A 72,089-nucleotide genomic window follows, 5' to 3' on the forward strand; every position below is an offset into this window, starting at 1 on the left:
AGGAGCACAACGGAACAACAAATGAAGAAATGCGCCAAAAGCACAGACTCGGAGACAGAGCGGGAGAGAGAGGAGCAGAGCAGGGGAAAAAATCGAGGAGTGACATCACAATGGAGAGTGAGAGCAGGGAAACAGAGAGCCGCTGGGGTGAGGAGACAGTATTTGGTTCTTTCTTCGGTGCAGTGGAAGGAGCTGTTTGGTGAGGATCTGGTAAGCTGTGACATCACAGGCAAGCAGGTAGTTGATTGGTTTGGAAGAACCGACCGACTTGATGCGAATCTGGTAAGTGATTAAGGTCCATTTTAGTCCTAACGTTTAAAATAGTAAACAAACTAGTGGTAAGTTTAATAAAATATACAGTAAAATGAATAATTGAATAAAATATTTAAGTAGTTAATTGAAACACATTAAGGATGACAGGACAGGTGATGTGTCACAGCTGCAGCAAATGGGAGCTCCTGGATGCCAGTGTGATCCAGGGCAAACACGTCTGCAGTAAGTGTTTGCAGCTCAAAGAGGGAGAAAAAAGGAATGTAGTGGTAGTAGGGGACAGTATAGTAAGGTGGATTGACTCTGTTCTCTGCAGCAAAGAGCAAGAGTCCAGACGGCTGTGTTGCCTGCCGGTGCCAGGATTCAGGACATCTGCTCAGGGCTGGAGTGAAACATACAATGGGAGGGGGAGTATCCAGTCGTCGTGGTCCATGTCGGTACCAAGGACATAGGCAGGACAAGGATAGAGGTTCTGCAAAGTCAGTATGAGGAACTAGGCAGCAAATTAAGAAGCAGAACCTCAAAGTTAATCATCTCTGGATTATTACCTGAGCCATGTGCAAATTGGCATAGGACAAATAAGATTAGAGAAAGTAATGTGCGGCTGAAAGACTGGTGTGGTAGTAGTGGGTTCTGGTTCGTGGGGCATTGGCACCAGTACTGGGGAAAGTGGTGGCTGTACCGTTGGGACGGTCTACACCTGAACCATGCTGGTGCCGGTGTTCTAGCGAGCCAAATAACTAGAGAAGTAGAGACGGTTTTAAACTGAATAGTGGGGGCAAGGGATCAAATTTGGGAAGATATGGTGAATCAAGGAGGAGAGACAAGGCAAGAGAGAAAGGTATAAATATGGGAAATGATAAAGAGACCGAGACAGGAAGGGACAGAATGTACAAATCTAAGAGTAAATCGACAGATAAGGCTAGAGGTGACAAAAATAATAAAAGGACAAAACTAAATGCTCTGTATCTGAATGCATGGAGCATTCGAAACAAAACAGATGAACTGAGAGCACAAATAGAATAAATAAGTACGATCTGATAGTCATTACAGAGACATGGCTGCAGGGCGACATAGATTGGGATGTGAATATTGGAGGTGACATGGCATTTTGGAAGGACAGGAAGCTTGGAAAAGGTGGCGGGGTAGCTCTGTTAATTAATGATGGTATTAGCGTAATAGAGAGGGATGACCTAAGTTCAGGAGATCACGATGTAGAAGCAGTTTGGGTACAAATGAGAAATCATAAAGGCAAGAAGTCACGTGTGGGAGTGGTGTACAGGCCACCTAACATTAACCACACTGTCGGATGGGATATAAAGGAAGAAATAATGGCAGCTTGTCAGAAAGGTACAGTGATAATTATGGGGGATTTTAATCTACATATAGACTGGAAAATTCAGATGGGCAGAGGTAGCCTAGATGAGGAGTACATAGAATGTTTTGGGGATAATTTCTTGGAACAATACATTCTGGAGCCAACCAGAGAGCAGGCTATACTAGACCTGGCATTGTGCAACGAGATAGGATTAATTAATGACCTCATAGTTAAGGTGCCCCTAGGTAGTAGCGATTATAATATGATTGAATTTTACATTCAGTTTGAGGGAGAGGAGAGTGGGTCCCAGACTAGTATTTTAAATTTAAATAAGGGCAATTATAAGGTCATGAAAGCAGATCTAGCTAAAGTGAACTGGCAAATTAGGTTAAGGGATAAGTCAATAGAGATGCAGTGGCAGACATTTAAGGGGATATTTCAGAATACACAGAATAGATACATTTCAACGAGAAAGAAAAGTTCCAAAGGTGGGACTCACCATCCATGGTTCACGAAAACAGTTAAAGATACTATCAAACTTAAAGAAAAAGCCTATAATTGTGCAAAGGTGGGAGGCAGGTCAGAAGATTGGACAGAATATAAAAAAACAGCAAAGAATTACTAAAAGATTGATAAGGAAGGTAAAATTAGAGTATGAGAGAAAGCTCGCAAGGAATTTCAAGTCAACTGGTAAGAATTTCGATCGATATTTTAAAAAGAAAAGAGTTAACAAAGCGACTGTTGGTCCTATAGAAAGTGTGTCTGGGGAATTAATAATGGATAATTAAGAGATGGCAGATGAATTGAACAGATACTTTGCATCGGTCTTCACTATTGAGGATACAAATAACATCCCAGTATTAGCCGTATATCAGGAAATTGAAGGGATGGAGGAACTCAAGAAAATTACAATCACCAGGGAAGTGGTACTAAACAAATTGTTGGAGCTGCGGGTTGACAAGTCGCCAGGTCCTGAATTGGCTAGTGAGATAGTTGATGCGCTGGTTTTAATATTCCAAAATTCCCTAGATTCGAGCAGGTTCCGTTAGATTGGAAAAGAGTGAATGTAACTCATTTATTCAAAAAGGGAGGGAGACAGAAAGCAGGAAACGACAGGCCAGTTAGCTTAACATTTGTCTTAGGGAAAATGTTTGGAGCTATTACAGAGGATGTTATAGCAGGGCATTTAGAAAAAATTAAGGTAATCAGGCAGAGTCAACATGGTTTTTTGAAAGGGAAATCATGTTTAACCAATTTATTGGAGTTCTTTGAGGGAGTTACATGTGCTGTGGATAAAGGGGAACCAGTGGATGTATTGTATTTCGATTTCTAGAAGGATAAGGTGCCATATCAAAGGTTATTGCAGAAAATAAATGCTCATGGTGTCGGGGGTAACATATTGGCATGGATAGAAGATTGGCTAGCTGACAGGAAACAGAGAGTCAGCATAAATGGGTCATTTTCTGGTTGGCAAGAAGTAACGAGTGGGGTGCCACAGGGATCTGTGCTGGGGCCTCAACTTTTTACAATTTACGTAAATGACTTAGATGAAGGGACCGAAGGTATTGTTGCTAAATTTGCTGATCACAAAGATAGGTAGGAAAGTAGGTTGTGAAGAGGACATAAGGGGGCTACAAAGGGATATAGATAGGTTAAGTGATTGGGCAAAGACCTGGCAAATGGAGTATAATGTGGGAAAGTCGGAAATTGTCCACTATGGCAGGAAGAATAAAAAAGCATATTATCTAAATGGTGAGAGATTGCAGAGCTCTGAGATGCAGAGGGATCTGGGTGTCCGAGGGCATGAATTGCAAAAGGTTAGTATGCAGGTCCAGCATGTAATTAGGAAAGCTAATAGAATGTTATCATTTATCACCATGGGAATTGAATACAATAGTAGGGAGGTTATGCTTCAGCTATACAGGACATTGGTGAGACCTCTTCTGCAGTACTGAGTACTGTACTGGTCTCCTTATTTGCGGAAGGATGGAAATGCATTGGAGGTAGTACAGAGAAAGTTTACGAGACTAATACATGGAATGGGTGGGCTGTCTTACGAGGAAAGATTGGACAAGCTAGGCTAGTCTCCGCCAGAGTTTAGAAGAGAAAGAGGCGACATGATTTGTTATTTAATTTATTAATTAACAAATTAGCTATCCTCCAGTCTTCCGGTACCTCACCCGTGGCTAACGATGATACAAAAATCTCTGCCAGCGCCCCAGCAATCTCCTCCCTTGCTTCCCATAGCATCCCAGGATACATCTGATCAGGCCCTGGGGATTTATCCACCTTAATGCGCTTCAAAACCTCCAACACCTCCTCCTTTGTAATGTTGATATGCTGCAGGATATCGCTGTTCCCTCCCTTGAACTCACTAGCTTCCATGACCTTCTCCACGGTAAATACAGACGAGAAATATTCATTTAAGACCTCGCCCATTTCGCGTGGCTTCACACATAGATTGCCACACTGATCCTTAAGGGGACCTACTCTCTCCCCAGCTACCCTTTTACTCTTAATACACTTATAGAATCTTTTAGGATTCTCCTTTATCTTATCTGCCAGGGAAATCTCATGGCCCCTTTTCGCCCTCCTAATTTCCTTCTTAAGTATACTCCTATATCCCCTATACTTCTCGAGGGACTCGCTCGATCCCAGCTGCCTATACCTGACGTATGCCTCCTTCTTTGTCCTGACCAGACCCTCAATATCCCTCGTCAACCAAGGTTCCCTAAACTTGCCAGCCTTGCCCTTCCATCTAACAGGAACATGCTGGCCCTGAACTCTTCCTATCTCACTTTTAAAAGTCTCCCACTTGCCAGACGTCCCTTTACCTGTAAACAGCCTCTCCCATTCAACTTTTGAGAGTTCCTGTCTGATGCCATAGAAATTAGCCTTCCCCCAATTTAGGACTTCAACCTGAGGACCAGTCCTATTCTTTTTCATAACTATCTTGAAGCTAATAGAGTTATGGTCACTGGTCCCAAAGTGCTCCCCCACTGCCATATCAACCACCTGCCCATTCTCATTTCCTAAGAGGAGATCGAGTGCAGCCCCTTCTCTAGTCGGGCCATCCACGTACTGCTTCAGAAAACTATCCTGGACTCACTTAACAAATTCTTCCCCATCTGATCCCTCAGCACTAAGGCAGTCCCAGTCAATATTGGGAAAGTTAAAATCACCTACTATTACAACCCTATAATTCCTATACCTATCTGTGATTTCCCTACATATATGCTCCTCCACTTCCCTCTGACTATTGGGGGGCCGATAGTATAATCCCATCAAAGGGATCACCCTTTTATTATTTCTAAGTTCTACCAGTATGGCCTCACTGGACATTCACCCCGGGATATCCTCTCTAAGTACTGTCGTGATGTCCTCCCTAATCAATAGTGCAACTCCCCCTCCTCTCTTACCTCCACCTCTGTCACGCTGGAAGGATCGGTACCGCGGAACATTGAGCTGCCAGTCCTGCCCATCCCTCAACCACGTTTCCGTAATAGCTACAATACCACGATCCCATGTACCGATCCATGCTCTGAGTTCATCTGCCTTACCTGTAAGGATACTTGCATTAAAGTAAATGCAGTTTAGCCCACCAGACCTTCCACGCTCCCTGTCCTGCCCCTGCCTGGCCTGCCTACTGGACTTGCTTGCTTTAACCTCTCCATTTGCCTCAACTATCTCATCGGAGAGACTACTACTTTGGGTCCCACCCCCGCTGCAAGACTAGTTTAAACCCTCCAGTGTATTACTATAAAATCTCCCTACAAGGATATTGGTCCCCTTCCAGTTCAGATGCAACCCGTCCATCTTGTGCAGGTCACCTCTGCACCAGAAGAGATCCCAATGATCCAAGTACCTGAAGCCCTCCCGCCTTCGCCAGTCTTCAGCAACGCATTCATTTGCCTAATCCTCCTATTCATACCCGCACTAGCACGTGTCACAAGGAGTAATCCTGAGATTACAACCCTCGAGGTCCTGCTCTTTAACCTTCTGCCTAACTCCCTATATTCACTTTGCAGGACCTCATCTCTCTTCCTGCCTATGTCGTTCGTACCAACATGGACCACGATCTCTGGCTGCACACCCTCCCCTTTCAGAATTTCCGGCAGCTGCTCCGAAACATCCTTGACCCTAGTATTAGGGAGGCAACATACCATCCTGGAGTCTCGTTTGTGGCCACAGAAACGCCTATCTGCACCCCTTATGATAGATTCCCCTATCACAATAGCTCTTCCACCCCTTTTCCTCCCCTGCAGTGCGGCAGAACCCTTTGTGGTGCCACGGACCGTGCTGTTGCTCTTTTCCCCTGGGAGGTCATCCCCCCAACAGTAACCAAAGCGGTGTATCTGTTTGAGAGGGGGATGGCCACAGGGGACTCATGCACTACCTGCCTGCTCCTACTATTCCATCTGGTGGTCACCCATCCCTTTTCTGCCTGTGCATCCATTACCTGCGGTGCGACCACCTCACTAAACATGCTATCCATGACGCCCTCAGCTTCGTGGACGCTCCACAGTGAAACCACCCGCAGTTCCTGCTCCATAATGCGAGTAGCCAGTAGCTGCAGCTGGATGCACTTCCTGCACACATGGTCGTCATGGAGACTGGGAGGGTTCCTGAATCCCCACATAGCGCAGGAGGAGCATATCACGGGACTGAGTTCTCCTGCCATGACTTACCCTTAGATTAATTAGTTACTCCCTTAATTAAAAAAATGCTAATGACACTCGGGGCCTTGTTCTACCCACTACAATCTAAAGTCCTTCATAAGTTACATTGAATAAAAAAAACACTTTAGTAGTACTCATCTTATCAGCAGAGGTTTTGTTTTCAACTAAAAAACTTTGCCCTTTTCTTTATGATATTTAAATACACTAACAGCAGTGCCTCACCAACCAATCACCTTGCAGCTCTCCTCTGACATCACAGTTGGCTTCTTTTTTTTTCAAAACTCCAGCACACTGGAAGAGCTCCACTCCACTCCTGGAAGGTAAGAGACTGGGCCTCGATCCTCGGATTGGATTTATAGGCTCCGCTCTCAACGTTCTCCTCATATCGGTCCATATAGGTCTGCTCCGCTCCGCTCCTCTCCGCTCCCGGAAGGTAATTCACCAGCTTTTGCAGAAAAGTAGGTCTTAAGCTGTTGCAGTACCTGTTAGAAAGATAGTCTAAGCTATTCTGAAGTCATCTTCCAATGTCATCTACATGGAAGCAGGATTTTAAAGGATAAGATGTAGTTTTTAAAAGTCACTTCAATCTTGCTCAAGAGTCTTTACAAAGAAGCCAAGTAAATCTTGATAAAAAGTCATATACATTTAGAGATCTTTTAAAAGCACTTCAATCTTGTTAATAAAAAGTCAGATGTAAATTTAAGAACTCTGATAAGGCCATGCTAAAAAGTTACATACAATTAAGAAATAAAATACAACATTTAAAATCTCTGAACTCCTTTCTGAAAGTTGACCACTGCTGCTGCCGGTGTCTTCCTGGAATAATGGAGCTGTTGTGTCAACAGAAAAGTCCTTCCCGAGCAGGCCCTGAGCCTGTTGGTACCGGCTCTCATCCAACCCAGGTAAAAATCAGGGTACATTGTGGGCAATGAGCCCAAATTGCTGAACTACAGGTCCCTGTCACTTTAAAGAGTGGGCTGGTGCGATTATGATCAGAGGCTCCTTCTAAGCACATTTCTCACCACCACAACTTCCAGATGCTGGTGTTCGTGTGTGAATGTACCAGCAGTTGCAGTGCTGTTCAGACCCTCAATAGCAGTGAAAGTCTCAGAGTTCACCGCTATTGGGGCTGTAAAATCCAGGCCAATATCTCACAGTCCTGTTAGATTTGCTCTCCCCCTGTACAAAATCAAACTCCACATATTGTCTTTCACTCACTCCTGTTTCCAGCCCTGATGGTGCAGAAATCCCCTCTCAAAGGTACACAATCCAGTTGATTTCTGATCAAATACCTCCTTCCTCATTCAATAGAGGAAACAGAGACATGAACAGGAGTCAGGTGCAAGAAAGTTTCACCAACAGAGCAAAGAAAGGCACCAACAAAAGTCACACCTACTTTCCAAATCATTTCATTGGAATATTCTTTCACTTGTTTTGTCGGATGACTGCAAAAAATCTGAAAATGAGCACCATGAGGTTTGTGTTCACTCGTCACATTTTTGCAACACTTAAAATCCAACTTTTAGATGCAAACAAGTTTACATAAAATGTCAAAGGGAATTTATTTTGAAAAACATCCATTGCATCTTTGTCACTGGTCTGGAGTAACACAGAATTCTTTCCAATTATCTTCCGTTTGCTGATAAACATTCAACTCGTGGCCTGTTCTCGTTAATGGTCACGAGCAGCAAAAACAGACAGAGCAAGTCTGACCGCCCAGAGATGTGGAAAAGGCTTCAGTTTGGGACATATGCAGCAAATCAAATGTTCACCCGGCCCCGAAAGATTCAAAAACTGGGGAAAAGGACACAAGGAGATAGAGAATAAGCTAAAGCTGACAATGTAAATATTTCCCATCCTTGATATCTCTCTATTCCAATCCAACCTTCAGAGTTGGGGAAATAATTTCAGTGTAAATTGTGCAGCTCAAGAGTCAAAACCAAAGGGCGATGCAGAATAAAGGAGAACTGCCAAAACCCCAGATTTAACCAGGGATCTTCAGTCTAACACACTCCCAACTGAGCTATTTCAGTCTCACAGGCTTGGGATGATGGCAAGTAACATTCGCACCACACAAGTGCCAGGCAATGACCATCTCCAACAAGAGAGAATATAACTATCTCCCCTTGACATTCAATAGCATTACAATCACTGAATCCCCCACCATCAACATCATGGAGGTTACCATGGGTAGCCATACAAATAACGTGACTATAAGAGCAGGTCAGAGGCTTGGAATCCTGAGGTGAGTAATTACAGTGCAGCTGTTGGCTCCACCCCAGGGGCTGAATTTGTTCTGTAAACCATGAAGCAGCTTCCTCTCAAATCCCAGGTTTATCAATAAATCCTCTTACAAAAGCCCCAAAGTGTGATATATTCCTCTCACTCATCCATGACTCCTGACTCCCCAAAGCCTGTCCACCATCTGCAATTCACAAGTCAAGAGTGTGATGGAATACTCTCCACTTGCCTGGATGGGTGCAATTCCAACTCAAGAATCTCAACACCGTCCACGACAAAGCAGCCCACTTGACTGGGACCCCATCTACAAACATTCACTTCCTCCACCATCGGCACACAGTGGCAGCAGTGTGTACCGTCTGCAAGATGCACTGCAGCAATGCACCAAGGCTCATTCGACAGCACCTTCCAAACCCATCGACCTTTACCACCGAGAAGGGCAAGGGCAGCAAATGCACGGGATAACACCACCTGCAAGTTCCCCTCCAAGCCACACACCATCCTGACTTGGAACTATATCGCCGTTCCTTCACTGTCGCTGGGTCAAAATCCTGGAACTCCCTTCCTCACAGCACTGTGGGTGTACCTACCCCACATGGACTGCATCGGTTCAAGAAGGTAGTTCACCACCACCTTCTCATGGGCAATTAGGGATGGGCAATAAATGCTGGCCGAGCCAGCGATGCCCACATCGCATGAATGAATGAATAAAAAAGTGAAGTATCCCTTGTGTCATTGTTTTGGTAGAAAATATAACCCTGGTGGAATTGCCCCTCCCAATCACACCTCACTTCATAGAACATCGAAAATGGAGAAAATTTATGGCACAGAATGAGACCATTTAGCAATCGTGTCTGTGCCAGCTGAAAAAGAGTGATCCAGCCCAATCCCACTTTCCAGGTCTTGGGAATGGGATCTGAACAGATCTCAGAGCTCACATTATGTGAATGTTCTGTTGAAGTGTTGATGAGCTGATATACCAGGGGAGATTCACACTGTTAGACACAGTGTGAAATTCATTCAAGTATTTATAAAACATTACAACATGTGAGTAATATTCCCCATTGATTTCTCAGCACTGATGGATTGTGAAGTGGGAGACAGCCAGAAGTCCCAGTGATCCACACTGACCCTGAGCTGAGAATGAAATGAGACCAAATTCAATCTTCAGCAGTGAGATGCTGCAGAGAGGTAAGAGTCCTGAATCAAGGAGAGACTTTCTCATACTGCTGTTAAATCTCATTTCAAACACTCCTTGGACTCTTTGCCGAGGAATTCAGAGCTGGATAACGCCTATAAAATCAGCCTAAAAAGGAAATAGAAAACACCCACCGTGGGCTCAAACTCAAAAACTTGAGATTCAGAGTTTCATGCTTTCATCGACTGAGCTCACCAGGCCTGAGACAGTGTCCCCGTCCTGTCTGTTATTGGACGGTGCAGCTGTTGGCTCCACCCCAGGGGCTGAATTTGTTCTGTAAACCATGAACCAGCTTCCTCTCAAATCCCAGGTTTATCAGTAAATCCTCTTACAAAAGCCCCAAAGTGTGATGTATTCCTCTCACTCATCCAGAATAAAAGTTACAGCTTTTGCTCTTTTTACCTTCCAAACATTGACTTCTATTTTACTCAGCATTTATTTCTCTCTCCTTTTTATGTTGTGCATTTCCTAATAAACATTTCATTTCAATTATTTATGAGGGATGAAATGAACAGAAAAGATTTTCTGCAATGGTACCGGGGTGTGGGACAGAGTGAGTGGTTCGGATCTGGAATACACTGCCTGAGAGTGAGCTGGAGGCAGATTCAATCGTGGCTTTCAAAAGGGAATTGGATAAACACCTGAATAGAGAAAATTTGCAGGGCTACAATGAAAGGGCAGAGGAGTGGAATTAGCTGATCTGCTCTTGCAAAGAGCTGTCATGGACATGATGGACTGAATGGTATCCTTCTGTACTGTAACCATTTGATTCCTTGATTCTAACTCTGTCAAAGTTGTTCTGAACTTGCTCTGCTCCAAGGAGAACAACCCCAGCTTTTCCAGTGTCTGCACATAACTGAAGTTATGAGGAACCATGGGGAACCCACTGTAAACCTTCCTCCAGACAGAAATACAACTGTTCACCACCACACTGTGACCCAGCTGTTCACATGATTTGGATGTGGGGACCAAATGTAGTATTTCCAAGTTTGCAGATGACACAAAACTAGGTGGGAATGTGTGTTGTGAGGAAGATGCAAAGCGGCTTCAAGGGAATTTGGACAGACTTAGTGAGTGGACAAGAAAGTGGCACATGAAATATAATGTGTAAAAATGTGAGGTTATCCACTTTGGTAGGAGAAACAGATGTGCAGATTATTTGTTAAATGGTAAGAGTGTGAATGTACAAAGGGGCCTGGGTGTCCTTGTCAATAAGTGACTGAAAGCTAACATGCAGGTGCAGCAAGCAATTAGGAAGGCTAATGATATGTTAGCCTCTATCACAAGAGGATTTGAGTACAGGAGTAGTGAAGTCTTGCTTCATTTAACCTTGGTTGGTCTGCAGTTTGAAATACTGTGTGCAGTTTTGTTCCCCTTACCTTAGGAAGGATATCATTGCCATCGAGGGAGTGCAACGAAGGTTCACCAGACTTGTTCCCGGGATGGCGGGACTGTCAAATGAAGAGAGATTGGGGAAACTGGGCCTGTATTCTCTAGAGTTTTGAAGAATGAGAGGTGATCTCATTGAAACTTACAAAATATTTAAAGGGATAGACAGGTAGATGAAGCTAAGATGTTTCCCCCGGTTGAGGAGTCTCGAACCAGGGGACACAATTTCAACGTAAGGGGAAAGCCACTTAGGACAGCGATGAGGAGAAATTTCTTTACTCAGTGGGTTGTGAATCTTTGGAATTCTCTACCTCAGAGGGCTGTGGAAGCTCAGTCATTGAGTATGTTTAAAGCAGAGATTGACAGATTTCTAAATACAAATGACATAGGGGAGATGGAGATAGTGTGGGAAAAAGGCATTGAAGTGGATGATCAATCATCATCATATTGAATGGCAGGGTGGGCTCGACGGGCTGAATGGCCTACTCCTGCTCCTTTGTTCCGATCAGTCTGCAAACTTCATATGCATGCTGTCATTGTCCCTTTTATTCCATGGGCTTCAGTTTTACTGGCAGTCTAGTATGTGACATCATCAAGAAGGTTTTCAATAAGTTAAATAAGGAGAAATTGTTTCCAGTGGCAAAAGGGTCAGTAACCAGAGGATGTATTTATCAGGTGATTGAGAAAAGAACCAGAGGCGAAATGAGGAATGATTTTTTATACAGTGATGTGTTGTGATCTGGAATGCACTGTCTGATCAGGACTTGAAAGCAGATTCAGTCGTAACTTTGAAAAGCAATTGGGATAAATACTGGAAGGAAAAATGTACAGATTACAGGAGACAGCACTGACACAATGGACCAAATGGTCTCCTTCTTTGGGTATCATTCTATGGTTTTATGAACATAATGTTGATACAATTCGCTGAGCTGGAAGGGAAGTGAACCCAGATTCCGGGTATTCTAAACACCAGACCCAAACCAAATGAACAAGCCCGTTGTTTAATCTCTGTTTTTCACACCAGCTTCTCCTCGTTCTTTCTGTGTTTCCTGCCTGGTCTGTTCCTCTGACCTTCATTCCTGACACTCTATTGATAATGGCCAACTCACTGCGCCTCTCACTCACACCGTCACTCCACCCCTTCATCCACTTCCAAACCTCTCTGTTCAACAGTACCTCACATCTGCTCCTCTGCTCCATTAATATAACAGGAAAACATTTTCAAACAGACATTTCCAGACAGTGAACGTTCCAGTAAGACAAGGTAAAGAGCAGATTCATTCACTTTCAACACAGAGAGAGCAGCTCTCCCTCTTCAGTCTAAGGAGCAGATGTGGTTTCACTCCCATTAGTCTTAGAGACATGGGCCAGAATTTTAAGGGACCGTTGGAGACGGGAATGGAGGCTGGGGAGGGGGAGGGGGGTGAATAAAATAGGGATGGAAGACGTTGGACCGGATTTTTCTGTCAGCGGCTGACATGGAGGGCAGACTTCGCACATCCACTCGGCAAGAAGGCATTTCAAGTATTTATGAGGCCAATTGTCAGCAATTTTATTCACTGGATCCAATTGAACTAATAGCACACGGGAGCCACGGGGCTTCAGTGCCTCGCCTGGTTATAGGAGGTGACTGGGAGGTGGGAGCTGAGTGTTGGCTTCACTGGGAAGCTATCGGGTGAGGCAGCAAAACTTGGCAGCAAGGGTGGAGGGGGAAAGGGCATCAGGAAACACTGTCAGGAGTGGGGGCCAATGTGCCAGCTCTGCAGCGGGAACAACACCAGAGTGCCATTGGGGCAGTGCCACTTCATTGAGGATGACAAGTGAGGTAAATGTGGCTGGGTCTTGTTTACTGTGAAGGCCTTGCACTCAGGGAGGGGCAACCTGTCATGGGCCTCATTCGAGGCTCTCATTGGATTCGAGGCTCCCATTGAGGAGGAGGAGGAGGAGTAGAGAGGAAGGGAGGGAGGCACAGGCACCAGCAGGGGCACCACAGCAGCATGGGGGCCCACAGGAATGCCAGCCTCGAACAGGAGGCTGGAGAAGGAGGCAGAGGAACACGTCAGCCGAGGTTCAACTACCTGCAGATGTCCGAGTGACAGTGTCTCCGCAGACTGCACCTCTCCACGGAGGTCGTCACTGATCTCTCTGCCATGATGCAGCTGTGCCCCCTGCGACTTGGTGGGCACTTGATGCCAGTGTCACTGAAGGTCACCGTGCCACTGAACTTCTTCACCACCAGATCATTGCGGGGATCCACTGGAGATATGTGTGGAATCTCACAGTCTGTAGTGAATCAGTGCATCAAGGAGGTCACCAATGTCCTGTTCAGGAGGGCCGGTGACTATGTGCACATTGATCCAAAATCAAGCTGAGAGAGCTATAGGATTCGGGGCCATCGCTGGATTCCACCAGGTGTAGGGTGTCATTGACTGCACCCATGTGACCATCAAGGCTCCTGCAGACCAGCCAGCAGCCTTCAACAGGAAGGGCTTCCACTTGCTCAGTGTGCAATTGGTCTGCGACCACTGCAAATGGATCCCATAGGTGTGTGCACAAATCCCGGGAAGCAGCCACAATGCCTGCATACCAAGGCACTCCCAGGTGCCAGAACCTTTCCGCGGTCCCATCCGCTTTCAGAGATGTATCCTTGGAGACAAGGGCTACCCACTGAGGACGTGACTACTGACGTCTGTGAGGAACCCACGCACGGATGCAGAGGAGAGGTACAACACCTGCTGCGGGTCAACCCGAGCGACCATCAAGGAGGCCATTGGTCTCCTGAAGATGAGATTCAGGTGCCTAGATCGATCCAGTGGAGCCCTTCAGTATGTCCCGGCGAGGGTCTCGCATATCGTGGTGGTTTGCTGTGCACAGCACAATCTGGCATTACAGAGGGGCGAGGTGTTGACTAGTGAGGATATCGTGGAGTGTGATGTCTCCTCTGATGATGAGGATGTGGAGGAGGATGCTGCCCAAGCAGTGCCAGATGAAGAACCTCAGGCACATGTAGGAAAGGGGCCATGAGATACACACAAGGGAGACATGAGACACCCTTATACATTCAAGTTTCCTTTGAGCCTTACCACCTTCTGGAACCACAGCAAAAAAGTCTTAGCTTTAAGCAGCCCTGTTGTCGCCTCCTTCCTTCTGCACTGCAGTGTCCAGGTACACATCGCACAGTGACAAGGCCGAAGCTTTGTGAACTCAGGGCTTGGTCCCTCACTTCCAGCCCCTTGGGAGGAAGGGTTTAAATGAAGTCCCAAAGGGCATCAACAATGGGAAGGAGACATAGTGAGAGAACATCATTTCTTTCTTCCGTGTGACACCAAACACAACCCTATCCATCTGGAATGTACATTCACCCGTGAACCCCTCAGTGAATCTAGTTGCTCTTCTTAAATCTTTTCCGGGTGCTCCTACGTGGTTCTCCCCCTGCTCTGTCAGCTGAGGTGGAGACAGGCTGCTGACCTTGCTGCCCCATGGCTTGGAATGACATTGGTGGCCGTCCTCTTGCTGCCTGAGGAACCTGGAGGGCCCCGGCACACTGAGGGCCTCCTGCACAGGTACAGGGACCCCCCTCTGTCATCGAGGATGATGGAGGCAGGCACTGGCATCACTTGTGTCACTGGCAGAGGGGCTTTGGAGCTACTGTCCACACCAGGAGCACCCTGAGAGGAGACCCCAGATGTAGCAGCCAGCTGCTCCTCCCCCTTATAAGACACACTTGTAACTCCCTGCTGACCTGAGAGGGATGTGGACCTGGTGAAGAGTTCAGGTGCCTCGTCCCCCCTCTCGCCTTGTCACCGCTGGATGGAGCTCATGGACAAAGCGATGGAGTGCAGGTCTGCGGACATCTCCGGCAGCCACTGATTGGTCGGCTGGATCTGGCTCTCCATCAGAGTCACCAATCTCTCAAGGAAGGAAGCCAGACACACCCCCATCAGAGACAGTACAGCATGCAAGGCCTGGATGGACTCCTCCAACATCCGAACTTGGGTACACATAACCTCTGGCAACTCTGCCAGATGTTGCCTGACCTCTTGCTGCAGCTGCAGCATTTCCCGTGTTGCTGGTGACACCAGAGGCACGTCATCAGCCTGGGACTCAGCATGGGCCTGGCCTCCCACAGACTTCCAACTGCCAGTGGCCTCGGCTGTCACAGCCTCCGTCAGCTGCCCGGGCCTGTCTGTGACGTGCTCACCAGCTTGTGTGCCCAAATCTAACAGCAAGTGGATACCCACCGATTGAGGGTTTCTGTGCTGGTGGAGGGTGCAGGGGAATGAGGTGATGGTGCACCATCTGAGGCTCCCTCCTCCTCCTCAGAGGTGTCTGGCTGTCCCACAGTCTCTCCAGCTCTTCGCTCTTGTCGTTCATCCTAGCCTGCATGTGAAAACAGGGACATTGAAGGGTTAGGGTCTGCCCATCGTGACATTCCAACCACCCCTACTGTGCAGCTCCATTGATGCAGTGGTGAACAGATGAGCAGTGTGGCTCCTATGCAGCGGATGCTCCCTTGTGCCCCAGGAGATGTTCACTCACTCTCTTAGGTAGGTGTCCCTGTCTCTCCATCAGCTATGGAGCAGCTGCTTTGCTGCCCGGCCTGTTCCATGGCCTCCTCCTCCATCGGGATGAGGACATGGAGATAAGGCATCCACTGCCAGTCTTGACATGCTCTTTCCGATTGTGGGCTGTCTTCTCCTGCAGCCACTATGATCAACAAAGTTAGTCTCCCAGCGGGGACAAGCCCAATATCTCTGATGGTGATAGTCCAGCAGTCCATGATGTGGACACACATATTCCTCCTGCATGTGGCCCCTCTCGAGGGACTGTGTGAGTTTATACAATGACTGACGTGCACCTCCCACCGAGATGCAGCCAAGCCTCAGGCAGCATGTCCTGCTGCCCTTCCCCAATACACATGACTGGGTGGTCACTCCCTTTCCACCAAACACTCCCTCTCACTCTGCCATGCGCAATGTCCAAAGAGTCCAAAGTGTTTTGAGTTTGCGTCTGAGCAGCCCGGATCCGGTCATTGACCCACTTCGTGCACTGGATCCATGTCTTGGGGATGACCCCACGGCTGCTGACTTCACCTTCTATCTCAAAGCAGCTTTGCTTGTTCAGGTGGACAGGTCTCCACCTCCCATCCCTGGGGAAGAGGATCTTCCACCTATCTGTTGTCACCTGGAGGCGAACCTGCAGTAAGGCATCACCAAACCATTGGACCATGGTCACTGCAGGCTCGCATTCAGCTCCTTACCTATCAGGCAGCAGAGACAGCAGAACGGGTCCTGGGGCATCAGTGACAGCAGAACGGGTCCTGGGCAGCAGAGGCAGCAGAACAGGTCCTGGGGCAGCAGATGCAGCAGAACAGGTCCTGGGGCAGCAGATGCAGCAGAACTGGTCCTGGGGCAGCAGAGGCAGCAGAACAGGTCCTGGGGCAGCAGATGCAGCAGAACTGGTCCTGGGGCAGCAGATGCAGCAGAACAGGTCCTGGGGCAGCAGATGCAGCAGATCTGGTCCTGGGGCAGCAGAGGCAGCAGAACAGGTCCTGGGGCAGCAGAGGCAGCAGAACAGGTCCTGGGGCAGCAGATGCAGCAGAACAGGTCCTGGGGCAGCGGAGGCAGCTGAAAAGGTCCTGGGGCAGCAGATGCAGCAGAACGGGTCCTGGAGCAGCAGATGCAGCAGAACGGGTCCTGGAGTAGCAGAGGCAGCAGAACGGATCCTGGGGCAGCAGAACGGGTCCTGGAGCAGCAGAGGCAGCAGAACGGGTCCTGGGGCAGCAGAACGGGTCCTGGGGCATCAGAGGCAGCAGAACGGGTCCTGGGGCAGCAGAGGCAGCAGAACGGATCCTGGGGCAGCAGAACGGGTCCTGGGGCAGCAGAGGCAACAGAACGGGTCCTGGGGCAGCAGAGGCAGCAGAACGGATCCTGGGGCAGCAGAGGCAGCAGAACGGGTCCTGGGGCAGCAGAACGGATCCTGGGGCAGCAGAGGCAGCAGAACGGATCCTGGGGCAGCAGAGGCAGCAGAACGGGTCTTGGGGCAGCAGAACGGGTCCTGGGACAGCAGAACGGGACCTGGGGCAGCAGAGGCAGCAGAACGGGTTCTGGGACAGCAGAGGCAGCAGAACGGGACCTGGGGCAGCAGAGGGCTCTCATGAAGACACTCCTTTAAACCAGGCAGCAGTGAATGCAGGGCTGGCAGCCCTTTAAATATGGTGCCAGCACCTGCCGTTGTCTCAGATGTCGGTGCCATCGGTGCCTCGTTCCCTACCTCTGGTCCTTGTTTACATGGGCCCCACGCCTCCCCTTCATTAATTGGTCGGCTGCTCCGTGATCGGGGTCGGTCGGCCACATTTCACTCGTGTGGTGACGACACCCATTTCCGGTGCCTCTGCCGAGAGCCGCACCGTTAGTTTAAAATTCAGCCCATGGGGTCAGGAGTGGAAAATCTCCCCTCTGATTCTCTCTACTTAAAATGAAGGAGACACCAAATTAAAACTGATGAAACCAGGGATTGTATCCTGGTTCTTCAATGTAATGTTCTCCCAACTGAGCTATTCCATCCTCACTGTGAACTCATCTTCATTGGAGACAAATATAACTCCAGGCGGAATTTCCCCACCCGTTCATTCCTCACTTCAGGGGAATGGGACCCGACCAGATCGCGGAACTCAGATTATGTTAATGTTCTGCTCTTGATATCTTAATATTATCTTGCGTTTGAGCCACTTTTAATCAGGTTCACGGACAAATTCTTCCATCATCCCTTCTCCCACATTCTCTCTCTCTCATTCATTCTTCATTCCTCACAATCCAGAAAGGGTTAGGAATCAGAGCTCACCCCCAAACCCTCTGCACACAGACCTCTGTCTGTTACCCTGTTTGATCCAAGAGACAAGTCAATAAATTACACTCTTTATAAACACAGAAAGCTGCCTCACAGTGTTGGACAGAGATAAATACACTGAAGTCTTTTGAAAAAAGTTCATCTCACGGGTTGTTACTGAGCCCACAGAGCAGGGCGAGCCCAGGCTCCAGCCCGTGCCCCAGCCTGTGCTGTGTTAGCTGATGCCACCTGGTGTGATACTGAGCCACACGGAGCAGGAAATGGCCTGGTTGTATTCATGGCCTGTGTTGTGTTAACTGATCCCACTCAGTGTGGTAGGATCCACACAGAACAGAATGGGCCCAGGCTCCTTCCTCAGCCTGAGGGATGATAGTTCTTCTCACACGTTGTTGTCCAGAGCCCCACACAGAACAGGGAAATCTCAGGCTCCATCCCCGGCCTGTGGTATTTTACTTCATCGCACCTGGTATGGTACGGAGTCCCCAGAGCAGGAAAGATCCAGCTGCCATCTCCGGCCTGTGCTGAATTAGCTGATCTGACCTGGTTGGCACTGAACCGCAATCAGGGGAGGATGGGCCGAGGCTCCATGGCCTGTGGTGTGTTAGTTATTCTCATTTGGTGAGGTACTGAGCACTATATAGAGCAGGATGGGCCTGTGCTCAGTGAGCTGATCTCACCTTGTGTGGTCCTGAGACCCACACACAAAGCAGGACAGGCCTAGGCCTCATCCCCGGCCTGTGTTCAATTAGCAGATCTCAGCCAAAAGATTTTGATAAGGTTCCACACAAGAGGCTTCTCTATAAGATTAAAGTCCCTGGTATCAGTGGTAATATGTTGATCTGGATTGGGAACTGACTGGCAGACGTAGGCAGAAAGTAGTTACAGATGGATCTGGATCTGTTTGGAGACCAGTTACCAGTGGTGTCCCACAGGAATCGGTGTTGGGACTGTTGCTCTTTACTATTTTTATTAATGATCTGGATGTAGGTGTAGGGGGCACCATCTGTAAATTTACAGATGATTTGAAGATCTGTGCGAGTGTTTAGACTGCAGACGATACTCGACTGTTTCAGGCTGATCTTAATGTGTTGGGAGATTGGGTTCATGACTGGTAAATGATGTTTAATTTGGGTAAGTGCAGTGTTATTCATGTGGACAGGGCGAATGCTCAACATTCATACACCCTTCAGGGAAAAACATTAAAGTAGGTGGAAAAAAGAAAATAATTTTGAGCAGAGATCTGGATGTTCTAGTGCACAGATCTCTAAAGTTACAGCAGCAATGCTGTGAAGTGATAGTTGGAGCAAATAGAGGGTTGGGCTGCATTCAGAGGACAATTGAGTATAAAATGAGGCATATTCTTTCATGGGATGTGAGCGACACTGACAAGTCCAGAATTTGTTACCCATCCCTAATTGTCCTTGACAAGGTGGCGGTGAGCTCCCTTCTTGAATTGCTGCACTCCATGTGGTGTAGGTACACCCACAGTGCTGTTAGGAAGGGAGATCCAGAATTTTGACCCAGCATCAGTGAATGAACAGCGATATATTTGCCGATCAGATGGTGTGTGACTTGTGGGGAGCTTGCACATGGTGGTGTTTGCATGTATCTGCAGCCCTCGTCCTTCAAGGTGGTGGAGGTCTTCGGTTTGGAAGGTGCTGTCTGCGGAGCCTTGGTGAGTTGCAGCAGTGCATCTGGTAGATGGTACACACTACTGCCACTGTGCGTCAGTGATGAAGGGAGTGAATGTTTAAGGTGGTGAATGGGGTGACAATCAAGGTGGCTGCTTTGTCCTGAACAGCGTCGAGATTCTAGAGTATTGTTGGTGCTGCACTCATCCTGGTTTGTGCCTTGCAGATGGTTGTCAAGTTTTGGAGAGTCAAAAATCACAAAATTATTGCAGTGCAGAAGGAGGCTATTCGGCCCATTGTCTCTGCATAGAATCATTGAACATAGAAAGTTTACAGCACAGGCAGGCCAAAAAACGAGCCACCCAGCTGAATCCCATTGTCCAGCATTTGGACCGTAGCCCTGCAGGTTCAGGTACTTGAGGTGCACATCCAGACTCCTTTTAAATGAGTTGAGGGTTTCTGCCTCAGCTACCCTTACAGGCAGTGAGTTCCAGACTCCCACAGCCCTCTGGGTGAAAGAACCTTTCCTCATCTCCCCTCTAATTGTTCAACACATCACTTTAAATCTATGCCCCCTAGTCACTGACCTCCCTACTAAGGTAAATAGACCCTTCCCATCCATTCTATCCAGACCCCTCACAATTTTGTACATTTCAATCAAATCTCCCCTCAGCCTCTTCTATTCCAAGGAGAACAACCCCAGTCTATCCCATCTTTCCTCATAGCTGCATTTTTCCAGTCCTGGCAACATCCTCGTAAATCTCCTCTGTAACCTCTCTAGTGCAATTACATCCTTTCTGGAATGAGGTGACCAGAACTGCACACAGAACTCAAGTTGTGGCCTAACTAATGATTGATACAGTTCCAGCATAACCTCCCTGCTCTTATGTTCTATACATCGGCTAATAAAGGAAAGGATTCCATAAGCCTTCTCAACCAACTTATCAACCTGTCCTGCTACTTTCAGGGATTTGTGGACATTCACTTCAAGGTCCCTCACTTCCTCTACACCTCTCAGCATTCACCCATTAATTGTGTATTCCTTTGCTGTGTTTGACCTCACCAAAGGCATCGCCTCACACTTCTCCAAGTTGAATTCCATTTGCCACTTTTCTGCCCACCTGACCAGTCCATTTCTCCAGCTCTCCTAATGAGCATTTCACCACGTGCCTTGAGCTGAGTTACTCATCACAGAATTCCCACTATCTGATTTACTCTTGTAGCCAGAGTATGTATATGAATGGTCCAGTTAAGCTTTTGTCAATGGTAACCCCCAGGATGTTGATGGTGGGGGGATTCAGCGATGGTAATGCTGTTGATCGTCAAAGGGAGATGGTTACATTCTCTCTTGTTGGAGATGGTCATTGCCTGGTACTTATGTGGTGTGAATGTTACTTGCCACTTAGCAGCCCAAGTCTGAATGTTGTCCAGGTCTTGCTGCTTCTGGACACGGACTCCTTCAGTATCTGAGATGTCCCGAATTTGTCCTTTTATGAAACCTTGGTCAGGACTCACTTGGAATATTGTATCCAGTCTTGGTCTCCTCACATGATGGGTGATATTGAGGCTTTGGAAAGTGTACAGAGGAGAGACATTCGACGAATTCCCAGTATAAGACATCTTGGTTATCAAGTTAGACTAAAAGAGTTGGGAAACACACCTTAGAGAAACCTCGACTGAGGGGTGATCCGATTGAGGTTCATAAATAATGAAAGGTCCAATTTAGCATGGGAGAGGAGTCATAACTTTATATTGTAAAAGGCCAGATGGCACCCGGATCACATTAAATTTCATTTTCAGTGGTGGGTTAATGTACTAGGATGGCCGAGTGGTTAAGGCGTTGGACTTAAGATCCAATAGACATGTGTCTGCGTGGGTTGAAACCCCACTCCTGGTATCTGTGCTGACAAAATGTTACTTATTCTTTACCTGACTTTTGCCTTGCACCATCATCTCTTCTGTCATTTAATCACTCTTGCCTTCCAACTGATCACAGCTTCCTATTATTTGATCTGCCCCAGCACCGTTCCTTGGCTCTGCGCTTGCTTATAAACTGGTAAATCTTTAACTTAATCTCCTCTGTACCCTGACAATGACCTTCTCATCCTTCCTGTATTGTGGTTCCTCACAGGATCCGCTGCCTCTCCGACTCCCCTCCAGGTAACTGAAGGCCCTGAGCCTTGGTCTCGCTTTATACGCTAGCTGGTAGTTGATTCCTTGCAGGTCTGCCACCGCTCAGGAGAAGCTCAAGACCCAAATCAAGCAAAGTATCAAGAGGAATGTGAACAAAGGCTCCCTGGTGCAGAGCAAGGGACAGGGCGCCTCCGGCTCCTTCAAAATCAGCAAGAAGGAAAACCCAGGGAAAGGTGGGAAAGAAGGTGAAGAAACCAGTAGCCAAGAAATCTTTAGTGAAGAAACCAGCAGACAAGAAATCTTCAGTGAAGAAACCAGCAGACAAGAAATCTTTAGTGAAGAAACCAGCAGACAAGAAAGTGACAACAAAGAAAGTAACAGCCAAGAAAACGAGCAGCAAGGCGGCGGCAACGCCAAATAAGGCGGTGAAGAAAGCAGTGCTTCAGAAAAAGTCTCCTGCGAAGAAGGTCAAAAAAGGCAAGAGTGCGGCGGGCGGAAAGGCGCTGAAGAAAGTGCAGACATGGAAGAGCAAGGTCAAGCCGAAAGCAGCGAAGTCTCAGAAAGCAGGGTCTGGAAAGAAGTGAAAGCGCGGGAAACTTGTAAACATCTGAACACAAAGGCTCTTCTCAGAGCCACCCACATCTCTCAGGAAAGAGCTGATCCCCTGATCAAATGATCCCTGTCCCGGCCCCGCCTGCAGATTCCACATGGAAATGATTTGGAGTAAATCCAGGATCCCTGGTGACTCCCCTCCACCCAGCCCTTTCCCCACTCTCTGTAATAAAACAGAGGGATATCCGGCCCTCACTCTAACTGGGGATGTGTTCGGTGCAGTCTCAGTTCACAAATTCAGGGGGAGAGTCTGTAAGACAGGAACACTAGCGGAGAAACCCCACCTCACAACTCAAACCCCAACACATGAGTTTCTCCAATTCAGCTGGAGTCGGGTGACAACAGGAGCTGGGATAGGCTGTGATCGGGAATGTTAGGAATGGATTTGTTCAGGGAGGAATGTACCTGGAATCTCCGAAAATAATAGTTCCTTATTTCCCCAGATGACACATTCTGCAGTGAGAGTGAAAAGTCTCTTCACTGCTTCACATTTACTAATTGTTTGGTTCTAGATGAATAATGAGTCAGAGAGGATCTGAAGCTTCTCTCACACCAGCCCTTGAATGACTCAGTGTGAAGTGTCCAATGTGTGAAGCTACTGCCAGGGTTTGTCAATCTGAACAGTTTCAGCTCAGTTACTGGGGGCCTGGAATCCCCACAGTTTGACTCTGTCTCTGATTGGTCACCCGCTTCTCAATCCAATTCTTAACCAATAGGAGAATCACATATAAGTAAATAGAAGTTCTCATTGGCTTAGATTTTCCAATTGGAAAAAGCCCGGCAATTCCAGAGCAGGAAGGAATTGAAGTGATGGAAAATTTCAATTTTCAGGCAACAATTTTAAAACCTCTCATTTTATGTTCTGTTTTACTGTATTTACCGTCACAAAATCCTGACGCAATTTTAGGAATCGTTTTCATTTGTCAATCTGTTAACTGGAAGCGGCGGGAGGAAGGTCCAGTTCAGCAATTTAAAACGGGACAAATATCAGCTTCCTCTCTGTGAAAGGAACAAATTAGCGACTAACCGCTTCTCACAGGCTTCTCGGGGACTGACAGAAACGAGCGGTTTCTGATCTTTTCTCCTGAAAGAGGCGGATAATGCTGAAGGGAGCAATGAACTGCCCTTCACTTTCTGGCTGCGAATACACCCCTGATTTTAAACAGTTCAAACAGCGACTGATGCTTCTGCCGGAAAATGAGCAGTTTCACCAAAATGATCCAGGTCCATCATGGCCAAAGACATCCAGCTGGCCCGCCGCATCCGCGGGGAACGCACCTAAAACCCAGTTTCAGTAACAAGTGTAAGAAGGGCTCTTTTCAGAGCCACCAAATCAGCAAAGGAAAGAGCTGCCATCTCTGTTCATCATCAAACCCATTAGATTGGAGGGGCGGCCACATGGTTTCTGTTTTGTCACATCACTTTCCCGAAAGGCCTGTCGGACTGAGAGCTGATCTGGAATTTAGAAAGCAGCATTACCGGAGACTCATTGCTGCTCAGCACAATCTCAACCCCGCTCCTGCGATCCGTTAGCTGGCATTTGGGGAAAAGAAATGGATCCCAGTTTTATTTGGAAGGCATTAATGGAGCCGGGTCCGTTCACATGAGGGTTATTTACAAACATTACCCAATGAGTTCACTAATATTTGAATCCATTGGAGATTAGTACACAGGATATGTAAGGCAGCTCGGTCACTCTGACTGAAACCGCCAGTTCCCCGGGGTTGCAGACCCTGACACTGCGGGGAGAGAATCCCCGACTCTATCCCGCCGCCGGGGGAAACAGACAGCTCTGTGTCCGGAGAATAGGGAGGGCCGGGGAGAAGGCACATATTAAAGCGCTGCAATGGACTCAGCTCCTGTGTGTGCACAACTCTCACTGACTCCGTCCTCTGGGAACAGTGCGGTCGAAACAGATCAGGTTAGGAGAGAAACACAGCCCGAGAATGGTCTCTTCCTTCCTGCATTTACTCTGTTCTGGGAGCAGATTCTCATTGAGAAGCGGCGCTCAGATCACCAGAGAGAAAAAAAAACACACAATTCAAACTGTCCAAATAAAAAACAGAGAATTAACCCGGACACTTCCATTATTAAATTAATTCATCAGCTCCGAACCAGTTCCCGTTAATGTACCGGGATAATCTCGGGATTTATCAAATCGAAGGCAGCGGGATTTATTAAATTGTTGATTCTGACACCCTGTAGTTCACTTCTTCACTTAACTAGAGGGGGAGATGTGTGAGCAGAGAAACAGAGCGAAATCCACAGAGGGAACTGAAAACACACCTGGACAGATGTGAAACAGGTCAATCCACTGTTACAATAACTCCATCTCTGACTCCCTCCTGACAGTAACCAGTCCTTTCACAGAGACTGTGGGTGGCTCTGAAAAGAGCCTTTGGTTTATTAGATGACATTTTGGCCGCTTTACTTTTTCTGGGAGCTCTTGAATGCTGGTTTTCTTGCGCAGCAGTACGGCCTGTATATTAGGCAGCACCCCGCCGTGAGCGATAATCACCCCTCCCAGCAGCTTGTTGAGCTCCTCGTCGTTGCGGACGTCCAGCTGCAGGTGTCTGGGAATGATGCGGGTCTTCTTGTTGTCCCGGGCCGCGTTACCGGCCAGCTCGAGGATTTCAGCGGTCAGATACTCGAGCACAGCAGCCAGATAGACCGGGGCTCCGGCACCCACACGCTCAGCATAGTTACCCTTTCTCAGGAGCCTGTGAATACGGCCCACCGGGAACTGCAGTCCAGCCCGGGAGGAGTGAGACTTGGCCTTGACCCGAGCTTTCCCGCTGGTCTTTCCTCTTCCAGACATTTCCACAATCTCACAAATACTTTCACAAAGAATGAATAATTTCCTTAGCATTGATAGTACATCGCAAGCAGTCAGGATGGCTGAGCGGTTTAAGGCGCTGCGTTCAAATCGCAGTCTTCAGTGGAGGCGTGGGTTCGAATCCCACTTCTGACAAGTTGTGTTTTGACTGAACTGGAGGCGTTTGGGAGCAGCGGTGAAGAGCAAATAGAAAGCAGGAAAGAACATGGACAAACAAAATAACAATGGCCCCAAAGATGTTGCATCAAATCATTCGAATCAGAGGCAACGAAGCAAACAGCAGGGCACATAAAAGATCAAAAATGTAACCTTTGTATCGGGGTGGAAGATGTTGCCAATATCCTTAATGAATACTATACTGTTTTCCCGAATGAGAGGGTGATGCAGATATTGTTATTAAGGAGGAGGAGTGTGAAGTATTGGACGTGATAACTTAAGGAGAGAGGAAGTCTTAATGGGATGAGCATCCTTGAATGTGGATAAATCACCAGGACCAGATGAAATGTACCCCAGGCTGTTGAAAGAAGCCAGGGAAGAAATAGTGGAACAAAAACAAGAAATGCCGGATTCACTCAGCAGGTCTGGCAGCATCTGTGGAAAGAGAAGCAGAGTTAACGTTTCGGGTCAGTGACCCTTCTTCGGAACTTCTGCTCCACGGGAGGTTTCTGTCCTCCCTGAGCTCGCCTTAGGACACCTGCGTTACGGTGTGAAAGGTGTACCGCCCCAGTCAAACTCTCCACCTGCCACTGTCCCCGTTGCAATAAAAGCAAAATACGAGGCAGATCAAGCATGGCTGATCCTTTCGAGTCGAGAAACAGGGCTGAATTCCCTGAACCAGTGCTACAGCTTTCAGAATAGAAGGAGCCTATACACACCTGATGGGTTCCACTTAAACAAAAGAGCTGGAGGTGTTGACGGTCAGAACAGATAAAATGTGGAGGAGTGTTTGAAGCAGATTCTGTGTGGTTACTGTAGTTGTACTATGGAGTTATTGCAAGGAGGTGATTCTGAATGTAATGGATCAACGTGGACCCGTCCAAGGCAAAGGTTCCAAACTTCCCTGTGGTCCAGCCTGGTTGAATGGAACTGAAGCAAACAAATCATCCAGAAGAGGAAAAGATATGTAAGGCCATGAAAGCACAGAATTCAGATGGATGCAATACCAGATGGTCTGGCAAGAGTGTAAAACAGCAACAGACTGGTGAATAAAACTTTCCCATTGAATGAGACAAGAGAAAAGAAGGGTAATAATAGTGTCAGGTGAGTTGTGACACTATTCACATTCCACCTTGATCTGAATAGGACTGTTGAAGGGAGTGATTGAGAAGAATAGAGGAGAAATGAAAAGAAAGGAGAAATAAACAAAAGGTCTTTTGATTTTAGAATGCTTGTTTTTGGAAATGACAGACTGTAAAGTGTGTGTGTCAGAAGATATAGAGCGAAGTTGGGTATGACAAGATCACAGGAAAGTTGTGCCCTGAGACAAGGTGTGTGTTGACAGGAAAGCTGCTTTCTTTTGCACAATATGTATTTTATTCGTATAATTTGTGCAATTACATTGCAAAGCAGTTCAAATTTAATATTACATAAGGTACAATACAGATCAGTTTCCTTCAATAATGTACATGATGTATCTCACTATCCCTGCCTGCACAGTTTATATTTACAGTATTTACATTACACATCAAACATTCTCTGGTGCAAACAGCCCGAGGGGTTTTACACGGGTTCCAGCCCCTCACTGTACTTTGGCCTACTAGGGCCTTAGACTGCAGCCTTTCCCCATTGAGTCTCCATGGTGGCTTCCCCAAGCTTTAATGCCGTCCCACAGCACATAGTCTTGGACGTTGCAATGTGCCAGTCTGCAACACTCGGTCATGGACAGCTCTTTGCACTGGAATACCTGTCCCACGGCCGGGCTCGTTCTCAATAGAGATCATTTCAAATGAACATTTCCTAAATCCGTGCTTTCTCTCTCACAATAAAGAGACCAGGATGTCTAGCAGATTCAGTGTGAGAAAATAACACTGCCGGGTAAAGGCCGCTTTCCAACTCCAATCTTAACACAGGAGATTCCCCAAGCAGCTGCAGTAAGGTGCTCTAAACTGCTGGAAGCGGATGTGTGTGGAAATGGTGATGTGACTGAGGAGGTTTCTTTTTACGGAATGGACTGTGTTTAGGTGGGAATATTACTGAGTGTTAATTGCATCGGGACCATATTTAAAAGCTCCGGCTTTCTGGAAAGCCTTGACTATGAAGACCGAGTCTGGAAGGGTTTGTGTGGAGAGCTGGGTTTCGGTTCTACTGTTAATAAAGGGTTTGAAATTGGCAGCCCGGAGGAAACTGGAGGTGGAGCTGAAAGATGAGGGGCCATTCTCTCTCTGTCTGTCACTCTGGGTGTCTCCTCCATCTAGCTCTCTGTTTAATCTTCACTGTTGTCTCCTCCCCTCCCTGCTCTCACTCTACCTTTCTCAGCCAGGTCCGGGTGGCCTGTATAAAAAGGAGCCTGACGGAATCAGTCTCTTTTATTGTGCACTGATTTGAGGCAAGAATCAACATGTCTGGCAGTAAACAAGAGTATGCTCCAGGCTGGCAGTATGTTAGAATCCATGAGGAAAGGCATCATCACCCTCATCGACAAGCGGAATGGGGAGAGGACAGAAATAAGAAATTGGTGGCCCATTTCACTGCTTAATGCTGACTACAAGATTCTGTCAAAAGTCATAGCCAGTCGATTCAAGTCTGCTCTGGAGTTGGTGATTCACCCTGATCAGACCTATACTATACCAGGCAGGACAATCTCTGATAGCATTGTGCTACTCAGGGATATGATCACCTATGTACGGGACAGGAGGGTGGACACCTGCCTCATCAGCCTGGACCAGGAGAAGGCTTTTGACAGGATATTGCACACTTACATGATGGATGTGCATTCCAAAATGGGGTTTGGGGAGGGAATCTGCAATTGGATCAAACTACTCTACACAAACATCAGTAGTGCAGTCTCAATCAATGGGTGGGAATCAGAAAGTTTCCCGATCCAATCTGGAGTCAGACAGGGCTGTCCTCTCTCCCCTGTCTTGTTTGTTTGCAGTATTGAACCCTTTGCTGAGTCTATTAGGAAGAATGCGAGCATCAGAGGGGTGACAATCCCAGGCAGCGGAGGCACTCAGGTGAAAACCTCCCTGTACATGGATGACATCGCCATTTTATGCTCGGATCCACTGTCTGTGCGCAGACTGATGAGCATCTGCGACCAGCTCGAACTGGCCTTGGGAGCCAATGTTAAACACGGCAAGAGCGAGGCCATGTTCTTTGGGAACTGGGCTGACCGATCCTTTGTCCCCTTCACCGTTAGGTCAGACTACCTGAAGGTGCTGGGGATATGGTTTGGAAGGGCTGGGACGTGCACCAAAACCTGGAAGGAGCGAGTAGCCAGGGTACAACATAAGCTGAGCATGTGGGAGCAGCGATCTCTCTCCATTATGGGTAAGAACCTGGTCATCAAGGGCGAGGTGCTCACATTGCTGTACGTGGTGCTGGTCTGGCCCATACCGCATTCCTGCGCTGTGGCGATCACCTGAGCCATTTTCCGCTTCATCTGGGGATCCAAAATGGTCCGAGTCCGGAGGGACACGATGTTCAAACCTCTGGATAAGGGCGGGAAAAATGTACCCAACGTCGCCCTCATCCTTATGGCTACCTTTGTGTGCGGCTGCATCAAGCTGTGTGTAGATCCCCAGTTTGCAAACTTCAAGTGTCACGACGTGCTGAGGTTCTATCTGTCCCCGGTGTTGCAAAGGATGGGCCTGGTCATATTGCCGTGGAATGCTCCATCCAGTTGGACTGTGCCGTACTGCCTATCCTTCATGGAAAAGTTTCTGTGGAAAAACAACGTTGTCCACCAATCCATCAGGCAGTGGTCTGCACGGAATATCCTCAAGGCCCTACGGGAAAAGGAGATGGTGGATCCTGTCGGATGGTCCCCTGAGCAGAAGTCCAAAGTCATTTGGCAGAATGCCTCATCACCAGAACTTTCAAACAAGCACCAAAATGTAGCCTGGCTGATGATGAAAAGAGCCCTCCCTGTCAGATCCTTCGTGCACACCCGAAGTCTCACCCCATCCACACGCGGCCCTCGAGGTGGCTGTGGTGGAAAAGAGACGTTGCCCACCTCTTTCTGGAATGTGTCTTTGCAAAGCAGGTGTGGAAGAGATGCAGTGGTTTTTGTCGAGGTTCATCCCAAGCAGCTCTGTAGCACAGGAGTCTGTGCTCTGTGGGCTGTTCCCAGGGACGCACACCAAGATAAACATCAACTGTTGCTGGAAGACTATCAATTCGGTGAAAGACGCCCTTTGGTCTGCCCGAAACTTGCTGGTCTTCCAGTGCAAAGAGTTGTCCACGACCGAATGTTGCAGACTGACACATTCCAAGGTCCAGGACTATGTGCTGAGGGACGCACTAAAACTTGGGGCAGCCGCAGCAAAGGCTCAATGTGGAAAGACCACTGTGTCAGGTCCCCTTAGCAAGCTGAACTGAGGGGCTGGATCCATGGGAAACCACTCGAACTGTAGCCAGAAAATATTTGTTTGCTGTAAAATGTACATGGCATGACAACGAAATGGAAGGGCTGTGAGGCAACTCACTCCTGTATTGAAGGAAACTGATCTCCTTTGCACTCTTTGTATTGTTTGACTTGGTGCTTTTGGGAGCTGTTTTGTAATGTATTTTTTTTTTACAGATTTTAATGAATAAAGTATATTTTGGAAATTAATATAAGAAAGTCTGGCAGAGGTAAAGGAGGGAAAGGACTGGGCAAAGGCGGAGCAAAGCGGCACCGCAGAGTGCTTCGTGATAATATCCAGGGCATCACCAAACCAGCAATCCGCCGCCTGGCTCGCCGTGGTGGGGTCAAGCGGATCTCGGGTTTGATCTACGAGGAGACTCGCGGGGTGTTGAAGGTTTTCCTGGAGAATGTGATCAGGGATGCGGTCACCTACACTGAACACGCCAAGCGCAAGACGGTCACTGCCATGGATGTGGTGTGCGCTCTGAAACGGCAGGGCCGCACTCTCTACGAATTCAGCGGCTGAACAACTCGACCCTTTCCAGCAAACACAACAAAGGCTCTTCTAAGAGCCACCCACCGCCTCACAGAGAGAGCAGTGACCTAGAAACGGGAGCTGGGATAGGCTGTTTAGAACTGTCTGGAATAAATCTGTGCTGTGTTCGAGATACAAAAGTAGAATCCCCAAATTTGACATTTGATTTGCAGCAAGGATATGCAGTGGATTTGATTTTCTGAACGGGCTGTGTAAACAGTGCCTGAGGCTCTACAGTTAGTTATTTCCCCAGTCGAAACATGCCCTCAGTGAAAAGCCACATCACTCCTCCAGAATCACTCATTGTTTTCATAGAATTTCAAAATGATTTCGCTGCAATGAGGGAATCCGGGAGTTTTGCAGCAGCCGTTGAATCGGTCACTGGAACCGGACCCACTTGTGATGTTATTTCCCCCGAGACGGTGTTTCCTGCACTGAAACTGACAGGGTTTGTGAAACTGATCAGTTTCAGCTCAGTCATTCAGGGAACTGGAATTCCCGCAGTTTGAGCCCGCGCTATCCAGAGCCCACTTCTGATTGGTCACCCTCTTCCCATTCGCATGTTTTAACCAATTGCCGAGCCTCGAATTAGAAAATACAGCAAATCATTGGCTTAAATTGTCGTCCTGGCAGAAAGGTTGAATTCAAAAAAGCCGCCAATTTCAGTGTTGGGCAGAATCGAATTACTCAACGAATCTCAATAACGAAATTGGCGGCACATTTTATACTTTCCCCGATTTTCCTTTCCATCGATTGGGGTGCGAATTCACTCGGGTGCGTTTGCTAATACTAACTGTAATCCTCAGATCCATTTAACATTTCAGTAATCCTATTAAATACAAAAGGAATTTTATGATTGAATTTCCATTGGAAGATAGTGAATTAGCACCCCGATCGATGGAAAGGAAAATCGGGCAGAGGATAAAATGTGCTGCCAATTCGTTATTGTGATTTGTTTATATAACTGACCAGGACTGACTTCACCCGAACGCAGCTACTAGCTCCCACCTCACTGACCGCTCTCCCCCCTCTGCAACTCGCTTTCTCCCCCTCCTCCCTACTGGCGAAATTCCGCACTCTGGCTGTTCGCTCTCCGCACCCCCACCCACCACCCTGTGCCAGCCCAGCCCACAGCTGCTAGCTCTGACCGTGACACTCGCTCCCACATTTCTTCACCAGGCGCCACCTGTAGAAGCAGGAGGGCCGCAAGGGGTGACAGGGCGACGGAGGAGTGAGTGGCTGAGAGGAGGGAAGCGGCGCGGCGTGGAGTGAGTGGCCAGAGAGTGGGGTAGTACGAAGCGAGGAACAACTGGCCAGGGGAGTGGGGGGGTGGGGGAACAGCGAGGTCTGGAGCGAGCGGCTGAGGGGGGGAATCGTCGAGGCCTGGAGTGAGTTGCCGAGGGGGGAGAGCTACAGCTTCAAAATCTCCCATTCAGCCACTTCCTCCAGCCAAGTGGTGGGGGGATGAGGTGGCTAGACACCCAATGACGCATTATCACGCATGCACGAAGATGGATTTGTTGCGGAAATGTGATGATGTTGGCGCTGCAAAATGACATCATCCCGTGCACGCGCCACTCAATCCTGGCAAGATGTCAAAAATCACTGTGATTTTTTGATCTTTTCAGTGCACTCCTCTTTCTTTAGTTGCCTCTTAGCTTAATGTATTGAAGAAACATCTTTGGGTCCATTTTCATTTTCCTTGTCAATGTTCTTCCATGCTTTCCCTTCATCGCTGCTCCCAAATCCCTCCAGTTCAGTCAAAACACAACTTGGTAGATTTGGGATTTGAACACACGCCTCCAGAAAACACTACGACTTAAACACAGCCCCTTAGACCACTCGGCCATCCTGACTGTTTCAAGTTTATGACAAAAGCTGAGAAATTATCCATTCTTTGTGAAAGTATTTGTGAGATTGTGGAAATGTCTGGAAGAGGAAAGACCGGCAGGAAAGCTCGGTCCAAGGCAAAGTCTCGCTCCTCCCGGGCTGGACTGCAGTTCCCGGTGGGCCGTGTTCAGAGGCTCCTGAGAAAGGGCAACTATGCTGAGCGTGTGGGTGCTGGAGCCCCGGTCTATCTTGCTGCTGTGCTCGAGTACCTGACCGCTGAAATCCTCGAGCTGGCCGGTAACGCGGCCCGGGACAACAAGAAGACCCGCATCATTCCCAGACACCTGCAGCTGGCCGTCCGCAACAACGAGGAGCTCATCAAGCTGCTGGGAGGGGTGACCATCGCTCAGGGCGGGGTGCTGCCTAATATCCAGGCCTTGCTGCTGCCCAAGAAAACCAGCGCTCAGAGCTCCCAGAAAAAGTAAAGCGGCCAAAATGACATCTAATAAACCAAAGGCTCTTTTCAGAGCCACCCACAGTCTCTGTGAAAGGGCTGGTTACTGTCAGGAGGGAATCAGTGATGGAGTTATTGTAACACTGGATTGACCTGTTGCACATCTGTCCAGCTGTGTTTTTTAATTTGCTCTGTTTTTCTGCTCACACATCTCCCCCTCGAGTTAATTGCAGAACTGAACTACAGGGTGCAGAATCAACAATTCCCAGGATCGGGGGTGAGATTGTGCTGAGCAGCAATGAGCCTCCAGTAATGCTGCTTTCTAAATTCCAGATCAGCTCTCAGTCCAACAGGCCTTTCATATTTTAAATATCACAACAGAGCTGACCGGGGGTGAGCGCAGCCTCAGCTGCCCCGAGTCTCAGGGGCTCTCAGGACCCCAATCAGAGCCACCAGGCCTGGCGGACGTGCAGCGAGGACCCCGGGGGAGGGAGGGTGCACTATTAAAGTGATGGTGCATCACCTCCCCCATCCTCGCCGCCACTTCCCGGTTTCTTCTCCCGTTTATCTCAACATTAAGAAGACGCTTTTGCTCTGGACTACACTGGTTATAAAGAAAGACCCAACTTTGTCTCTGAAAGTGATGAATAGCAGCAACAACAGCAGAATCCAACCCCTGCAGTTACATGTGAACTTGCTGATGTTGCAGCAGATTTAATGACTGAGTGAATCCCTTCCCACACACATGGCAGGGGAACGGCCTCTCCCCAGAGTGAGTGTGTTGGTGTTTCAGCAGATCATTACTGCTTTTCAAGCTCTTCTCACAGTCAGGACATTGAAAAGGTCTCTGATCAGTGTGAACAAGTTGATGTTCAGTGAGGTTGGATGACTGAGTGAACCCCTTCCCACACACGGAGCAGGTGAATGATCTCTCCCCAGTGTGAACTCACTGGTGTTTCAGCAGGTTGACTCTGGCTGGGTTCAGTTCTACACTCACTGGTTCCTCTCTCTCTCTTCCCCTGAAGGTGCTGATTCTGACTGTATGTACATGCTCTCTCCCCCTCTGACCCTCCCTGTCCAATGTAGTATCTCCAGTTTTGGTGATGTGCTCTCCCTGACCTGTCTCCATTTCTCCTTCTTATACACACTTGCCCTGACTGTCACTATTTCATAGAATCATACAGCACAGAAGGAGGCCAATCGGTCTTTTGTGCCTGTGCTGAATCTGTGAAAAAAATGATGCAATTAGTCCAACCCCCTGCCTATTTCCCCATAGTCCTGGAGAAATTCACTTTGAAATATTTGTCCAATTCCTTTATGAAAGTTATAATTGAATCTGTTTCCACCACCCTGTCAGACAATTCATTCCAAATCCGAATCAGTTACTTCTTAAATGTTGTGAGGGTTCCGGCCTCTACCACCTCTTCAGGGAGTGCGTTCCAGATTCCAACCACCCTCTGGGTAAATTTTATTTCCTCAAATCCCATCTAAACCTCCTGCCCCTTACCTTAAATCTATGCCACCTGGTTATTGACCCCTCCGCTAAGGTAAAATGTTTCTTCCTATCTAACCCATCAATGCCCCTCATAATTTTGTAAACCTCAATCTTATCTCCCCTCAGCCTTCTCTGCTCTAAGGAAAACAACGCTAGCCTTTTCAGTCTCTCTTCATAGCTGAAATGCTCCAGCCCAGGCAACATCCTGGTGACTCTCTTCTGTACCCTCTCCAGTGCAATCACATCCTTCCTCTCGTGTGGTGCCCAGAACAGTACACAGTACTCCAGCTGTGGCCTAACTAGCATTTTATACAGCTCCGTCATAACCTCCCTGCTCTGATATTCTCTGCCTCGGACGATCTATATTGGCCTGTAATCTAAGGCTTTCCTCCTCACTATTTACGACACCACCAATTTTCGTGTCATGTGTGAGAAAGGGTTTGATCTATCCCTATCAGTATCCGTTATATGCATGTGTTTTTAATCTGCACCCCCTCTATTTTATTCTCTGTACTTGTCAGCCTCTGGTAGGTGAGTCTGTGTTTTGCTCTTTATCTCTCAGTCTTCGAAATATGAGCCTGGGTTTGTACCTAATTTTCTTTGCACCTTGCAGGATGGATATTGAAGAGAGGTTTTAACACATTAACTGCCAAATCCTGATAAGTGATTTTTGGGTTTCACACAGTATCTGTCAGTTTCTTGTCTAGGACTGTTGGTTTTACTCTGTCCCTGGCATTTGCTGGTTTGTTAGTGTGGGGTTTACACGGTACCTGTCAGTTTCTCATATGTGAGTGTTGGTTTCACTTTGTATAGAATCATAGATCACAGAATACGGACAGCACAAAAGGAGGGATTCAGCTCATCGTGCTTGTGCTGCCTCTCTGCACAAGCAACTCAGCTCATGCCACATCCTCATGTATTCCATGAAAAGCTGATTTTTTTTCCCTTCAGATAATTATCATATATCCTTTTGAAAGCGATGGCTGAATCTTCCTCCGTCACACTCTCAGGCAGTACATATCAGATCTTAACCATTTGCTGCATAAAAAAGGTTTTTCCTCATGTTGCCTTTGGTTCTTTTCCCATTCACCTTAAATCGGTGTCCTCTGCTTACTCAGCCATGAGTAATATTTCCCATTGCTTTCTCAGCACTGATGAATTGTGAGGTGGGAGACAGCCAGAAGTCCCACTGAGCCGCACTGACTCCCAGCTGAAAAAGAAATGAGATAAAGTTCAATCTTTCACAGCGAGATGCTGCAGAGAGTTAAGAGTCCCGAATGAAAGAGAGCGTTTCTCATACTGTTGTTGAATTTCATTTCAAACACTGCTTGTACTCTCTGCTAATGAAGCCTAAAAAGTGGAAAAACTAAATGGCGCTCAAACTCACAACCCTGAGATTAAAAGTCCCATGATCGACAGACTTAACTGAATATGTCACTTCTCCTTTACCTCTGTTTTGATGGATGCAACTGTATGCTCCAATGCAAGGGCAGCTTTCAAATCCTCCCATGGGTCCACACGTCAGGCTAAGTTCCATGTTGTAAACTCAAGCAAAGGAAATCTGCTCACTTCCAAAACTATCAGCAAATTGAAGCTGATTACGATCAACATCATCAGAGGTCAGAACTACCTGGTGAAAGAAGACACCCTGAAGAAGGATCCACAATTATTCAAAGGCATCGACAAAGTGAAAAACAAGCAAATCGATGAGTCAATCCAAGCTAAACAGAAACACTGAAGAATTCCATTCCAGACCAGAACACAATTAGAGGCATTTTTTGTATTCAAAGCTGGGCATTAGTATTTAATAGTTGATATATAATTTTGAATATATTTGAATTTCTTTATTCATTTGGCACTGCTGAACATGAAGCAGTCTTAAATCATTTAATTTTTTTTTGTAAAATCTGACTTACCAGATTAAAATATTAGATCAAGGGAGAAATTTCAAAGATTACTGGACCAGTAATCCAGAGGCCTGGACTCAAGATCCAGTGACAGCCAGGACGTCAAGGCGGGAAACACTCCGCACTAGTCTGCAGTGAGCGATTCCATCGAAGGTAGAGCACAATCTCTTTAATATAAGAATGTATATTTTATAATAATTAATCACTCAAGACCTTCCTGGTCTCTGCATCTCAGCTGCTCTCTGGATAAACTTGCAGAAAGTATTTCAACCTGGAAAGCAGGAGTCTAGGGAATGTATAATGATATTTTCTCGCCTTCGGGCAATATTTTAATCAATACAGTGTGGGACAACCTGTCTGGGCACAACTCCATGAATTTCTCTTGAACTAGTGACCTCACAATCACTAACTTCTATGGTAACAATCTTCAGCTCATCACCTCCGGTACGTAGGTCTAATCTTAATGTACATTTAAACAACCTTTCAAGTCCAGTTGCAGTTTTTGTTGCTTACCTGCACAAGCTTAAAAAGTGAAAAACGGAAGCAAGTTTAACTGAACATTCTGGTGGTCAGTTCGGGTACGGGAAAAAAATGAAAGGACTCGGACCAGGTCGGATGCGGTGCTGTCAGGCTTGGGTCGGGTTTCATTTGCTGACCCGAGCAGGCCTTTAGTTACTGTTGCAACCTTATATTCCCGCTTGACAATCTGTATATTTTGTTCATTTCAATTTTGTCGACAAGCTCTTTGAATCCAGTTCCCCTGTCCTCAAGCAGGCTCAGTTTGGAAATCGATTCCGCTTTCTGGAAGGCTGAAAGCAATCGATGACCTTAAACTAAAAATGACAACAGAGAAGGACTCGTCTGGGATTTGAACCCAGGACCTCTCACATATTAATCACTTATATACCCAAAGCGAAAATCATACCCCTGGACCAACAAGACACCATTGGCATGGTTTTTATTCGCTCCTGTGGAATTTCACTGGCACCCACAGCCGATCATGCATTTTTTTCAGATCAAAACAATATCCTACAAAGCTGAAATAAAAACAGAAAGTGCTGCAAATACTCAGCACCTCTGACAGCATCTGTGGAGAGAGAAACAGAGTTAACATTTCAGGGTTTTCACCTTTTGTTTGAGCCATCTTTTCAGACTGCTTCTGTCCATCCAATCTCACTTTTTACTCTATCCACATTCTAAGGGTGGTGCAGTGGTGAGCACTGTAGCTTCACAACTTCAATGACCCCGATTCAGTTCTGTATACTGCCTGTGTGGAGTTTGCAAGTTGTTTATGTGGGCTTCCACAAGGTACTCTGGTTTCCTCCCACAACGAAAGACTTGTGGGTTGATAGATAAATTGACAGTTGCAAATTGGCCCTAGGGTAGGTGATAGGAGAAATGTGGGGATGTGGTAGGGAATTCTGGGTTAACATAGGATTAGTATAAATGGGTGGTTGATGGTCAGTGCAGACCCAGTGGGCCAAAGGGCCTATATCAGTGCTGTATATCTCTATTACCATTCTCGAAGCAAATGCATTTTTCATGAATTCCTCATTTCTTTTATTAACGACAATTTTATATTTCCGGCCCTTGCTTCATACGATACCACAAGTGGAATCATGTTTCCATCAACCCGATCAAACCCCTTCACTATTTCCTCAGATTGCAATGTTTCTTTCACCCTGACAGACTGTGGAGTTTCTGCTGCTTGATTGCAGTTCTTGCTTCCCGCCAGTAGATGTCACCTCACTCCAATATCGTGAAGTTTACAAATGTGAGAGAGACACAACAGGAAATAATTGTTCACATTATAGTGAATGTGTGGGATTTAGAAATACTAGGAGTGGAGACGAGTTATTATTGAATTTGTCAAACCAAACATATGTTATAATGTTGTGTTAAATCTGTCACTCTGTTGTCTTGATTCTGAGAGTGACATAGACTCATCGAGTCATTGGGTCATTTGTGGTATAGAAGGAGGCCATTCGCCCCATCGAGTACAGGCCAGCTCTCCATGGAGCGATCCAGTCAGTCCCACTCGTCTGCTCGATCCCCCTAGCCCTGTAAATTTATTTCCTTCAAATGCCCAACGAGTGTCTCCACTTCCTCCGCCCTCGGGGGCAGCGAGTTACAGATCATTACCAATCACTGTGTAAAAAAGTTCTTCCGCCCATTCCCCCTGCGTCTCTTGTCCAAAACCTTCAATCTGAATCCCCTAGTCCTTGTACCAATAGTTAATGGGAACAATTTTTCCTTGCCAACTTATCTAAAACTGTCATAGCCTTCGACACCTCTATCAATTCTCCCCTCAATCTCCTTTGATACAGGCAGAAAAAACCCTGTTTTTCTAACCTAACCTTGAAACTAAAACCCTCCATCCCTGGAACTATTCTGGTAAATCTCCTCTGCATCCTCTCAAGAATCCGCACATTCTTTCTAAAGATTGGTGAGCAGATCTGGATGCAACACTCCAAATGGGGCCTAACCAGAGTTCAGCAGAACAACCCTGCTTTTGTACTCAATGTCTCTATTGTTAAAGCCCAAGATCCCACATGCTTTGCTAACCACTCTCGCAATATGTCTGAACAGTTGAGGTGACTGAGCGGTTTCAGCTTCTCTGTTCAGGTTGCAGCTTTCACTGGAGGCATGTGTTTAAATCCCACTTCTGACAACTTGATTTTCAGTTACTTTGCAGAGCTTCCTTGAAGGTTTGAGGTAGAGTAAATACTGAGGAACTGTTTCTAACTGCTGAACCGTCAATAACCGAAGGTTACAGATTTAATGTGACTCACAAAACTGGAAAGAACTTGAGGAAAAATTCCTTTCTGCAACGTGTGATTAGGATTTCAGTTATGTGGATAGATTGGAGAAGCTGGGTTTGTTCTCCTTAGAGAGGAGATTTGATAGAGGTGTTCACAATCATGAGGGGTCGTGACAGACCCGATAGAGAGAAACTGTTGGTAGAAGGATTGAGACTCAGGGAAAAGCTGTGGCTCAGTTGGTCACACTCACCTCGAAATCACAAGCTTCTGGGTTCAGAGTTCACAGCTGACACTCCAGTACAGCACTGAGGGTGTTGAAGGTGCTGCCTTTCAGGTGTGATGTTAAACCAAGACCTGGTCTGCATGTTTGGGTGAATGTAATAGATCCCATGCTGCAATTTCAAACAAGTGAAGAGCAATTCTCCCTGGTGTTGTGATCAATATTTGCCCCTCAATCAGATCAGTTGGTCATTATCACATTGCTGCTTGTGGGTATTAGCTGCTGCATTTCTGACATTACATCAGTGATTACACTTCAAAAGTATTTCATTGTCTACAAAGTACTTTGATATATCCAGTGGTCTCGAAAGGTGCGATATAAATGCAAGTCTTTTCTTTCTTTATCACAACACATTACTGTGTAAAAAATGGTTCTTCATGTCACCTCTGGTTCTTCCGCCAATCACCTGATATCTGTGTCCTCTGCTTACTGACCCTTTTACCACTGGAAACAGTTTCTCCTTATTTAAACTATTGAAAACCTCCATGATTTTGAACAAATGTGTCAAATCTTTTCGGAACTTTCTCTGCTGCAAGGAGAACAACCCCAGCTTCTCCAATCTCTCCACATCACTGAAGTCCCTCACCCTGCTTCCGTTGTGGCAAATCTCTTTTTTATTCTTTCACGGAATGTGGGCATCGCTGGCAACGCCAGCATTTATTGCCCATTCCTAACTTCCCTTGAGAAGGTGGTGGTGAGCCGCCTTTTTGAGCTGTTGCAGTCCATGTGGTGTAGGTAAATCCACAGTGCTGTTTGGAAGGGAGTTCCAGGATTTTGATCCAGTGACAGTGAAGGAACGGTGATATAGTTCCCAGTCAGGATGGTGTGTAGCTTGGACGGGAACTAGCAGATGGTGGTGTTCCTACGCATCCAATGTCCTTCTCGGTGGTCGAGGTCATGGGTTTGGAAGGCGCTGTCGAAGGAGTCTTGGTGAGTTATTGCAGTGCATCTTGTAGATGGTACGCACTGCTACCACTGTTCACTGGTGGTGGAGGGAGTGAATATTTAAGGTGGTGGATGGGGTGCTGATCAAGCGAGCTGCTTTGTCCTGGATGACGTTGAGCTTCTTGTGTGTTTTTGGAGCTGCACTCATCCAGGTAAATGGGGAGTATTCCATCACGCTCCTGACTTGTGCCTTGTAGATGGTGGACAGGAGGTGAGTGATTCACAGCAGAATTCCCAGCCTCTGACCTGGTCTTGTAGCTACGGTATTTATATGGCTGATCCAATTCAGATCCTGCTCAACGGTAACCCCCAGAATGTTGATAGTGAGGGATTCAGCAATGGTAATGCCATTGAATGTCAAGGGGAGATGGTTAGATTCTCTCTTGTTGGAGATGTTCATTGCCTGGCACTTTTGTGGGTTGAATGTTCCTTGTCACTTATCAGCCCAAGCCCAATGTTGTCCAGGTCTCTCTACATGTGGACACGGACTGCTTCAGTAGCTGAGGAGTTGCTAATGCTACTGAACATTTTGCAATCATCAGCGAACATCCCCACTTCTGACCTTGTGAGAGAGGGAAGGTCATTGATGAAGCAACGGAATATGGTTGGGGCCTAGGACACTACCCTGAGGAACTCCTGAGTGCTGTTCTGGGACTGAGATGATTGGCCACCCACAACTATCACCATATTCCTTTGCGCTAGGTATGACTCCAACTAAAGAACAAAGAACAAGGAAAATTACAGCACAGGAACAGGCCCTTCGGCCCTCCAAGCCTGCGCCGATCCAGATCCTCTACCTAAACATGTCGCCTACTTTCTAAGGGTCTGTATCTCTTTGCTTCCTGCCCATTCATGTTTCTGTCTAGATACATCTTAAAAGGCGCTATCGTGCCCGCGTCTACCACCTCCGCTGGCAACGCGTTCCAGGCACCCACCACCCTCTGCGTAAAGAACTTTCCACGCATATCCCCCCTAAACTTTTCCCCTCTCACTTTGAACTCGTCACCCCTCGTATTTGAATCCCCCACTCTGGGAAAAAGCTTCTTGCTATCCACCCTGTCTAAACCTCTCATGATTTTGTACACCTCAATCAGGTCCCCCCTCAACCGTAGGCTTTCTAATGAAAATAATCCTAATCTACTCAACCTCTCTTCATAGCTAGCACCCTCCATACCAGGCAACATCCTGGTGAACCTCCTCTGCACCCTCTCCAAAGCATCCACATCCTTTTGGTAATGTGGCGACCAGAACTGTATGCAGTATTCCAAATGTGGCCGAACCAAAGTCCCATACAACTGTAACATGACCTGCCAACTCTTGTACTCAATACACCGTCCGATGAAGGAAAGCATGCCGTATGCCTTCTTGACCACTCTATTGACCTGCGTTGCCACCTTCAGGGAACAATGGACCTGAATACCCAAATCTCTCTGTACATCAATTTTCCCCAGGACTTTTCCATTTACTGTATAGTTCACTCTTGAATTGGATCTTCCAAAATGCATCACCTCGCATTTGCCCTGATTGAACTCCATCTGCCATTTCTCTGCCCAACTCTCCAATCTATTTATATTCTGCTGTATTCTCTGACAGTCCCCTTCACTATCTGCTACTCCACCAATCTTAGTGTCGTCTGCAAACTTGCTAATCAGACCACCTATACTTTCCTCCAAATCATTTATGTATATCACAAACAACAGTGGTCTCAGCACGGATCCCTGTGGAACACGTCTCCATTTTGAGAAACTCCCTTCCACTGCTACTCTCTGTCTCCTGTTGCCCAGCCAGTTATTTATCCATCTAGCTAGTACACCCTGGACCCAATGCGACTTCACTTTCTCCATCAGCCTACCATGGGGAACCTTATCAAACGCCTTACTGAAGTCCATGTATATGACATCGACAGCCCTTCCCTCATCAATCAACTTTGTCACTTCCTCAAAGAATTCTAGTGGAGAGTTTTCTCCCTGGTTGCCATTGACTTCAATTTTGCAAGGGCTCCTTGATGCCCTTGGCAAGAGCAGTCACTGTCTCCTCACCTCACCTCTTGAGTTCAGCTCTTTTGTCCAAATTTGGGTCAAGGCTGCAACGAGGTCAGGAACCAAGTGGCTCTGGCAGAACCCAAAATGAGCATTGATGAGCAGGTTATTGCTGTGTAAGTGCTGCTTGATAGCACTGTCAATGACACCTTCCATCACTTTACTGATGATCAAGAGGAGGCTGATGGGGCAGTAATTGACAGGGTTGGATTTGTCCTGCTTTTTGTTTGCAGGACATACCTGGGTAATTTTCCACGTTGCTGGGTAGATGCCAGTGTTGTAGCTGTACTGGAACAGCGTGGCTAGTGGCGCGGCTAGTTCTGGAGCATAAGTCATCAGCACTACAGCCGGGATGTTGTCAGTATCCAGTGCCTTCAGCCATTTCTTGATATCATGTGGAGTGAAGTGGATTTGCTGAAGATTGGCATCTACGAAGCTGGAGACATCAGGAGGAGGTCGAGATGCATCATTTAGTTGATATTTCTGGCTGAAGATGGTTGCAAATTATTCAACCTTGTATTTTGCACTGATATGCTGGTCTCCCCTATCATTAAGGATGGGGATATTTGTGGAACCTCCTGTTGATTGTTTAATTATCCACCACCATTCAGGACTGGATGTGGCAGGACTGCAGAGCTTTGATCTGATCTGTTGGTTGTGAGATCACTCAGCTCTGTCTATTGCATGCTGCTTCCACTGTTTGACATGCAAGTAATCCTGTGTTGTAGCTTCACTCATTTTTAGGTCTGCTTGGTGCTGCTCCTGACATGCCCTCCTGCACACTTCATTGAACCACTATTGCTCCCTTGGCTTGATGGTAATGGTAGAGTGAGGGAAATGTCAGGCTATGAGGTAACATATTGTGTTTAAATACAATTCTGCTGCTGCTGATGGCCCACAGTGCCTCATGGATGTCCAGTTTTGAGTTGCCAGATCTGTTCATTTCTTCCCTCAGATATAATTGGAAAAAAATTCCAAAGGAATGCATGTACTAAATAAAAAGGAGAGAGAAATAAATACTGACAAAATAGATGGCAGCATTTGCAAGGTAAAAAGATTTATAAGTTTTATTATCGATGAGTGAGAGGAATATATCACGCTTTGGGGCTTCTGTAAGTGGATTTACTGATAATTTTGGGAATGGATAGGAAGCTGCTTCATGGTTGGTGGAACAAACTCCCGCCCTCGGGGTGGAGCCAACAGCTGCATCCGTCCAATAATAGACAGAGTAGAAGTACTGTATCAGGCCTTGTTAACTCAGTTGGTAGAGCATGAGACTTTTCATCTCAGGGTCTTGGATTTGAGACCCATGTTGTGTGGTTGTTCTTACCTTTTTCAGACTTCATCGGCAGAGAGTTCAAGGGGTGTTTGAAATTAAATTCAACAACATCACCAGATTTCAACTCCCCCCCTCCCAGTGTAGTTGAATGGACCTTCAACCTCTCCCCTCCCCCTTCCCCTCCCTCCCAGAACTGCAACAGGGATCCGCTTGTCCTCACTTTCCACCCCACCTGCCTCCACAGCAGCACAGTGGCGCAGTGGTTAGCACTGCAGCCTCACAGTTTCAGCAACCCGGGTTCAATTCTGGGTACTGTCTGTGTGAAGTTTGCAAGTTCTCCCTGTGTCTGTGCGGGTTTCCCCCGGGTGCTCCAGTTTTCTCCCACAAGCCAAAAGACTTGCAGGTTGGTAGGTAAATTGGCCATTATAAATTGCCCCTAGCACAGGTAGGTCGTAGGGAAATATAGGGACAGGTGGGGATGTGGTAGGAGTATAGAATTAGTATAAATGGGTGGTTGATCGTCGGCACAGACTCGGTGGGCCGAAGGGCCTGTTTCAGTGCTGTATCTCTAAACATAAACACATCCAAAGGATCATCCTCCACCATTTCCGCCACCTCCAGCGTGATGCCACCACCAAACGCAACTTCCCCTCCCTTGTCAGCATTCCGAAGGGATTGTTCCTTCCACAACACCCTGGACCACTCCTCCATTACCCCAACACCTCTTCCCCTTCCCAAGGCACCTTCCCATGCAATCGCAGGAGATATAATACCTGCCCTTTTCCGTCCTCTCTGCTCATTATCTAAAGCCCCGAACACTCCTTTTAGGTGAAGCAGCGATTTACTTGTACTTATTTCAATTATGTATACTGTATTCACTACTCACAATGCGGGCTCCTCTAAACTGGGGAGACCAAAAGCAGATTAGGTGGAACACCTCTGCTCAGGCCGAAAGCATGATCCTGAGCTTCTGGTTGCTTGCCATTTCAACACTCCCCCCTGCTCTCATGTCAACATTTCTGTCTTTGGCCTGTTCCAGTGTTCCAGTTAAAATCAACCCAAGCTTGAGGTGCAGCACCCGACCTTTTGATTCAGCACTCTACAGCCTTGTGGATTGAACATTGTGTTCAATAACATCAGAGCATGACTGGTGTCAGGCAACCACAAGAATTAACACACTTTGTCCCAGGACAGCTTTGTTATTTAATCTCTCCTGCCCTCTGCCCTTTCAAACACCTACCCCTTTGTTCTCTCCCACATGCCCCTCCCCTTCACTTGTTTAAAACCTAATTCTTTTCTAACGTGTGTCAGTTCTGATGAAAGGTCACAGACCAGAAATGTTAACTCCGTTTCTCTCACCACAGATGCTGCCAGAGCTACTGAGTATTTCCAGCACTTTTTGTTTTTATTTCAGATTTCCAGCATCTGCAGTATTTTGCTTTTATTGTGTCAGAAAGTCTTTCCTTGATTCAGGACTCTTACCTCTCTCCAGAATCTCTGCTAAAGATTGAACTGTATCTCATTTCACTCACAGCTCATGGTGAGTGTGACACAGTGGGACTTCTGGCTGTCTCCCACTTCACAGTCCATCAGTACTGAGAAAACAATGGGGAATATTACTCACATGTTGTGTTCTGCAACTTTTTACAAACACTTTAATGTATATATTGTCTTCCAAAGCAGTGACAGAATGGTGGCTTCAGTGTGTTGTTGAAATAGCTTTGTTGAGTTCGTGCTGTACTAACAGTTAAACAGTTCTTGGTTCAATACCAGGTTTTGGCACTTTCAACCTCTCCTGTGTCTTTTTCTTTGGCTCCAATTGTCAAGCTGCATGATTTACTCTGAAATTAGCACCAGAGAACCAAGGCACCAGCGAGCATGAGGAGCTGAAATAAGCACAGATCAAATCCACTTAATATTTCTGACTGAAGATGGTTGCAAATGCTTCAGTTTTGCCTTTTGCACTGACGTGCTCAGCACCACCATCATTGAGGATGTGAATGTTTTTGGAGCCTCCTCATCTTGTTAGTTATTTAATTATCCACCACCATTCACGACTGGATGTGGCAGAACTGTGGAGCTGTGATCTGATCCTGAGGGAGATATCCGTGCGTGGAGTGGCGGGATGTATGGAGAATGATCCTGAAGAGGGTGTCTGAGCCTGGAGTAGAAGCTTTCTGTGGAGGTACAGGAGTAGGCCATTCAGCCCCAGTGTTTTATAAAGGTTTAGCATAATTTATTTGCTTTTACTCTATGCCTCTATTAATAAAGCCAAGTGTCCTGTTTGCCATGAGCAACCTTTTCAAACCTTGATCAAAAAAGATTGGTGCACATTGTCTCATTCTTCCTCCCAAACTGTATCACTTCACAATTCTCTGCGTAAAATTTTATCTGTTGTGTGAAAGCCCATTTTACCAGTGTGTTTAAGTTCCTCTGAAGTGTGTTACTGTCACTGGCAGAGGACGAAATTCACGAGCATTCTTTGATGCTATCTCCGTGGAAAGAGCAATCTTACACACTAGCTCAAATTGGGATTTTGTGTGTTTAGCATCTTTCCTCATCCACCAATATAAGCACAAATCTGTCTCATAATGTACGGTCTAAGAATGTGCCAATGTTGCAATGTAGTGATAAATTCTTCAGTGTCACATTGTACTCACCAACTGTTTCACTACTTTTATGATTTCTGGATCCAAGTTTGTAGCTTTCCGCGATCTCTAGTGGCTTAGGGTTGAGCCTCACTTCAACGAAGAAACGGAAAATTATGATTTAAAGATTACACTGTCAATCATTCACATCTCTGTCTTCTCCTGAACTTCGAGTTCAAATTTGTTTGTGAAGTTGAGTCACACGTTAAGACAGCACAGTCTTTTTCTTTGTGAAGGAAGTGATTTGGGAATGGCTGTTTGAAATTGTCCCTTCTTGCACAGAAATTCAGTGCAAATACTTGATCACTCACAATTTCCTTGAGAGAAATTTGTTCACAATCGCATTCGACACGGAAACTGCCTCAGCATTAATCACACTGAAGCAGAATGTGACCCTGTTGTTTGTTTCAGAATGTTGGTGCCGTTATTTGTCGCTTTAAACCGAGACTGTGAGACAGGGCAAGTTTGATCCGAGGTTGGAATATATTATCATTCAGGAGCAAGAAAAATCAAAAGGAACAAAATAAGAAAACCCCGTCTCTGGATTTGAGAATCTGTCGATCCGCTTTGGGAAAGTGAATCAGAGCAAAATGAAGGGTGAACTGTCCAGAAGAGATGAAGACACAGCTCAGTCAACACGTTCCCCTGGTTTATGATGCTGGAACATTCATCACACAGAAATGATTCAACCCAATGACAAACATTCTTACAGCTGATAATTTATGCTACTGATTTAAGGACTGTCTCATGTGGTTACCGAGTGATGACGAGAAGATATTAAACTTTGTTCTATTCAATCTAGCTGTGATGAAGTTTGAATTTTTCTACCTTTTATAAACAGTATTTGAAGGGTCTCGGTAACAATGTTCAGTTTTGATGAGAGTGGGGTCTGGGTGAGAAGCTGCTGAGTGTGACAGGGTCAGGACTGGATGCAGGAAGTTCTCTGACAGTCTCCCTCTATCTCTCTAATGGGTTTGAGTTGATTTACGACTGGTAGCTTTTATTTTACTTTTCTTATTCAGAGATACAGCACTGAAACAGGCCCTTCGGCCCACCGAATCTGTGCCAACCAGCAACCACCCACTTATACTAATCCTGCATTAATGCCATATTCTCTACCACATCCCCACCATTCTCCTACTACGTACCTGCACTCGGGACAATGTACAATGGCCAATTTACCTACCAACCTGCAAGTCTTTTGGAGGTGGGAGGAAACCAGAGCACCCGGCGGAAACCCACACAGACACAGGGAGAACTTGCAAACTCCACACAGGCAGTACCCAGAACTGAATCCTGGTCGCTGGAGCTGTGAGGCTGCAGTGCTAACCATTGCGCCACTGTGCTGCTGTTGGTGTTTTGATAAATGAAGGAAGTTCCCTCCACCCATTTTTTTTGGACAGACAGTGTGGTCTAAGGATGTAAAGGGTTAATGCTGAAGATAGTGGGATCAACCCATCCCACTGTCAGAGTGATGATGTAACAGTCACATGAGATGAAGTTTGGGAGAAGAGAGAGCAGCACCAAGGATGCTAGCTTAGCAGGCTTGATGAGTGTTTACAGAGTATTGAGTAAATTAGAAAAGAGTTCTTAGTTCTTTCAGCAGGAACTGTGTCCAGAAAATATCGACAAACTCACAATTTTATTATTCAGGAGTCGGAACACAGATATTAATTCCAAGTGACAGTTCTGGGACCAATTAACAAAAAAAGTAGAGAATAATATTGCTCACTGATTGAAATCCCCCAGTGAGGAGACAGTTAAACAGGTGATCTGTTGGGGCATCCTTCGATCCAAGGTTTCAGCAACATTTAATCTCCCTTTTTGGTGAAATTCTCTGTTATTTGCAACTTTTTTTATCAGCTTTGATGGGCGAGTGAAAAAACTGAAAAAATTGAACAGTTCCATCCTTTCTTTTCTTCCTTCTTCTCTTCTTTCCATCAGTTTCTCTTTTCTGTCCCAGATCAATATAATGATGAGAATCCCACTTTAATCTGTTGTTTCTGGTGTTTTATCCATTCCAATCAAAATTTCAACATTCCAATCAAATCTATTTGTTATTCCACAGTGTCTCTCCATGTGTTTTATTCTGTTGTATTCTCTCACAGTCTGTTTGGTGATCAATGTTACATCTCACTCTCTGTTCTGGTGAAGATCAGAGGCAGTGATATCTGTTTACACCACCCGACAAGTCGGCCTGAGGCTGTGCCTCGCTGATCACGTGGAGTTAAAGCAATTGTTCCAGTCAGTTAGTTCAGTTGTAATTTCATGAGAAATTCGGTCATCATTACTTCGTCAGTGACCTAATAGTTCAGGTGTCTGAGTGATGTTAATCATGATGTGATGAAATGATTGTATGTTCTAGTCTTTCCGTGGTGGGTTTTCACATTGACTAGAAACGTGTTGGACATGGTCAGGAAATGTTTCACACCACACCATTCCCAACTTCATTTACTTCCAGAAGGTCTTTTTCCATCATTGCACAGCTAGCTGCACAGCCAGAAACTGTGCTGAAGGTGACAGCCATGTCTACGCAGCTGACAAGGTGGCGGAGAGGTTAAGGTGATGGGCTGCTAATCAATTGTGCTGTGCACACGTGGGTTCAAATCCCATCCTTGTTGCTAGTTTATGAACTTTTTAGTGTATTGTTTCTGTTGGGGGAGTTGATGTGCAAAGTCAGCCTCGAAACCTGTTCTAGTCCATGTCCAGACAGTGATTCCAGAATTGGTTATACTTTATTAAAATTGAGACAGACAATTGGAATTCTTCACCCAAACTGCACTGGAATGAAGATCAAATAGGGATCACGAAACGGAGCAGGGTTTTTCCTCCCCTCCTTCCTTCCATCTTTACTTTCTCTCGATTTGCACCAAGTGAAAGACAAATGGGAAAAGCAAATGGCGAGGGAGCAGATGCAGAAAATTATCCTTTTGCAAGAAATTTATTTTCAAATCTTCTTGATAGATTCAGTGAGTGAGCAATGCTTTGGCAGATGGAGTTTAAAATGAGGGGTCATTTAGTACCTACGATAGATCAGAGTGTTTTTTTGTAAGAGGTGAGATGTTAGAAACGGTTGAGGAGCAGAGACCCGAATACTGAATTAATAAAAGCTCGTGGACTGGTAGAAAATAATGTGAAAAGTGAACAGAATCTGAAGATTGGAACTCATGTTGCAGTGATATAAAGCTCTGTGCTCCTGAAGTAAATGTCCAAGCCCAGATTGTGGGGAATCTGTGGAGAGTGATTTGGTTTTTATTCATTCTTGGGTGTGAGTATCGCTGATAAGGCTAGCATTTATTATCCATTCCTATTGCCGTTGAGAAGGTGGTGGAGAGCTGCCTTCTTGAACTGATGCAGTCCATATGGTGCAGGAACACCCACAGTGCTATTGGGGAGGGAGTTCCAGGATTGTGACCCAACAACAGTGAAGAAATGGCGATGTCGTTCCAAGTCAGGATGGTGAGTGACTTGGAGGGGAACCTGCAGGTAGTGAGTTCCCATGCATCTGCTGCCCTTGTCCTTCGAGGTGGTAGTGGTCACGAGTTTGGAAGGTGCTGTTGAAGGATACTTGGCGAGTTGCTGCAGTGCATATGGAGATGGTACACACTGCAGCCACTGTGTACTGGTTGTGGAGGGATTGAATGTTTAAGGTGGCGGGTTAGGTGCCGATCAAGTGCTCTGCTTTGTCCTGGATGGTGTTGAGCTTCTTGAGTGTTGTGGAGTGGGATGTATTCCATCACACTCCTGACTTGTGCCTTGTAGATGGTGGACAGGATTTGGGGTGTCAGGAGGTGAGATACTTGCTGCAGAATTCGTAATCTCTGACCTGCGCTTATAGCCACAGCATAGATGTGACTGGTCCAGTTACGTTTCTGGTCAAGATGTTGATGGTGGGGGATTTAACGATGATAATGCTTCTGAATATCAAAAGGTAGATTTTTTTTCTCTCTCATTGGAGATGTTCACTGCTTGGCACTTGTGTGGCCAGAAGGTTGCTTGTCACTTATCAGCTCAAGCCTGAATGTTGTTCAGGTCTTGCTGCTTGCAGGCACAGACTGCTTCAGTATCTGAAGAGTTGTGAATCATCATCTAACATTCCCACTTCTGACTTATGTTGAAGAGAAAGTCGTCAATGAAACAGCTGGGATGTTTGTGTCTAGGACACTACCCTGAGAAACTCCTGAGGCAATGTCCTGGGCTGAGATGATTGGCCTCCACTAACCACAACCATCTTGCTTTGTGCGAGGTATGACTCCAGCAAGTGGAGAGTTTTCCCCCTGATTCCCATTGACTTCAATTTTGCTGGGGATCCTTGATGCCACACTCACTCAAGGGCAATCACACTCACCTCTCCTCTGGAATTCCACTCTTACGTCTCTGTTTGGACCAAGCTGCAATGAGATCATACGAACATAAGATCAGAAGAACTAGTAGCAGGAGTAGGCCATTTGGCCCCTCGTGCTTGCTCAGCCATTCAATAGGATCATGGCTGACCTGATCATGACCTCAACCCCACTTTCTTGCCTGCCCACATAACCCTTGGCTCTCTTGTAGATAAAAATCTTGAAGACATTCAATGACCCAGCCTCCAATGCTCTCTGCGGTAAAGAATTCCAAAGATTAATGACCCTCTGAGAGAAGAAATTCCTTCTTAAATGAAAAACCCCTGAATCTGAAACTATGTCCCCTCGTTCTAGATTCCACCACGAGAGGAAACATCCTCACAGCATCTACCCTGTCAAGCCCCCTCAGAATCTTATATGTCTCAATACGTTCACCTTTCATTTTTCTCAACTCCAATGAGTATCGGTCCAACCTGCTCAACTTTCCTCATAAGACAACACCTTCATCACAGGAATCAATCCAATGAACCTTCTCTCAACTGCCTCCAATGCAAGTATATCCCTCCTTAAATAAGGAGACCAAAACTGTACACAGTACTCTATGTGTGGTTTCACCAGCACCATGTACATTTGTAGCAAGACTTCTCTACTTTTATACTCCATCCCACTTGCAATAAAGGGTAACATTCCATTTGCCTTCCTAATTATTTGCTGTACCTGCATGGCAACTTTTTGTGATTCATGCACGAGGACACCCAGATCCTTCTATACCGCAGCATTCTGTAATCTCTCACAATTGAAATAATATTTTCCTTTTCTATTCTTCCTACCAAAGTGGATAACCTCATATTTTCCCACATTCTCCTCTATCTGCCAAATTATTTCCTGGAGCTGAGAGACCCTGGCAGAACCTAAATTGAGCATCGATGATCAGATTATTGCTAAGTGTGTGGTGCTTGATAGCACTGTTGGTGACACCTTCCATTGCTTTGCTGATGATTGATAGTAGACTGATGGGGCAGCAAGTAGATGCCTGTGTTGTCGCTCTACTGGAACAGCTTGGCTGAGGGCGCAGCGAGTTCTGGAGCACAAGTCTTCAGTACTAGAGCCGGAATGATGTTCGGGCCCATAGTCTTTGCTGTATCGAGTGCCTGCAGCTGTTTCTTGCCATTATGTGGAGTGAAGCAAATTGGCTGAAAACTGGAAGCTGTGATGCTGGGGAACTCAAGAGGCCAAGTTGAATCATCCACTGAGCAATTTCTGACTGAAGATGGTTTCAAATGCTTCAGCTTTATCTTTTGCACTGACGTGCTCGGCTCCACCAACATTGAGGATAGGGATGTTTTTGGAGCCTCCTCATCTGGTTCGTTATTTAATTGTCGACCACCATTCATGACTGGATACCTAGTTTCTCAGGGCAGTGTCCTAGGCCCAAACATCCTCAGCTGTTTCATTGATGGCTTTCTCTTCAACATAAGTGAGAAGTGGGAATGTTCGCTGATGATTCACAACTCCTCAGATACTGAAGCAGTCTGTGCCTGCAAGCAGCAAGACCTGAACAACATTCAGGCTTGAGCTGATAAGTGACAAGCAACATTCTTTGATCTGATCCTGAGGGAGATATCCGTGCGTGGAGCGGCGGGATGTATGGAGAGTGATTCTGAAGAGGGTGTCTGAGCCTGGAGGGCCGAATCTGTGGAGAGTGGTCCTCAAAGGATGTCCGTGTCTGGAGATTTAGGATCTCTGAAGAGGGTCTCCAAGCCCGTAGCGCTGGGATCTTTGGAGAGTGATCCTGAAGTGGGTGTCCGAACCTGGAATGGCGGGATCTGTGGAGAGTGATCCTGAAGTGGGTGTCCGAGCCTGGAGTGGCGGGATATGTGGAGAGTGATCCTGAGGTGGGTGTCCGAGCCTGGAGTGGCAGGATCTGTGGAGAGTGATCCTGACGAGTGTGTGTAAACCTGGAATGGAAGCTTTCTGTGGAGGTACAGGAAGAGGCCATTCATTCCCAGTATTTTATAAAGGTTTAGCATAATTTATATGTTTTTACTCTATGCCTCTATTAATAAAGCCAAGTGTCCTGTTTGCTCGAAGCAACCTTTTCAATCCTTCTAACATTGGTGTACATTGTCTCTCTGCTCCTACACCCAGTTTAGAATTGTAACCTTTCATTTATATGGCATTCTTCCTTCCAAATTGTATCACTTCACACTTCTCTGTGTAAAATTTCATCTGTTTTGTGAAAGCCCATTTTACCATTTTTTTTAAGTTCCCCTGAAGTGTGCTACGATCACTGGCAAAGTACAAAATTCCTGAGCATTCTTTGATGCTATCTCCATAGACAGAGCAATCTTTTACGCGAGCTCAAATGTAGGATTTTGTGTTTAGTATCTTATTTCACCCACCAATATAAGCACAAATATGTCACGTAAATCTTGTTCACTGCAGTCCCTGCTGCTGTTTGCTGCCTATATTTACCGACTTTAATCTCAACCTCGTCACCATGTTCTCTAATATATTCAGGGGGCATCAGCAGAGAAAATGTTCAACAAGCGTGGCAAGTGCAAGGAAATGTTTATTTATGTCATTATGTCATGAACTTAATATACAAATTTTTACATGTGTGAATCATCAAGATGTGTCTTCATAAATGGAACCCCGTCACAATAAACACTGTCACCTTTCAATGTTTAGCGGACAGGTTTGACGGCCTGATGTGTGTGATTCCCATATTAATGTGTTTGTACAAAGTTCGGGGAAAGATGGAGATATGAATAATTTACAGGGAAATCTTTTGAACATATTACCACATCTCTCACTCACAAAGAGCTGCAAACACATGGATTCCAAAAGAACCTGAGTACAAAATCACCTAAAATAAACACTGGCAGAGAGACTTGCAATAACCTGTAGCTCAGGGAAAGTACATGATGTTATGGAAGGAATTCTGTTTCTTTTGTTAAAATATTTTTTGAAGAAGTCATAATCAAACTGAATAAGTGTAGGACCAGTTCTTTTTCAAGAGAGCACCAAAAGAACCAATTTGGCAACTATGTTTACTGGTTGTCACATGATTCAAGTTAAGGATAGAACAGAAACCCTGGTAACAGGGAGAAATGTGGACAGAGAAGTCAGTCATGCCCCTTGATTGGACAAGCTTGGCAACAGCAGCGCAAACCTAAGACGGCAGAAAACTCACAACCTATGGTTGTAGCAGTCAGTGTGTTTTACCTGCTGGAGTGAGCAGCTGATAAAGTTAGCCTGAAGAATCGTCAAGGAAGGAGAGAAGACCACAACCCAGTTTGTTTTCCAGAAAATCTTTAAAAGACCCTGAGAAGTCCACTGAGTTAATTCATCTTGTCGCATGTCTTTGAAGAAGGCCTGCTAAAATTAATTCTCAATGCCTTCTGAAAAGAACTGTTCTAAAATACCCTAGTGACCTGTCTACGTATACTCGGAAGTTAGACTGTATTCCAGTTTTGGAGCAACATATCTCATCTGATGATTTCTTCAAAAATGAGCAAATAAACAGCCCAAGAGGTTTTTTTTGTCTGTAACAGAGTGCTGAATTTTTTTTAAAATCCCTTTTATTTTTATCAGCCATCCGGTGTGTGTGTGCATGTGGCTCGAAGATAAAAAAAAGGACTTTAAAAGTTGGTAAAGGTGAAAAAGGAACTTTTAAAATTTCCACCTGTGTGTTTATGCTTTACTTCATGACTAGTTAAAACTTGTTCGACAATAAATGGATAATTTTGTTGTTCATTAAAGAAACCTGGTCAGTGTCTTCTATTCTGGGAAAAATAGAGTACATGATTGACTGTATCAGTATGTGGGAAAAGTTCACATAGATGTTGTGACCTGTGGAGAAGTGGGATGAGAATAAAGAGTGCCCTCCTCTGCCCTTAGTTGTCACATCACTTGTGATCTGGCTCAGTAGCTTAATTGGTTCGAGTGTTTGTCTTATAATCAGAAAATCTTGGATTCATATCCTTGCTTCAAAAGTTTAGCTATCAATCATTTACATCCATTTTCTTGTGAACTTTAACTTTTCTTATGAATTTCATTCACAAAAGAAAACAGCTCAGTGGTTGCCTTTGTGAAGGATGTGAGTTTGAAATGGCTGTTCCTGCTCGTACAGATGTCAAGTGCTAATATTACAACGGCAACTCAATCCCCTACAATTTCTTTGAGAGCAATGTGTTTGCAGTTGCATTTAACCTGGAAAACAGCTCAACATTAATCTCACTGAAGGAAAGTGTGACCGTGTTGTATGTTTCAGAGTGTTTGTGCCGTTTTGTGTCTCTTTTAACCAAGACTATAACACGACGCAAAGGGGAGGGTTGATCCGAGGTTTAGAATATATTATCATTCAGGAGCAAGAAAAATCAAAAGGAACAAAATAAGAAAACCCCGTCTCCAGATTTGAGAATCTGTAGATCCGCTTTGGGAAAGTGAATCAGAGCAGAATGAAGGGTGAACTGTCCGACTGCCCAGAAGAGATGACGACACAGCTCAGTCAGCACGTTCCCCCGGTTTATGATGCTGGAACATTCCTCACACAGAAATTATTCAATCAATATTCATCTGCCAAGTCGGTCTGAGGCTGTGCCTCTCTGATCACGTGGAGTTAAAGCAATTCTTCCAGTCAGTTAGTTCAGTTGTCATTTCATGAGAAATTCGAAGTCATCATGACTTCGTCAGTGACCTAATGGTTCAGGTGTCTGAGTGATGTTAATCATGATGTGATCAAATGATTGTATGTTCCAGTCTTTCCGTGGTGGGTTTTCACACTGAGTAGAAACGTGTTGGACATGGTCTGGAAATGTTTCACACCACTCCATTCCCAACAGGCCATGACCTGATGTGATGGAAATGTCATTTACTAAAAGAAGCTACATTTCCATCATTGCACATCTGGATGCACAGTCAGGATCTGAGCTGAAGGTGACCATCCTGCCCAAATTTCCATAGAGGCAAAAAAGACATGTGATGGGTTGCTGGCACAAAGCTGGGTGATGAAGTGTTTGAGAGGTTAAGATGATGGATTGTTAATTCCTTCTGTTTTACATGTATGAGTTTGAATCCCATCTGCAACAACAGTTTATAAAATGCTCAATACATTGTTTCTTTGTAATTCACCAGCTTTTGCAGAAAGTAGGACTGAAGCTGTTGCAGTACCTGTTAGAAAGATAGTCTAAGTTATTCTGAAGCCATCTTCCAATGTCATCGACATGTAAGCAGGATTTTCAAGGATAAGATGTAGTTTTTAAAAGTCATTTCAATCTTACTCGAGACTTTACAAAGAAGCCAGATAAATCTCGATAAAAAGTCATATATATTTAGAGATCTTTGAAAAGCACTTCAATCTTGTTAATAAAAAGTCAGATGTAAATTTAAGAACTCTGATAAGGCGGTGCTAAAAAGTTACATACAATTAAGAAACAAAATACAACATTTAAAATGTCTGAACTCCCTCTGAAAGTTGACCCCTGCTGCTGCCGGTGTCTTCCTGGAATAGTGGAGCTGTTGTGTCAACAGAAAAGTCCTTCCCAAGCAGCCCTGAGCCTGTTGGTACCGGCTCTAATCCAACCCAGGTAAAAATCAGGGTACATTGTGGGCAATGAGCCCAAATTGCTGAACTACAGGTCCCTGTCACTTTAAAGAGTTGGCTGGTGTGATGATGATCAGAGGCTCCTTCTAAGCACATTTCTCACCACCACAACTTCCAGATGCTGGTGTTAGTGTGTGCATGTACTGGCAGTTGCAGTGCTGTTCAGACACTCAATAGCAGTGAAAGTCTCAGAGTTCACCACTATTGGGCTGCAAAATCCAGGCCAATATCTCACAGTCCTGTTAGATTTGCTCTCCCTCTGTACAAAATCAAACTCCACACATTGTCTTTCACTCACTCCTGTTTCCAGCCCTGACGGTGCAGAAATCCCCTCTCAAAGGTACACAATCCAGTTGGTTTCTGATCAAATACCTCCTTCCTCATTCAATAGAGGAAACAGAGACATGAACAGGAGTCAGGTGCAAGAAAGTTTCACCAACAGAGCAAAGAAAGGCACCAACAAAAGTCACACCTACTTTCCAAATCATTTCACTGTAATATTCTTTCACTTGTTTTGTCGGATGACTGCAATAAATCTGAAAATGAGCACCATGAGGTTTGTGTTCACTAGTCACTTGTTCTCCTGTGTTTGTCTGTCAGGTTTGTAATTCAATTTGTATTGGATATTGAAGAGAATCTCTTTTCAAGATGATTGCACATCGTACTGTGTTTAAAGCAACCAACTTGTAAAATGGAAGATAATGAATGTTTCAATACCTGTGTGACCAGATTCTTCCAATGCTTTTCAACAGCTAGATTGATGATGCTTGCAATCTGTATCCTGTGGAGAATGGGAGAGGAGAATAAAAACATGGTGCATGAACAGGACAGACTGTGTAAAATGGGAGCACAGAAATACTGCCACCTCATTGAAAGTTAATGAGATTTATTCTAAGTCAGTCACCTGTCCACAATGAACAAGTGAATACATTAATTGTCCACTTTCAATCTAAATGGGACTGAGGTTCCAACAGAGAAGTTTTCTGGAAAATACCTGCTGCAGTTTTAAAATTGATGAACTGGAACATCTTATACTAACTTTCAAATAACTGTAGTGATTGTATAGTTCCCATAGTGGAGAGAAGGAGTTGTTTATAAATATAAGCAGAAAGACACATTTGTAGATTGGTGAATGAGCTTTAACTTTCTGAAATGTATTTGTCCATTGGTTGCAGGTCACTGGAAATTCTTTTTTTACATTTCAATTGTAGCAGCAGCAGTTAGCAGCAAAATGTCTGATTAATCAGAGTAGTGGGTCTGGGAAACACTTCAACAGCCGAGACCCTGTAAAACAGAACTCCAAGTAATAGTTTAAATAAGGCACTGAACTGACAGAGCGGTAAAGGCCTGCTCAGGTCAGGAAAAAATACCCGACCCGAACCCGACAGAACCACATTGGAACCAAGCCAGACCCGGCCAGAGTATCTCCATTTATTCCCATGCCCAAACCGACCCGAGCCTTACCTGACCACCGGAATGTTCACTTTACCTACCTCCCGATTTCGAATCTACAGGAAGCTGCAGCATGAGCGCAATGACATCATAGAGATGCTCACTTGCTCACTGAGCAGACTCAGTATTTCCCTCCTTAATGACCCGGACTCCCAGCTTAGGTTGGCTTTTCAACTTTTGACACTTATTAAACTCAACTTCCCAGCAGAGCTAAATGTAATACTTACTGTGTGTGTCACACCCGGACTCAGTCCAACCTGGACCCAGCCTGACCTGAACCTGGCCTGACCCTACCCGAGTCCAAAAGCCAGACCCGGAAGAGCGACCCGACATGACCCGAACCCGACACAGGTCGTCGGGTCCCGTCGGATTCAGGTCGGGGAGTAGGCCTTTACAGAGTGGAGGTCAGATGAGGATTGAATTAATTTCAATCACTGAATCTAAACAAGAAGTAAATCTGCCAGGAATGGAAAACTTTGCTTTATCGGTGAGCTTGTGGCACAACGATAGCGTGTCTGACTCCAGATCGGAAGGTTGTGTGTTCAAATCACATCAGGCTCAGTTATGTTTTACAGCAGTTCAAGTTCCTGGATTTTATATCAGGAGAGAATTCGATCGCTTGGAATGTTCAGTGAATGGTTGAATTTCAAGATCAACTTTAATAGATTAAAGTCCTGATTTCTGGTTCCGCTCCATTTGCATGCTCAGTTCTTATTTCACACTGTTTTATATCAGAACAATGTTTCAGGGATGTGATGTGTCCATTGTTTGTACAATTGCTCTGTCACCCAGTGTGAGAAATAAAACACAAACCGCCCAGCGTGCGGCTCAAACCCATACCTGGCGCTGTCTATAGGCCACTTAGTTCAGTTGGTTAGGACGCAGTGTTGATAACAACAAGGCTGTGGATTTGATCCCCATGTGCGCTGTTACATGGTCAGTCAATAATTGGACACATTTTTGTTACACTTAAAATCCAACTTTTAGATACAAACAAGTTTACATAAAATGTCAGAGGAAACTTATTTTGAATAACATCCATTGCATCTTTGTCACTGGTCTGGGGTAACACAGAATTCTTTGCAATTATCTTCCGTTTGCTGATAAACGTTGAACTCGTGGCCTGTTCTCGTTAATGGTCACGAGCAACAAAAACAGACAGAGCGAGTCTGACCACCCAGAGATGTGGAAAAGGCTTCAGTTTGGGACAAATGCAGCAAATCAAATGTTCACCCTGCCCCGAGAGAGTCAAAAACTGGGGAAAAGGACACAGGGAGATAGAGAATAAGCTACAGCAGACAATGTAAATATTTCCCATCCTTGATATCTCTCTATTCCAATCCAACCTTCAGAGTTGGGTAAATAATTTCAGTGTAAATTGTGCAGCTCAAGAGTCAAAACCAAATGGCGATGCAGAATAAAGGAGAACTGCCAAAACCCCAGATTGAACCAGGGATCTTCAGTCCAACACACTCCCAACTGAGCTATTTCAGTCACACAGACTTGGGATGATAAGTGGCAAGTAACATTCGCACCACACAAGTGCCAGGCAGTGAATATCTCCAACAAGAGAGAATCTAACTATCTCCCCTTGACATTCAATAGCATTACAATCACTGCATCCAGCACGATCAACATTATGGGGGTTACCAAAGGGGAGCCATACAAGTAACGTAGCTACAAGAGCAGGTCAGAGGCTTGGAATCCTGAGGCGAGTAATTACAGTGCAGCTGTTGGCTCCACCCCAGGGGCTGAATTTGTTCTGTAAACCATGAAGCAGCTTCCTCTCAAATCCCAGGTTTATCAATAAATCCTCTTACAAAAGCCCCAAAGTGTGATATATTCCTCTCACTCATCCATGACTCTTGACTCCCCAAAGCCTGTCCACCATCCACAAGGCACAAGTCAAGAGTGTGATGGAATACTCTCCACTTGCCTGGATGGGTGCAATTCCAACTCAAGAATCTCAACATCGCCAGGCCAAAGCAGCCCGCATGATTGGCACCCCATCTGCAAACATTCACTCCCTCCACCATCGACGCACAGTTGCAGAGTGTGTACCGTCTACAAGATGCACTGCAGCAATGCACCACGACTCCTTAGACAGCACCTTCCAAACCAGTGACCTTTACCACCTAGAAGGGCAAGGGCAGCAAATGCAGGGGATACCACCACATGCAAGTTCCCCTCCAAGCCACACACCATCCTGACTTGGAACTATATCGCCGTTCCTTCACTGTCGCTGGGTCAAAATCCTGGAACTCCCTTTCTCACAGCACTGTGGGTGTACCTATCCCACATGGACTGTAATGGTTCAAGAAGGCAGCTCACCACCATTTTCTCATGGGCAATAAATGCTGGCCAAGCCAGCGAAGCCCACATCGCATGAATGAATGAATGAAAACGTGAAGTAGCCCTTGTGTCATTGTTTTGGTAGAAAATATAACCCTGGTGGAATTGTCCCTCCCAATCACACCTCACTTCATAGAACATCGAAAATGGAGAACATTTATGTCACAGAATGAGACCATTTAGCAATCGTGTCTGTGCCAGCTGAAAAAGAGCGATCCAGCCCAATTCCACTTTCCAGGTCTTGGGAATGGGATCTGAACAGATCTCAGAGCTCACATTATGTGAATGTTCTGTTGAAGTATTGGTGAGCTGAAATACCAGGGGAGATTCACACTGTTAGACACAGTGTGAAATACATTCAAGTATTTATAAAGCATTGTAACATGTGAGTAACATTCCCCATTGATTTCTCAGCACTGATGGATTGTGAAGTGGGAGACAGCCAGAAGTCTCACTGATTCACACTGACCATGAGCTGAAAATGAAATGAGATAAACTTCAATCTTCAGCAGTGAGTTGCTGCAGAGAGGTAAGAGTCCTGAATCAAGGAGAGACTTTCTCATACTGCTGTTGAATTTCATTTCAAACACTCCTTGAACTCTCTGCCGAGGAATTCAGAGCTGGAGAATGCCTGTAAAATCAGCCTAAAAAGGAAATAAAAAACACCCATCGTGGGGCTCAAACTCAAAAACTTGAGATTCAGAGTTTCATGCATTCATCGACTGAGCTCACCAGGCCTGAGACAGTGTCCCCGTCCTGTCTGTTATTGGACGGTGCAGCTGTTGCCTCCACCCCAGGGACTGAATTTGTTCTGTAAACCATGAACCAGCTTCCTCTCAAATCCCAGGTTTATCAGTAAATCCGCTGAAAAAGCCCCAAAGTGTGATATATTCCTCCCACTCAACCAGAATAAAAGTTACATCTTTTGCTCTTTTTACCTTCCAAACATTGACTTCTATTTTTCTCAGCATTTATTTCTCTCTCTTTTTTATATTGTGCATTTCCTAATAAACATTTCATTTCAATTATTTATGAGGGATGAAATGAACAGAAGAGATTTTCTGCAATGGTACCAGGGGTGTGGGACAGAGTGAGTGGTTCGGATCTGGATTACACTGCCTGAGAGTGCTGGAGGCAGATTTAATCGTGGTTTTCAAAAGGGAATTGGATAAACACCTGAATAGAGAAAATTTGCAGGGTTACAATGAAAGGGCAGAGGAGTGGAATTAGCTGATTTGCTCTTGCAAAGAGCTGTCATGGACATGATGGACTGAATGGTCTCCTTCTGTACTGTAACCATTTGATTCCTTGATTCTAACTCTGTCAAAGTTGTTCTGAACTTGCTCTGCTCCAAGGAGAACAACCACAGCTTTTCCAGTCTGAAGTTATGAGGAACCATGGGGAACCCACTGTCAACCTTCCTCCAGACAGAAATACAACTGTTCACCACTACACTGTGACCCAGCTGTTCACATAATACATCAATGATTCGGATGTGGGGACCAAATGTAGTATTTCCAAGTTCGCAGATGACACAAAACTAGGTGGGAATGTGTGTTGTGAGGAAGATGCAAAGCGGCTTCAAGGGGATTTGGACAGACTTAGTGAGTGGACAAGAAAGTGGCACATGGAATATAATGTGTAAAAATGTGAGGTTATCCACTTTGGTAGGAGGAACAGATGTGCAGATTATCTCTTAAATGGTAAGAGATTAGAAAGTGTAGATGTACAATGGGGCCTGGGTGTCCTTGTCAATAAGTGACTGAAAGCTAACATGCAGGTGCAGCAAGCAATTAGGAAGGCGAATGATATGTTAGCCTCTATCGCAAGAGGATTTGAGTACAGGAGTAGTGAAGTCTTGCTTCAATTGTATATAACCTTGGTTGGTCTGCAGTTTGGAATACCGTGTGAAGTTTTGTTCCCCTTACCTTAGGAAGGATATCATTGCGATAGAGGGAGTGCAATGAAGGTTCACCAGACTTGTTCCCGGGATGGCAGGACTGTCCTATGAAGAGAGACTGGGGAAACTGGGCCTGTATTCTCTTGAGTTTCAAAGAATGAGAGGTGATCTCATTGAAACTTACAAAATATTTAAAGGGATAGACAGGGAAGATGAAGTTTTTCCTCCGGTTGAGGAATCTAGAACCAGGGGACACAATTTCAACAGAAGGGGAAAGCCACTTAGGACAGAGACCAGGAGAAATTTCTTTACTCAGAGGGTTGTGAATCTTTGGAATTCTCTACCCCAGAGAGCTGTGGAAGCTCAGTCATTGAGTATGTTTAAAGCAGAGATTGACAGATTTCTAAATACAAATGACATAGGGGATATGGAGATAGTGTGGGAAAAAGGCATTGAAGTGGATGATCAGTCATCATCATATTGAATGGCGGGGTGGTCTCAATGGTCTGAATGGCCTACTCCTGCTTCTATGTTCCTATCAGTCTGCTAACTTCACATGCATGCTGTCATTGTCCCTTTTATTGCATGGGCTTCAGTTTTACTGGCAGTCTAGTATGTGACATCATCAAGAAGGTTTTCAATAAGTTAAATAAGGAGAAATTGTTTCCAGTGGCAAAAGGGTCAGTAACCAAAGGATGTATTTATCAGGTGATTGAGAAAAGAACCAGAGGCGAAATGAGGAATGATTTTTTATACAGTGATGTGTTGTGATCTGGAATGCACTGTCTGATCAGGACTTGAAAGCAGATTCAGTAGTAACTTTGAAAAGCAATTGGGATAAATACTGGAAGGAAAAATGTACAGATTACAGGAAAAAGCTGAGCAGCAGGACTAATTGGATAGCACAACCAAAGAGACAGCACTGACACAATGGACCAAATGGTCTCCTTCTTTGGGTATCAGTCTGTGGTTTTATGAACATAATGTTGATACAATTCGCTGAGTTGGAAGGGAAGTGAACCCAGATTCCGGGTATTCTAAACACCAGACGCAAACCAACTGAACAAGCCTGTTGTTTAATCTCTGTTTTTCACACCAGCTTCTCCTCGCTCTTTCTGTGTTTCCAGCCTGGACTGTTCCTCTGACCTTCATTCCTGACACTTTATTGAGAATGGCCAATTGGAATGGAATACATTGGAATGGATTTTTCTGTTGGCGGCTGACATGGAGGGCAGACTTCGCACATCCACACGGCAAGAAGGCATTTCAAGTATTTCTGAGTCCAATTGTCAGCAATTTCATTCACTGGATCCAATTGAACTAATAGCACACGGGAACCACGGGGCTTCAGAGCCTCGCCTGGTTAAAGGAGGTGACTGGGAGGTGGGAGCTGAGTGTTGGCTTCACTGGGAAGCTGTCGGGTGAGGTAGCGTAACTTGGCAGCAAGGGTGGAGTTTGGACCAATGTGCCAGCTCTGCAGGGGGAGCTACACCAGGGTGCCATTGAGGCAGTGCCACCTCAATGAGGGTAAATGTGAGTGGGTAAAGAGTGAGGTAAATGTGGCTGGGTGTTGTTTACTGTGAAGGCCTTGCAATCAGGGAGGGGCAACCTGTCATGGGCCTCATTCACCCTGGATTCGAGGCTCCCATTGAGGAGGATAGAGAGGGAGGGAGGGAGGGAAGGGCAGGCACCAGCAGGGACACCACAGCAGCTTGGGTGCCCACAGGAAGGCCAGCCTCGAACAGGAGGCTGGAGAAGGAGGCAGAGGAACATGTCAGCCAAGGTTCAACTACCTACAGATGTCCGAGTGACAGTGTCTCCACAGACTGCACCTCTCCACGGAGGTTGTCACTGATCTCTCTGCCATGATGCAGCTGTGCCCCATGGGACTTGGTGGGCACCTGATGCCGGTGTCACTGAAGGTCACTGTGCCACTGAACTTCTGGATGACCAGATCATTGCGGGGATCCACTGGAGATATGTGTGGAATCTCACAGTCTGTGGTGAATCAGTGCATCAAGGAGGTCACCAATGTCCTCTTCAGGAGGGCCGGTGACTATGTGCACATCGATCCAATCAGTCACGCTAAGAGGGCTATAGGATTCAGGGCCATCGCTGGATTTCCCCAGGTGTAGGGTGTCATTGACTGCAACCATGTGACCATCAAGGCTCCTGCAGACCAGCCAGCAGCCTTCAACAGGGAGGGCTTCCATTTGCTCAGTGTGTAACTGGTCTGTGACCATCACAAATGGATCCAACAGGTGTGTGCACAAATCCCGGGAAGCAGCCACAACGCCTGCATACCAAGGCAGACGCAGGTGCCAGAACTTTTCCGTGGCCCCATGCGCTTTCTGAGATGGATCCTTGGAGACAACCCAGTGAGGACATGAGTACTGACGCCTGTGAGGAATCCACACAAGGATGCAGAGGAGAGGTACAAAACCTGCTGCGGGTCAACCCGAGTGACCATCAAGGAGGCCATTGGTCTCCTGAAGATGAGATTGAAGCGCCTGGATTGTTCCAGTGGAGTCCTTCAGTTTGTGCCGGCGAGGGTCTCGTATATCGCGGTGGTTTGCTGTGCACAGCACAATCTGGCATTACAGAGGGGTGAGGTGTTGACTCGTGAGGAGATCACGGAGTGTGATGTCTCCTCTGATGATGAGGATGTGGAGGAGGATGCTGCTCAGGCAGTGCCAGATGAAGGACCTGAGGCACAGCAGGAAAGCCACCATGAGATACACACAAGGGAGACACGAGACACCCTTATACATTCACGTTTCCTTTGAGCCTTACCACCTTCTGGAACCAAGTCAATAAAGTCTTAGCTTTGATCAGCCCTGTTGTTACCTCCTTCCTTCTGCACTACAGCGCCCAGGTACATATCGCACAGTGGCAAGGCCGAAGCTTTGTGAACTCAGGGCTTGGTCCCTCACTTCCAGCCCCTTGGGAGGAAGGGTTTAAATGAAGTCCCAAAGGGCATCGACAATTAGAAGGAGACAGAGTGAGAGAACATCATTTCTTTATTCTGTGTGACACCAAACACAACCCTATCCATCTGGAATGTACATTCACCCGTGAACCCCTCAGTGAATCTAGGTGCTCTTCTTAAATCTTTTCTGGGTGCTCCTACGTGGTGCTCCCCCTGCTCTGTCAGCTGAGGTGGAGACAGGCTGCTGACCTTGCTGCCCCATGGCTTGGAATGACATTGGTGGCCGTCCTCTGGCTGCCTGAGGCCTGGAGGGCCCCGGCACACTAAGGGCCTCCTGCACAGGTACAGGGACCCCCCTCTGTCATCGAGGATGATGGAGGCACTGGCATCACTGGTGTCACTGGCAGAGGGGCTTTGGAGCTACTGTCCACACCAGGAGCACCCTGAGAGGAGACCCCAGATGTAGCAGCCAGCTGCTCCTCCCCCTTATAAGACACACTTGTACCTCCCTGCTGACCTGAGAGGGACGTGGACCTGGTGGAGAATTCAGGTGCCTCGTCCCCCCTCTCACCTTGTCACCGCTGGATGGAGCTCATGGACAAAGTGATGGAGTGCAGATCTGCGAACATCTCTGGCAGCCACTGATTGATCAGCTGGATCTGGCTCTCCATGAGAGTCACCAATCTCTCAATGGAGGAAGCCAGACACACCCCCATCAGAGACAGTGCAGCACCCAAGACCTGGATGGATTCCTCCACCATCCTTGTTTGGGTACACATAGCCTCTGGCAACTCTGCCAGATGTTACCTGACCTCTCGCTGCAGCTGCGGTATTTCCCGTGTTGCTGGTGACACCAGAGGCATGTCATCAGCCTGAGGCTCAGTGTGGGCCTGGCCTCCCACAGACCACCAACTGTCAGTGGCCTCGGCTGTCACAGCCTCCGTCAGCTGCCCGGGCCTGCCTGTGATGTGCTCATCAGTTTGCGTGAGCGTTTCTGTTCTGGTGGAGGGTGCAGGGGAATGATGTGATGGTGCACCATCTGAGGCTCCCTCCTCCTCCTCAGACGTGTCCGGCTGTCTCCCAGTCTCTCCAGCGCTTTGCTTTTGTCGTTCATCCGGGCCTTCATGAGAAAACAGGGACATTGAAGGGTTACGGTCTGTCCATCGTGACATTCCAACCATCCCTACTGTGCAGCTCCATTGATGCAGTGGTGAACAGATGAGCAGTCTGGCTCCTTTGCAGCGGATGCTCCCTTGTGCCCCAGGAGATGTTCACTCACTCTCTTGGGTAGATGCCCCTGTCTCTCCATCAGCTATGGAGCAGCTGCTTTGCTGCCCTGCCTGTTCCATGGCCTCCTCCTCCATCGGGATGAGGACATGGAGATAAGGCACTCCACCGCCAGTCTTGACACGCTCTTTCCAATTGTGGGATGTTTTCTCCTGCAGACACAATGATGAACAAAGTTAGTCTCCCAGCGGGGACAAGCCCAACATCTCTGATGGTGATAGTCCAGCAGTCCATGATGTGGATACACATATGCCTCCTGCATGCGGCCCCTGTCGAGGGACTGTGTGAGGTTATGTAATGACTGACGTGTGCCTCTCCTGCTGCCCTTCCCCAATACACATGACTGGGTGGTCACTCCCTTTCCACTAAAAATTCCCTCTCACTCTGCCACATGTAATGTCCAAAGGGTCCAAAGTGTTTTGAGTTGTCGCCTGAGCAACCTGGATCAGGTCATTGACCCACTTCCTGCACTGGATCCATGTCCTGGGGGTGAACCCATGGCTGCTGACCTCACCTACTATCTACAGGCAGCTTTGCTTGGTCAGGTGGACAGGTCTCCACCTCCCATCCCTGGGGAAGAGGATCTTGCACCTTTCTCTTGCCACTTGGAGGAGAACCTGCAGGGAGGCATCGCTAAACCGTGGCACCATGGTCACTGCAGGCTCGCATTCAGCTCCTTACCCATCAGGCAACAGAGGCAGCAGAACGGGTCCTGGGGCATCAGAGGCAGCAGAACTGGTCCTGGGACAGCAGAGGGCTCTCAGGAAGACACTCCTTTAAACCAGGCAGCAGTGAATGCAGGGCTGGCAGCCCTTTAAATATGGTGCCAGCACCTGCCGTTGTGTCAGATGTCAGTGCCATCGGCACCTCGTTCCCTACCTCTGGTCCTTGTTTACTTGGGCCCCACGCCTCCCCTTCATTAATTTGTCGGCTGCTCCGTGATCGGAGTCGGTCGGCCACATTTCACTCGTGTGGTGACGACACCCGCTTCCGGTGCCTCTGCCGAGAGCCGCAACGTTAGTTTAAAATTCAGCCCATGGGGTCAAGAGTGGAAAATCTCCCCTCTGATTCTCTCTACTTAAACTGATGTAGACACCAAATTAAAACTGATGAAACCAGGGATTGTATCCTGGTTTTTCAATCTAGTGTTCTCCCAACTGAGCTATTCCAGCCTCACTGTGAACTCATCTTCATTGGAGACAAATATAACTCCAGGCGGAATTTCCCCACCCGTTCATTCCTCACTTCAGGGGAATGGGACCCGACCAGTTCGCGGAACTCAGATTATGTTAATGTTCTGCTCTTGATATCTTCATATTATTTTGCGTTTGAGCCACTTTTAATCAGGTTCACGGACAAATTCTTCTATCATCCCTTCTCCCACATTCTCTCTCTCTCATTCATTCTTTATTCCTCACAATCCAGAAAGGGTTAGGAATCAGAGCTCACCCCCAAACCCTCTGCACACAGACCTCTGTCTGTCACCCTGTTTGCTCCAAGATCCAAGAGACCAGTCAATAAATTACACTCTTTATAAACACAGTGTTGGACACAGAGTTAAATACACTGAAGTCTTTTGAAAAAGGTTCATCTTACGGGCTGTGTTACTGAGCCCACAGAGCAGGACAGGCCCAGGCTCCAGCCCCAGCCTGTGCAGTGTTAGCTGATGTCACCTGGTGTGATACTGAGCCACACGGAGCAGGAAAGGGCCTGGTTGTATTCATGGCCTGTGTTGAGTTAACTGAACCCACCCAATGTTGTAGGAGCCACACAGAACAGAATGGGCCCAGGCTCCTTCCTCAGCCTGAGGGATGATAGTTCATCTCACACGGTGTTGTACAGAGCCCCACACAGAACAGGAAAATCCCAGGCTCCATCCCCGGCCTGTGGTATTTTACTTCATCACACCTGGTATGGTACGGAGCCCCCAGAGCAGGAAAGATCCAGCTTCCATCTCCAGCCTGTGCTGAATTAGCTGATCTGACCTGGTTGGCACTGAACCGCAATCAGGGGAGGATGGGCCGAGGCTCCCTGGCCTGTGGTGTGTTAGTTATTCTCATTTGGTGAGGTACTGAGCACTATATAGAGCAGGAAGGGCCTGTGCTCAGTGAGCTGATCTCACCTTGTGCCTTCCTGAGACCCACACACAGAGCAGGACAGGCTTAGGCCTCATCCCCGGCCTGTGCTCAATTAGCGGATCTCAGCCAAAAGATTTTGATAAGGTTCCACACAAGAGGCTTCTCTATAAGATTAAAGACCCTGGTATCAGTGGTAATATATTGATCTGGATTGGGAACTGACTGGCACGACGTAGGCAGAAAGTAGTTACAGATGGATCTGGATCTGTTTGGAGACCAGTTACCAGTGGTGTCCCACAGGGATCGGTGTTGGGTCTGTTGCTCTTTATTATTTTTATTAATGATCTGGATGTAGGTGTAGGGGGCACCATCTGTAAATTTACAGATGATTTGAAGATCTCTGCGAGTGTTCAGACTGTAGACGATGCTCGACTGTTTCAGGCTGATCTTAATGTGTTGGGAGATTGGGTTCATGACTGGTAAATGATGTTTAATTTGGGTAAGTGCAGTGTTGTTCATGTGGACAGGGCGAATGCTCAACATTCATACACCCTTCAGGGAAAAACATTAAAGCAGGTGGAGAAAGGAAATAATTTTGAGCAGAGATCTGGATGTTCTAGTGCACAGATCTCGAAAGGTACAGCAGCAATGCTGTGAAGTGATAGCTGGAGCAAATAGGGGGTTGGGCTGCATTCAGAGGATAATTGCATATAAGATGGGGCATATTCTTTCATGGGATGTGAGCGACACTGGCAAGGCCAGAATTTGTTACCCATCCCTAATTGTCCTTGACAAGATGGCGGTGAGCTCCCTTCTTGAATTGCTGCACTCCATGTGGTGTAGGTACACCCACAGTGCTGTGAGGAAGGGAGATCCAGGATTTTGACCCAACATCAGTGAATGAACAGCGATATTGTTGCAGATCAGATGGTGTGTGACTTGAAGGGGAACTTGCAGATGGTGGTGTTTCCATGCATCCGCAGCCCTTGTCCTTCAAGGTGGTGGAGGTCTTCGGTTTGGAAGGTGTTTTTGAAGGAGCCTTGGTGAGTTGCAGCAGTGCATCTGGTAGATGGTACACACTACTGCCACTGTGCGTCAGTGGTGAAGGGAGTGAATGTTTAAGGTGGTGAATGGGGTGACAATCAAGGCAGCTGCTTTGTCCTGAACAGTGTCGAGTTTCTGGAGTATTGTTGGAGCTGCACTCATCCTGGCTTGTGCCTTATAGATGGTGGACAAGTTTTGGAGAGTCAAAAATCACAAAATTATTACAGTGCAGAAGGAGGCTATTCGGCCCATTGTCTCTGCATAGAATCATTGAACATAGAAAGTTTACAGCACAGGAAGGCCAAAAATCGGGCAACCCAGCGGAATCCCATTGTCCAGCATTTGGACCGTAGCCCTGCAGGTTCAGGTACTGGAGGTGCACATCCAGACTCCTCTTAAATGAGTTGAGGGTTTCTGCCTCAACTACCCTTATAGGCAGTGAGTTTCAGATCCCTCGCACCCTCTGGGTGAAAAAACGGCTCCTCATCTCCCCTCTAATCGTTCAACGAATCACTTTAAATCTATGCCCCTTAGTCATTGACCTCCCTGCTAAGGTAAATAGACCCTTCCCATCCACTCTATCCAGACCCCTCACAATTTTATACATTTCAATCAAATCTCCCCTCAGCCTCCTCTATTCAACCCCAGCCGATCCAATCTTTCCCCATCGTTGCATTTTTCCAGAGCTGGCAACATCCTCGTAAATCTCCTCTGTAACCTCTCTCGTGCAATTACATCCTTTCTGTAATGAGGTGACCAGAACTGCACACAGAACTGAAGTTGTGGCCTAACTAATGATTGATACAGTTCCAGCATAACCTCCCTGCTCTGATATTCTATACCTCTGCTAATAAAGGAAAGGATTCCATAAGCCTTCTCAACCAACTTATCAACCTGTCCTGCTACTTTCAGGGATCTGTGGACATTCACTTCAAGGTCCCTCACTTCCTCTAGACCTCTCAGTATTCACCCATTAATTGTGTATTCCTTTGCCGTGTTTGACCTCACCAAAGGCATCACCTCACACTTCTCCAAGTTGAATTCCATTTGTCACTTTTCTGCACACCTGACCAGTCCATTGTTCCAGCTCTCCTAATGAGCATTTCACCTCGTGCCTTGAGCTGAATTATTCATTGCAGAATTCTCACTGTCTGTTTTACCTTTGGTGCCACAGTATTTATATGAATGGTCCTGTTAAGCTTGTGTCTATGGTTTCCCCCAGGATGTTGATGGTGGGGGGGATTCAGCGATGAACGTCAAAGGGAGATGGTTACATTCTCTCTTGTTGGAGATGGTCATTGCCTGGTACTTATGTGGTGTGAATGTTACTTGCCACTTAGCAGCCCAAGTCTGAATGTTGTCCAGGTCTTGCTGCTTCTGGACACGGACTCCTTCAGTATCTGAGATGTCCCGAATTTGTCCTTTTATGAAACCTTGGTCAGGCCTCACTTGGAATATTGTATCCAGTCTTGGTCTCCTCACATGATGGGTGCTATTGAGGCTTTTGACAGGGTACAGAGGAGAGACATTAAACTAATTCCCAGTGTAAGACATCTTCGTTATCAAGTTAGACTAAAAGAGTTGGAACCCTACACCGTAGAGAAACCTAGATTGAGGGGTGATCCAATTGAGGTTCATAAGTAATGAAGGGTCCAATTTAGCATGGGAGAGGAGTCATAATTGTATATTGTAAAAGGCCAGATGTCACCCGGATCACATTAAATTTCATTTTCAGCAACGGGTTAATGAACCAGGAGGGCTGAGTGGTTAAGGTGTTGGACTTAAAATCCAATGAATATATGTCTGTGTGTGTTCAAACCCCACTCCTGGTATCTGTGCCGGCCAAATGTTACTTGTTGTTTCCCTGACTTTTGCCTTGCACCATCATCTCTTCTGTCATTTAATCACTCCTGCCTTCCAACCGATCACAGCTTCCTATTATTTGCCCCAGCACCGTTCCTTGTCTCTGCACTTGCTTATAAGCTGGTAAACCTTGAACTTAATCTCCTCTGTCCCCTCATAATGACCTTCTCATCTTTCCTGAACTGTGGTTCCTCACAGGATCCGCTGCCTCTCCGACTCCCCTCCAGGGGAAACTGAAGGCCCTGAGCCTGGGTCTTGCTTTCTACGCTTGCTGGTCGTTGAGTCCTTGCATGTCTAGACTCCTCCAGGAAGGGCTTGCCATAATCTTCCAATCTTCCCTGGATAAGGGGATTGGAGAGTGGCAAATGACACCCTTATTCAAGAAAGGGTGTAAGGACAGTCCAAGCAACTCCATGCCAGTTAATTTAACATCAATGCTGGGTAAGGTTTCAGAAATGATAATCAGGGAAAATATCAATGGACATTTAGAGAGGTTTGAGTTAATTAAGGATATCCAGCATGGATTTGTAAAAGGCAGATCATGCTTCACTAATCTAATTGAATTTTTTTGATGAAGGAGCAGAGAAGTTTGATGAAGGAAATGCAGTGGATGTTGTTTCTATGGATTTTACGAAAGCACTTGATAAAGTATCACATAAAAGGCTGGTTAACAAAATTGAGGCTCATGGAATAGGAGGGTCAGTGTCTAATTGGTTAAAAAATTGGATTAAGGGCAGAAACAAGCAAGTTGTAGTAAATGGTTTCTTTTCAGACTAGGGGATGGTCGACAGTGGTGTTCCCCGAGGTTCAGTGCTGGGATCACTGCTTTTCTTGCTATGTATAAAATATGTGGATCTTGGAATACGGAACAGAATCTCAAAATTTGTTGACAATACCAAACTTGGAGGTGAGGCAAACAGTGAGGATGATATGAACCGCATGCAATAGGACATAGATAGGCTAGCAGAATGAGCAGAGAGGTGACGGATGGAATTTAATACTGTTAAGTGTGAGGTGATGCATTTTGACAGAAGGAATAGGGAGAGGCAATATATCCTTAATGGCACAGTTCTAAAGAGTGTTCAGGGACAGAGGGACATGGGGATGCATGTGCATCGATCTTTGCAGGTAGCAGGGCATATTGAGAGAGTAGTAGTAAAATATATGGCATCTTGGGCTTTATACAAACATACAAGCATACGAACATATGAATTAGGAGCAGGAGTAGGCCACTCGGCCCTTCAAGCCTGCTCCGCCATTCAATACTTTCACAGCTGAACTGATGACCCACATTTCCAGCTACCCCTGACCACCCCCTTGCTTATCAAGAATCTAT

General features: G+C 46.3%; 1 protein-coding gene and 2 non-coding genes across 3 annotated transcripts; all 3 read left to right on the top strand.

Moving 5' to 3' along the window:
- The first annotated feature begins 21,389 nt into the window (after window positions 1-21,389).
- trnal-uaa (transfer RNA leucine (anticodon UAA)) lies at window positions 21,390-21,472 on the top strand. Its single transcript has one exon. It is a non-coding gene; the product is annotated as a tRNA-Leu (tRNA).
- A 3,736-nt stretch (window positions 21,473-25,208) lies between these two features.
- Window positions 25,209-25,291, top strand: trnal-caa (transfer RNA leucine (anticodon CAA)). Its single transcript has one exon. It is a non-coding gene; the product is annotated as a tRNA-Leu (tRNA).
- A 6,892-nt stretch (window positions 25,292-32,183) lies between these two features.
- On the top strand, window positions 32,184-32,540 carry LOC137363722 (histone H2A-like; the record flags this gene model as incomplete). The annotated part of the gene is made up of 2 exons (XM_068027326.1): window positions 32,184-32,312; window positions 32,355-32,540. Coding segments are annotated over exons 1-2 (315 nt in total), but the record flags the coding sequence as incomplete, so codon positions are not given.
- Between the last annotated feature and the right edge of the window lie 39,549 nt (window positions 32,541-72,089).

Source organism: Heterodontus francisci, unplaced genomic scaffold (assembly GCF_036365525.1).
Source record: "Heterodontus francisci isolate sHetFra1 unplaced genomic scaffold, sHetFra1.hap1 HAP1_SCAFFOLD_330, whole genome shotgun sequence".
Classification (NCBI taxonomy): Eukaryota; Metazoa; Chordata; class Chondrichthyes; order Heterodontiformes; family Heterodontidae; genus Heterodontus; species Heterodontus francisci.